Source organism: Mobula birostris, chromosome 13, assembly GCF_030028105.1.
Source record: "Mobula birostris isolate sMobBir1 chromosome 13, sMobBir1.hap1, whole genome shotgun sequence".
Taxonomy (NCBI): Eukaryota; Metazoa; Chordata; class Chondrichthyes; order Myliobatiformes; family Myliobatidae; genus Mobula; species Mobula birostris.
This window is the reverse complement of record NC_092382.1, coordinates 29,156,716-29,228,804: the sequence shown is the minus strand read 5'-3', so window position 1 is coordinate 29,228,804 and position 72,089 is coordinate 29,156,716. Positions and strand designations below refer to the sequence as shown.

Here is a 72,089-nt window from a genome sequence, read left to right as displayed (position 1 = left end):
TTCTTCAAAAATAAAGGGTAATTTGATTCTCCATAAATTTTTTAAAAATCCTCATCGGATAACAGAGTTAAATTAAATCGCCAAAATCTACACATGGGGATAGTACCAGGAAGATTTAAAGATAGAATTACAGGAGAGTGGTCAGAAATAGCAATCTCTTTATATTCAATTGATCGAATTAATGGAATCATTTGACTATCAATAAAAACAAAGTCAATCCCAGTATAAGAATGATAGACATGAGAGAAAAAAGAATACTCCCTGTCCGTCAGATGCAGAAACCGCCAAGCATCAACTATACCACATTTAGTTAGAAAAGATTGGATAAACAAAGCTGATATACTAAGTGTGGCTGGTTTAATAAATGAGCGATCTAATACTGGATCTAACCAGCTGTTACAGTCTCGTCCCATCACAAGGGCGTAAGTACACAAATCTGGCAAAAATGAAAATAGACGTTCAAAAAATCCAGGATCATCTATGTTGGGGGCATAAACATGAGCAAAAACAATCAACTTACTGTCTAAACTCCCTGATACAATAACAAATCGACCATTAGGGTCCGAAACAACTTTATGCTGAATAAAGGAAACTGTATTATCTACAAAAATCGAAACTCCACGTGATTTTCCCTTAAACGAAGAGTGGAATTGCATACCCTTCCACCCAGTAAAAAAAAAAACGTAAGGTATCACAGCTGTGTATCTGTGTTTCTTGTAAAAAAAAAATAATGGGTGCTTTTATTTTTTAATATAAGCAAACACTTTGTTCCTTTTGGTGGGGTAATTCAGCCCTTTCACATTCAAACTAAACAGGTTAATATTTTGAACCATTTTAAATACCAATCAACAAGTAATTAAAAGATCTAGCCATAAGTTATTAAAACTAGAAAGCAAACGGTAAAGTAAGGTATTCAAACGAACAATCATATATTCAACCCAATACAGCTCCCAGAGAGAAATAGGCCCTACCCCCTCCCCTACCCAAAGCGAGAAAGCTGACCAATAGACAGTCAGTGAGCTAAGAACTAAGTACCGGCCCCCAAAAATCCCGTTGACAGAAAAAAAAACTCTAGTCCTGCAAGGTCATTATGTCCCTACCAAGACACAACATAAAAAGTAAAATAACTCAGTATTCGAAAATATGAAAGGATCACTTCAAACAAATTCAAAGAAAGCTATATTAAAATAAAGCCTCAAAACGGGATAAAATAAAGTATCAAAAAAATATATAACAAAAGACAATATATGAATAGCCAAAACATGAGTTTAATAAAACCTTATTTCAATTTCATATTAACAGAAGAAAAAATTTGATCAAATAAGAAATATAAGTGTTAGACTTCATCCTTTAGAAACTCTTTTGCATCTTCAACTGAACTTATTCTTTTTCGCAATCCATTCTTCAAAACAATACTCAGACGTGCGGGGAACTGAAGGGATGGTTTATATCCTTTATTATAAGACTCCAACATAACTTGTTTATATTTCATGCAATCAGCCAAAACTTCAGGCGAATAGTCTTCCACAAATCTAACCTTGTAATTTTGGAAATCGATCATTCCTTCTCTCTGGGTATGGCAAATTAAAAGGTCCTTAATTTGAAATTCATGAAAGGCTAGTCCGACCGAGCTGGGTTTCGCCGCCAAGGACAATGGCTTCTAAGTCAGCTCGGAAGTGAATAAAGCAGGGAAAAGCTGATTCAGAAAGTTTGCAAAAAATTTGTAGGGTCAGCACCTTCAATTGATTCTTCAAGACCCAGGATTCGCATGTTACTTCTCCTGTTTCTATTTTCGAGACTGATGATCCTTTTCAGCATTTTATCATTGGATAAAGATCACTCTTTGCAGAGTTTAATTGTATCTTCAATGTCCTCTTCAAGTGTCATTAGCTTCGCAGTATTCTCCTGAATTCGGTTCTCATACTCAAATAAAGTTCGCTGAATTGTATCCAATTTGTCGTTGAGCCGTTCAAACTCGTCAGAGAATTCCAATTTTTGCTGTTTAAGCAAGTCACTGATTGAATCCAAAGTGACTGGGGATTCATCTTCTGTTTCTCTTTCTTTTGCAAACGCTTTGGTTCTTTTCCCAGCCACAGTAAAGCAGTATTGAAGTATTCTAATAAGGTTTCAAAAAAAAAAGACTGGTAGGAAACAATTAAGTAAACAGGGTAGGAGCAATCGAAAAGTGACCAACAGGGCTCTGACTGCTTCTTATATCTAACATATGCTACCTTCTTCCACTTGACGAGTTGCCTCACGTGTTTCGTCAGCCACGGTTCCCTTTTCCGACCATTTTCTCCTTGGCTCAGTGATACAAACCTATCCTGAACCCAGCACAAGTAGTCCCTAAACTTCCTCCACATTACTTCTGTGCTTTCACCTTTGAACACCTGTTTCCAATTTACTCTCGCTAGTTCCTGCCTCATACATTCATAGTTAGCCCTTCCTCAGTTAAGCACTTTCCCATTTTGTCTGTTTTTATCCTTTTCCATAGCTATGCTGAAGCTAAGGGAGTTGTGGTCACTCTCACCAAAATGCTCCCCCACCAAGAGGTCTGCCACCTGACCAGGTTCATTACCCAGAACTAGATCCAGTATGGCCTCTCCTCTCGTCAGCCGGTCCCCATACTGTGTCAGGAATCCTTCTTGAACACATCTGACAAATTCAGCCCCGTCTATCCCCCTTGCAGTCAGGAGGTGCCAGTCAATATGAGGGAAGTTGAAGTCACCCATAACTACAACCCTGTATTTCCTGCACCATTCTAAAATCTGCCTGCTTATCTGCTCCTCAGTGTCCCGAAGGCTATTTGGGGGCCTATAGACTACTCCCAGCACAGTGATTGATCCCTTCCTATTTCTGACTTCCACCCACACCGACTCAGTGGACACTCCCTCTGCAGCATCCTCCCTTTCTACAGGCGTGATACTATCCCTGATCAGTAATGTTACTCCCCCCCTTTTCTACCTCCCATCCTATTCCTTGTAAAACACCTAAACCCCGGTACCTGCATCAGCCAATCCTCCCCTTCCTCCAGCCAAGTTTCAGTAATGGCCACAACATCGTAGTTCCATGTACTGATCCATTCTCTAAGTTCATCCCCTTTATTCCTAATACTCCTAGCATTGAAATACACACACTTCAACCCCTCGAACTGGCTACATTTATGATTTGTCCCCTGCCTGTCCTTCCTCACCAACTCAGAACACACAGCATCGTGCCCTTGTCCTTCTACCCTCATCTCTGCACTCACATTCTGATTCCCACCCCCCTGACAAACTAGTTTAAACCCTCCCCAACAGCTCCAACAAACCTGCCCACCAGGATATTGGTCCCTTTCCAGTTCAGGTGCAGCCCGTCCTTGTTGTACAGGTCAAACCTTCCCCAGAAGAGATCCCAATGCTCCAGAAATCTGAACCCCTGCCCCCTGCACCAACTCTTCAGCCACACTTTCAACTGCCATGACTTCCAGTTCCTACCCTCTGTCTCGTGGCACAGGCAGCAATCCTGAGATTACCATCCCTGAGATCCTGCTTTTTCACTTTTTTCCTAACTCCCAATATTCCTACGCTCCAAAGAATAAGGACCTAATTTGTTCAACCTTTTGCTGTAACTTAGGAGATGAAACCCAGGCAACATTTTAGTAAATCTCCTCCGTACTCTCTCAATTTTATTGACATATTTCCTATAATTTGGTTACCAGAACTGTATACAATACTCCAAATTTGGCCTTACCAATGCCTTGTACAATTTCAACATTACATCCCAACTCCTATACTCAATGCTCTGATTTATAAAGGCCAGCATACCAAAAGCTTTCTTCACCACCCTATCCAAACGAGACTCCACCTTCAGGGAACTATGCACCATTACTCCTAGATCCCTCTGTTCTACTGCATTCTTCAGTGCCCTACCATTTACCATGTATGCCCTATTTTGATTACTCCTACCAAAATGCAGCACCTCACATTTATCAGCATTAAGCTCCTTCTGCCATCTTTCAGCCCACTCTTCTAAGTGGTCTAAATCTCTCTGCAAGCTTTGAAAACCTCCTTCATGATCCACAACTCCACCTATCTTAGTATCATCTGCATACTTACTAATCCAATTTACCACCCCATCATCCAGATAATTAATATATATGACAAACAACATTGGACCCAGTACAGATCCCTGAGGTTTAGTCATCAGAGACAATTGTGCTGTCCCTGACTTCCCACATTCTACAATCGGAGCACTGGATTGCCCTATCTACTGCCTCCATTACCAACTCCTAAGTTAATCAAAATAATTAAAGAAACATACCCAGCCTTACCTTACTGGGAGCAAGCTCGTCCTCTGCCTTTGCTCGCCGAAACTTCTCGAGCCAAAGCCTCAAAGCTCCACTCCTTCACTGACCCCACTCACTCACTGGCTTGAGCTGCCCCTCTTTTCACTTGTTTGTTGAGCTTCTCAATTTTCAATTGCCCAATCAGCTGCTTTCTGCTGGGTCTGAGCTGTTCAAATCTTGATTGACTTGATTGCACAACCCAACTGCCAAAATCTCTTGAGCCAAAGCCTCAAAGCTCCACTCCTTCACTGGCCGCTCTCCACTCCAGTCCACGTTAAACTCCAGTCCCATTAAAGGTGAATATGCAGCAGAAGAAACTCCTCCCATGCCCAGTGACCAGGGTGCAGAACTGGGTGTGGTGAGCAGCAGCAATAATTGCAGAGTTCAGCACCGACAGTCACTCTCGAAATTGCATTCAGCAATGGTGACGGACAAATATCCAGCATGCAGCTTATTGAAACTTTCTCCCCAGTGTGAACCCGGCAGTGTGTCACAAATAACATGCTGTAAGGTTTCACAGCTAATGTAACGGCCTCTGTGCAATGTTTCACTGCTGAGGTAATGTTTTCTCTGTAACAGCAATGTTTAGGTTACGACTAGAGACAACAGGGTTTTTGAATGCAGGGCTATCTAATGACAGAAATGTTCTTTCTTGTTCGTCAGGAAGAGGAATTTTTGCGGTGTTTTACCGGGGAGAGATGAGAAGACATGAATGGAGAGAGTGGGCCCTTTTTCTTCTTTATTTTTTCTTTACTAGCCCTATAGTCAAAGAAAGAACTATAAAGCCTAATCGTTTAATCGCATATTATGTACCATTTATTATTTCGGGGTACTGATATGTAACAGGGAACACATCAAGCAGCTTCCACCCAAACAAGATTTCTTAAGTTTGGCCGGGCTGGGGGGCTATCACCCCCTATATTAAGCTGCTAGCCAAAGTGAGAATTACATAAGGTTAGAATACTGAGTGAATTGCTTCCCACATTCACAGCAGGTGAACGACCTCTCCCTGGTGTGAACTCAATGATGCACATTCGGCAGAGATGGCTGAGAGAATCTCTTACCGAAGTCTGAGCAGGTGATCGGCCTCTACCCAGTGTGAACTCAATGATGCACATTCGGTGGAGATGGCTGAGAAAATCTCTTCCCGAAGTCTGAGCAGGTGATCAGTCTCTACCCAGTGTGAGCTCGCTGGTGTTTCTGTAGGTTCGATGACCGAGTGAATCCCTTCCCACACACTGAGCAGGTGAACGGCCTCTCCCCGTGTGAACTCGCTGATGTACCTTCAGTTGGGATGACCAAGTGAATCCCTTTCCACAGTCTGAGCAAGAGAAGGGCCACTCTCCAGTGTGAACTCGCTGATGAAACTTCAGGTGGGATGAGCAAGTGAATGCCTTCCCGCAGTCGGAGCAGGTGAACGGCCTGTCCCCAGTGTGAATAGACCAGTGTGCTTGTAGGCGGGATGATCGAATGAATCCCTTCCCACACACTGAGCAGGTGAACGGCCTCTCCCCAGTGTGAACTCGCTGGTGTCTGAGTAGGACACATGACGAAGTGAATCCCTTCCCACAGTCTGAGCAGGTGAACGGCCTCTCCCCAGTGTGAACTCGCTGATGTACCTTCAGTTGAGATGAGCAACGGAATCTCTTCCCGCAGTCTGAGCAGGTGAACGGCCTCTCCCCAGTGTGAACTCGCTGATGTCTCTGTAGGACAAGTGACGAAGTGAATCCCTTCCCACAGTCTGAGCAGGTGAACGGCCTCTCCCCAGTGTGAACTCGCTGATGTACCTTCAGTTGAGATGACACAGTGAATCCCTCCCCACAGTCTGAGCAGGTGAACGGCCTCTCCCCAGTGTGAACTCGCTGATGTACCTTCAGTTGGGATGACGAAGTGAATCCCTTCCCACAGTCTGAGCAGGTGAACGGCCTCTCCCCAGTGTGAACTCGCTGATGTACCTTCAGGTGGGATGAGCAAGTGAATCCCTTCCCGCAGTCGGAGCAGATGAACGGCCTCTCCCCAGTATGAAAAGACCAGTGTGCTTGTAGGTCGGATGATCGAAAGAATCCCTTCCCACACACTGAGCAGGTGAACGGCCTCTCCCCAATGTGAACTCGCTGGTGTCTGTGTAGAACAGAGGATGAAGTGAATCCCTTCCCACAGTCGGAGCAGGTGAACGGCCTCTCCCCAGTGTGAACTCTCTGATGCACCTTCAGTAGGGATGAGCAAGTGAATCCCTTCCTGCAGTCTGAGCAGGTGAATGGCTTCTCTCCAGTGTGAACTCGCTGATGAACCTTCAGGTGGGATGAGCAAGTGAATCTCTTCCCACAGTCCAAGCAGGTGAACAGCCGCTCCCCAGTGTGAACTGACTGGTGTCTCAGTAGGTCAGATGAGTTAATGAATCCCTTCCCACAGTCTGAGCAGGTGAACGGCCGCTCCCCGGTGTGATCTCGCTGGTGAGCCATTAGGTCGGATGACCGAGTGAATCCTTTCCCACAAATTCAGCAGATGACCAAATTTCTGCCCAGGGTGAACTGACTGGTGTGTCTACAGGTGGGATGACCAACTGAATGCCTTCTCACCCACAGAACAAATGAATGACCTTGTCCGGTGTGAACTTGCTGATATATCTTCAGTTGAAATGACTGAGTGAATCCCTCCCCACAGTCTGAGCAGGAAGGATGATCGAGTGAATCCCTTGCTCCACTTCTCAAATATCCAGACAGATACAGCAAAACTGGCGTGTTGTGTTCGAGATTCCCGTAGACAGATTCCTTGTCATTTTTAACCTGTAAAAAGATTTACAAAATGAATCAACGGGTGTCGGACAATATTTCAGATCAGATCACTTGAGTTGTCAAAGTGTATTCTCGCATCACACTATTACAGTGAGGTTCAACCCAAGTTGGAGAGAGAAATCATCTTCCAACTGGGCACAGTGCTGGTATCTGGAATGACCATCAAACTCTCTGATGCTCTTCCTGTCTCTATAAGAATGGGGCATTTCTGCCATCTCCAATCTGTGACCTGGCTCAGTTTGACTCTCTCCATTGTTATTATTCCCTGTTCCTGCTGAGCAGCATGGGTGCCTGGCCCCACAGTAACTGAAACAGTCTCACGCAAATTGTCTTTCTTGATGTGTAGCGAGGATTTTCTTTTATGTATTATTAACTTAAAGTGCCACAGTTTTAACGCCATATAAAAAAATTCCTGCTGAGATGAATGGTTGGTCTGCACAGCTGTTAAAAGGACTTAAAGTGAATTTTTGTATTATTTCAGGTTCTTGTCACAGTCACAGAAAATTACAACACAGAAACAGGCCCTTTGGGCCATCTGGTTTGTGCTGAACTATTTAAACCACCCACTCCCATACCCCTACCATCCAGGTACCTATAGAAACCTCTTAAATGTTGAAATTGAGTTCGCATGCACCACTTGTTCTGGCTGCTCATTCCACACCCAGATGACCATCTGTGTGAAGAAGTTACCCCTCATGTTCCCCTTAACGTTTCACTTTTCACCCTTAACCCATGGCCTCTGGTTGTAGTCCCACACCATCTCAGTGGAGAAAGCCAGCTTGCATTTACCCCATCTGTGCCCCTCTATCACAATCAAATCTTTGCTCAATCTTCCACATTCCAAGGAATAAAGTCCTGATCTGTTCAATCATTCCTTATAACCCAAGTCCTCCAGACCTGGCAACATCCTTGTGAATTTTTGCAGAACTCTTTCAACCTCTTTTACATCTTTCCTGTAGGTAGGTGACCACAACTGCAAACAAGACTCCAAATTAGGCCTCACCAATATCTTCTACAAGTCAACATAACATCCATAAGACCGAAAGAAGCTGCAGAAGATCGTGAACACGGCGCAGCACATCACACAAACCAATCTTCCGTCCGTGGACTTACATTACACCGCACGCTGTCGGAGCAGTGCTGCCAGGATAATCAAGGACACGACCCACCCAGCAAACACACTTTTTGTCCCTCTTCCCTCCGGGAGAAGGTTCAGGAACTTGAAGACTGGTACGGCCAGATTTGGGAACAGCTTCTTTCCAACTGTGATAAGATGCTGAACGGATCCTGACCCGGATCAGGGCCGTACCCTCCAAATATCCGGACCTGCCTCTCGGTTTTTTTCCACTACCTTACTTCCCATTTTTCTATTTTCTATTTATGATTTTTAATTTAAATTTTTAATATTGACTAATTTTAACTACTTTTAATATTTTAATATTTAATATTTGTAATCCAGGGAGTGTGAAGCGCAGAATCAAATATCGCTGTGATGTTTGTACATTCTAGTACAAATTGTTTGGCGACAATAAAATATAAAGTATCTATCATTGTCAGTACTTTGGTTCATGAAGGCCAATGGGCTGAAATCCTGCTTTCCGTCTCTATCTTACTGTGACACCACTTTCAGTGAATTAAGGACTTGTATTCCCAGGTCACTTTCTTCTACAACTCTCCACTGTGCCCAACCAGTCACGGTGAAAGACCTCCCTTGGTAGGTCATACCAAAGTGCAACAACTCACACTTCTCTGCATTAAATTCCGTTTTCCATTTCTCAAACTATTTTTCCAGCTGGTCCAGATCGCACTGCAAGCCTTGATACTCTTCCTCGCTGACCACTACACCACCAATCTTAGCGTCAGCCACAAATTTGCTGATCCAGTTAACCACACTATCATCCAGATTACTGATATAGATGACAAACAACAACAGATCCAGCACTGATCCCTGTGGCACACCACTAGTCACAGGCCTCCAGTCAGAGAGGCAACCATCTGCTACCACACACTGGCTTCTCCCAAAGACAGTGTCTCATCCAATTTACTATCTCATCTTGAATGCTGAGTGACTGAACCTTCTTGACCAACCTCCCATATGAGACTTTGTCAAGTGCCTTGTTAAAGTCCATGTAGACAACATCCACTGCCTTGCCTTCATCCACTTTCCTGATAACTTCCTCCAGAGACTCTATAAGATTTGTTAGACATGACCTACCATGCACAAAGCCATGCTGTCTATCCTTAATCAGTCCACATCTATCCAAATACTTATATATCCGGTTCCTGCAAATACATTTCAATAACTTTCCCACTACTGATGTCAAGCTCACCAATGTACAATTTCTTAGTTTATTTTTACAGCCTTCCTTGAACAGCGGAACAACATTGGCTGCCCTCCAATCCTCCAGTACCTCACCTGGCTCTAAAGATCATTTAAATATCTGTCCTTGTGCCCCGACAATTTCTGCACTTGTCTGCCGCAGGGTCCCAGGGAACAACTTGTCAGGCCCTGGGGATTTATCCACGCTAATTTGCCTTAAGACAGCAAACACCTCCACCTCTGTAGTCTGTCCAAGGTCCCTGAGGTTGATGCTGCTTTGCCTCACTGCTATAGACTGTGTGTCCATCTCCTGTGTAAATACAGATGCAGAAAAAAATCTCCCACATCTATTTTGTCTCAGATCAGAACTACTGTTCTGATCTTGCATAGGATTAATTTTTTTTCCCCCCTTGCAATCCTTTTTGCTCTTAACATATCTGCAGAATCCCCGTGGATTCTCCTTCACCATGTCTGCTGGGGCAACCTCATGTCTTCTTTGTCTTTCTTAAGTGTTCACTTGAATTCCCTGTACTTCATAAGTACCCCATTTGTTCCTATCTGCCCGTACCTGGTATGCGCCTCCTTTTTATTGATCTGGCAGATGAAGCACAAAGGGCTGATAGAGCTGCATGGTGGGAGGTGGGGGTGGGGGAGGGTTAAACTAAAGTTGCAGGGGGAATGGGAGCCTGAATAACAGAACAGATAGTGGAGACGTTGTGGAGACAGTTGTTGTTCAGACCTCAGACAAAGACAGGAATGAAAAAGTTAAGCATGGTGCAGTGAATATGCTCAATCCTGTATATTTCAATACAAGGAGCAGCTTAGGAAAGGCGGATGTGTTCAGGGCATGGATCAACACCTGGAATTATGACACTAGGATCTGGCAACTGTGGCCTGGGACAGGCTGTTTTGTGGCAAAGGTGTGCTTGGTAAATTGAGGCCTTCAAAGCAAAATTTTGTAAGCACAAAGTGGGTATGTGCTTGTCAGAATAAAAGATAAAGATAGAAACTGTATCTCTTGGTTTTCAAGAGATATTGAGACCCTGGTGAAGCACAAAATGGAGTTGCATCACAGAGATAGGCAGGTAGGTTCTTATGGAGTATAAGAAATTCAAGAGAACACATTAGAAATAAATCAGGATGGCTAAAAGAAAGCATGAGATTGCCCTCGCAAAAAAGATAAAGGATAATTGTCAGAGATTCTAGAAATAGATTAAGAACAAAAGGATTGCAAGGCACAAAGTTGGTCCTCTGGAAGACCGGAATAGCAATCCACGTGTGGAACGAAAGCAGATGGGTGAGATCTTAATTTTTTTTTATCTCATTTATCAGGAGATGGACAGAGTGTCAATGAGAGTGTGGAAAAGCAGCATTAAAATTGTGGACCCTGTACAGATTAAAGAAGAGGAGATGTTTGCTATCCTGAGGCAGATTAGGGTGGATAAATCTCCGGGGCATGACAAGGCGCTCCCTCGGACCCTACGGGAGGCAAGTGCAGAAATAGTTGGGGCCCTAGCAGAGATAATTAAATCATCCTTAGTAATGGGAGAGTTATCAGAGGATTGTAGGGTAGCCAAAGTAATTTTGCTGTTCAACATAGAACATAGAAATCTACAGCATATTCCAGGCCATTCAGCCCACAATGTTGTGCCAACCATGAAACTTACTCTAGAAACTGCCTAGAATTTCCCTAGCACATAGATCTCTATTTTTCTAAGCTCCATGTACCTACCTAAGAGGCTGTTAAAAGACCCTATTGTATCTGCCTCGACCACCACTGCTGGCAGTGCATTCCACACACCCACCACTCTCTGTGTAAAAAAACTTACCCCTGACATCCCCTCGGTATCTATTTCCAAGCACCTTAAAACTATGCCCCTCGTGTTAGCCTTTTCAGCCCTGGGGAAAAACCTCTGGCTATCCACACGATCAATGTCCCTCATCATTTTATACATCTAAAAAAGGCTCTAAGCGTAAACAAGGATATTATACATTGCTTTGATGATTTGTTGGAAGTTTAAAAAGGTATGAGGGTATAGATAGGGTAAATGCAAGCAGCTTTTTCCACTGATGTTGGGCGAGACGACAACCAGAGGTCATGGGTAAGTGACTTCCCCATTTATACAACAAATACAATACAGCACAATACAGGCCCTTCGGCCCACAATGCTGTGCCAGACATTACTTACTTTAAAAATTACCTAGAGTTCCCCATAGCCCTCTATTTTTCTACGCACCATGTACCTATCCATGAGCCTCTTAAAAGACCCTATTGTATCCGGCTTCATCACAGTGGCCGGCAGCCCATTCCACGCACTCACCACCCTGTGTAAAAAAAACTCACCTCTTGTGGTGATGTCACGTGTCAGGACGTGACTGGGCAGAGTTCCCAGCATGCGCAGAAATGAAGAATTATCTAGAAGCATGGCAGTGTAAAACTTGTTTTTTTCTGCTGTTAAATACAAGTTCAGTTCTGCAGAATATGGTTTGTTATCAGTAACCCACGGTACGTATAAAGAACACAACACCCCTGACATCTCCTTCGTACCTACTTCCAAGCGCCTTAAAACTGTGCCCTCTCTGCAGATTTTCTCTTGTTTGTGACTGGAGGCAGAACAAAGGTGATTTTCTCAACAGCTGATGTAAAAGATTTTGTTCCCTTTCTCCGAGTTCCCGATCCTTGCATTTAGACAGCTGGAGCTCAGCTCTGTCTGAGAGATCCATCGGTTCCCATTCCCTCATCAGCCGGAAGCTCCCCGGGGCCCGTGTACGGATCGTGGGGCTGAGAGAGAGGGAAGATAACAGGACTGTCCCGGGATTGCGGGTCACGGAGCCCGGAGTCACAGCAATTGTCCCTCCCACTCCGCTCTCCCCTTTCCATGTCTCCCCTCACCTTCTCCCTTATCCCCGGGGACGCGCTCTTACCTGCTGTCGGTCTTTTGAGGCCTTCCGTATACTGCGCGCATGCGTGATATTCGGCAACGTCGCAACGCTGACGCCTGCGCATTTGATCGGTGCTTCGGCAAGGGCGAAATTTCTATCGCACAGCTTTATGGGTAATCACGGTGCCATTAAAAGTTTCTGCATACACCAGTTCCACTTCCATAGCTCAGTTTTTTTTGTGCATATAGAAAATTCAGCAGCTGTTTTAATGCAGAAAGCGGCTCCCGTAAAAAATATACTCAATATCACCGTGTATCTAATACCAAAGTACAATCCTCGTACAAATGTAGATATAAAACTCAAGAGATTCTGCAGTTGCTGGAAATACAGTACAGAGACACACACACACACAAAATGCTAGAGGAACTCTGCAGTTCAGGCAGCAACTAAGCAGAGGAGTACACAGTCTAGGTATGCTGAAAGGGCTCGTCCTAAACGTTGTCTATTTATTCCACTCCACATTTGCTGCCTGATCTGTTGATTTCCACCACTAATTTACAGAAATTAACCACCTTTTTCTTCCAATCAAACTGTTTCAAAATGTTTCTGATCTTTCATTTGTAGCTATATCCTGCCGGCCTGATTTCTCTTCCTCCTCCTCCTTGTAAACTCTAAGTCCCATCTCTTTCTGGAGCCCCAAAGCCCTGAATCAGGCTGACAACTCTTTGTTTTCTGACTCTGCTCCATCAATGATTCACTCGCTCGTCTACTGTCAGACTTTAGAGGCACATTGCAACAACCCAGCTGTCTGAGACACAGTCCTTTGAAATTAGTGAAAATGACCCAAAACGTTGAAAAGAGCAGGGAAGAAGGAGCTTCAGCACCTTAGTCCAGAGCCCTGAAGAACGTTAAAACCACAGTGAGCTCATCGTCTTATTCAGCCTGGAGAAAAGCATGCAGAAAATTTCTTGCAGGTGAATAAGATGATGAGAGGCATTGGTCGTGTGAATAGCCAAAGGCTTTTTCCCAGGGTTGAAACGGATAACACGATGGGGCATAGGTTTAAGCTGCTTGGAAATAGGTACAGAGGAGATGTCAGAGCTAAGTTTTTTTAAACAAAGAGTGGTGTTTGTGTGGAATGCACTGCCAGCGACGGTGGTGGAGGTGGATACAATGAAGTCTTGTAAGAGAATCTTAGAAAGGTACATGGAGCTTATGAAAATAGAGGGCTATACGGTTGGGTAACTCTAAGCAGTTTCTAGAGTAGGTTACATGGTCGGCACAACACTGTGGGCCAAAGGGTCTGTAATGTGCTGTAGATTTCTATGATTCTATGACATTCAAGGGAAATCTCCTATCCCACGGAGTGGTGACATGTTGTAACCTGTCATCACAGGGAGAGTGAGAGGGAAATGGCAGGGATAGATTGTGATATACTGATATGGAACAGAAACATGGGCAGGAACTAAATGGGCCGAGTGGCCTCTCTACTGTACATCGTGAGTGTGGTAGAGACAGTAAGTACCTGAGACACGGAATTTGATACAGAACTAATTTGTCTTTCACAGATCCATAATATTAAACACCACTCTAGTTTAGGGCTAACATCAGCAGAACTGACTCCTCCAATGCTCAGTGACTATGGTTCGGTCCTGGGTGGGATGAGCAGCCGCAAGAACTGCAGATTTTGACAGTAACAGAAAAGGAAGATGAGGCTCTGTTCTGGGGAGATGTTGAAAAAGAGGATTTGCCATAAATGCCAGCTGAACTGAATGTGGATAAATCATCTGGTACAGATAGATTGTATGTGAGGAAACTGCGAAGTTGTGGTCAGAATCTTCCAACATCTACAGCTTTGGGGTGCATCTGAGGACAAGAGAATAGGATATACAGTATTTTTGCTCAAAAGAGATGCAAGGATAAATCTAGCAATCCTAGATCAGGCAGATTAACCTCAGTGTAGGAAAGCCTTGCAAATGATAATCAGTCTCAGAACTAACACTTCGACAAAGTGTGACAATAACAGAAAAAATAGATTTATGAAAGGCAAGTCATGTTGAACTGATTAAATAATGGAGAGGGGGATTGATAGTTAGATATGGCCCTGGTGGCTAAAGGGATCAGGGGGTATGGAGAGAAGGCAGGTACAGGGTTCTGAGTTGGATGATCAGCCATGATCATACTGAATGGCGGTGCAGGCTCGAAGGGCCGAAGGGCCTACTCCTGCACCTATTTTCTATGTTTCTAACAGTCCCTCAGTTACCTTGATGGCTAAATATTTAACATAGAGCTGATTTGAAGTTCCTCCCTGATGTGAAGTTGCTGGCGTTGCACCAGCTGGGATGATTGAGTAAACCTGTTTGCTCACTCCGGACAGAAATGTGGCCTCTATTTTATTGTAAACTCACCCGAGCATCATAAAGTGGATTAAGTGAATGAGTCATTTCGCACACACGGAGCAGATGAACGGCCGAATCCCAGTGCGAAACTGTTGGTGCACAGGTATTTTAAAATCTATCCCTGCCGTTCAGCTCTCACTCTCACTGTGATAACAGGTTGGAACAAGTCACCACTCCCTGGGAGAAGAGACTTCCGCTGAATTACATAGAATCACAGGAACCTACAGCACATTACAGTCACTTCGGTCCAGGATGTTGCTCCAGCATTTTGCGTGCGTGTTTGTGTGTGTACATGTCAAGCAACTGCAGAATCTCTTGTTTTTTATATCTGCATTGTAAGAGGGTTTTACTTTGGCATGAAACACAGGGAATGCCTGTTGATATTCAGTATATTGTTTATGGGAGTTGCTGTCTGCATTAAAACAGGTGCTGAGTTTTTTGTACATACAAACACTGATCCATGGGCATGGAACCGGTGCTTGCAGACACTTTTAATGGCATCGTGATTACCCAGAAAGCCCAGCGTTTAAATTACGCAGTCGCTGACTCACCGATTGAATGCGCTGGCGTCAGGGTTGCCGATGTTCCCGAATATCACGCATGCGCACAGTACACAACCGGCCTCGTGTGCATCCGATTGCAGGTAAGAACGATTCTCTGGTCGGACTTTTTCCAACACCGATTCTTCCCTTTCTCTCTCGATCACTATAAGGGCCCCAGGGGGCTTCCGGCTGATGAGGGAATGGGAACCGATGGGTCTCTCAGACAGAGCTGAGCTCCAGCTGTCTAAATGCAAGGATCGGGAACTCGGAGAAAGGGAACAAAATCTTTTACATCAGCTGTTGAGAAAATCACCTTTGTTCTGCCTCCAATTACAAACAAGAGAAAATCGGCAGATGCTGGAAATCCGAGCAACACACACAAATTGCTGGAGGAACTCAGCATTAGTACTCTTTTCCATAGATGCTGCCTGGCCTGCTGAGTTCCTCCAGCATTTTGTGTCTGTTGCTTGTTCCACCTCCTCTTGTTCTGGACTTTTCTACCCGTGAGAACATGTTTTGACCCACTCTCTCTGGATCCATAATGATATCCAACACATTGTCCTGGGCAACAAGTAGCTTTCACATCGCAAATGTGCCAGACTCCAATGAGACAGACTACTGCCCTTCCCTTCATATTCATTGGCATTGCCATCACTGAGTTCACCACCGTCAGTCACCTGGGGGAGGGTTCAGGGGAAATATTTATGTACAATACAGAAACTGGTGTTACCTGTGTGTACTGTGGTGATGCAAAAGTTGCTGGAGAAAGAAGGATTTTGGCACATTGGCCTTCATAAGCCAATGTACTGAGTACAGGAGATGGATGCTATGTTGACTCTGTATGAGAAATTGGTGATGCCTAACTTGGGACTATTGTGTGCAGTTTTGGTCACCTACCTAGAGGAAAGAAGTAAAAGAGGTTGAAAGAGTTCAGAGAAAATTCAGAAGGATATTGCTACGTCTGGAGGACTTGGTTATAAGGAAAGATTGAACAGGTCAGGACTTTATTCCTTGGAATGTAAAAGATTAAGGGAAGATTTGATGGAATTGTACCAAAATTATGAGGGTTATAGATAGGGTAAATGCAAGCTGGCTTTAACCACTGAGATGGTGTGGGACTACAACCAGAGGCCATGGGTTAAGGGTGAAAGGTGAAACGTTAAGGGGAACATGAGGGGAAACTTTTTCACACAGATGGTCATCCAGGTGTGGAATGAGCAGCCAGCAGAAGTGGTGAATGTGAGCTCAGTTTCACCATTTAAGAGGTTTGTGTAGGTACCTGGATGGTAGGGATATGGGAATAAAACATTTAAATAGTTCAGCACAAACTAGATGGGCCAAAGGGTCTGTTTCTGTGTTGTACTTTTCTATGACTGTGACAAGAACCTGAAATAATACTAATATTCACTCTAATTCCTTTTAACAGACCAACCATTCATCTCAGCAGCAAATTTTTATATGGCATTAAAACTGCGGCACTTTAAATTAACAGTGCATAAAAGAAGGTCCCAGCTGCAGGTCAACAAAGGCTATTTGTGTGAGAGTGTTTCAGTTCCTTTGGGGCCAGGCACCCATACAGCTCAGTGGGAACAGGGAATAATACCAATAGAGAGAATCAAACTGAGCCAAGTCAGAGATTTGAGATGGCAGAAATGCCCCATTCTTATTGAGACAGGAAGAGCATCAGGGAGCTTGATTCCAGATACCAACACTGTGCCCAGTTAGAAGATGATTTCTCCTTCCAACTTGGGTTGATCCTTACTGTAACAGTGTGAAGTCAGTTCACACCTTGGCAACTCGAGTGATCTCATCTGAAATGTCCTTCACCCATTGATGGATTTTGTAAATCTTTTTACAGATTAAAAACGACAAGGAATCTCTCTGCAGGAATCTTCAAAACAATACACCAGTTTTTCTGTCTCTGTCCAGATACTGAAGAACTGGAGCAAGTGATTCACTCAATCATCAGTCCTGCTCTGACTGTGGGGAGGAATTCACTTGGTCATCTAACCTGAAGGTACATCAGCGAGTTCACACTGGGGAGAGGCCGTTCACCTGCTCAGACTGCGGGAAGGGATTCGTTCAGTCATCCGACCTACTGGTGCACAAGCGAGTTCACACTGGGGAGAGGCCATTCACCTGCTCAGACTGCGGGAAGGGTTTCACTCGGTCATTCCACCTGCAGAGACACCAACGAGTTCACATTGGATCGAGGCCTTTCACCTGTTCAGACATTGGAAAGAGTTTCTCTCAGCCATCTCCATCAAATGTGCATCATTGAGTTCACACTGGGGAGAGACCGTTCACCTGCTGTGAATGTAGGAAGGGATTCACTCAGTCATTTAACCTTGTGACACACTACCGGGTTCACACTGGGAGGAAGTTTCAATAAGCTGAATGCTGGATATTTGTCCATCACCGTTGCTGAATGCAATTTCGAGAGTGACTGTCGGTGCTGAACTCTGCAATTACTGCTGCTGCTCACCACACCCAGTTCTGCGCCCTGGTCACTGGGCATGGGAGGAGTTTCTTCTGCTGCACATTCACCTTTAATGGGACTGTTGTTTAATATCCTGGATCTGAGGCAAATAAATCAGTTCTGTTGGAATTCTTGTCTCTGGTACTTAGTGAATTTATAATGCACCTAGTGTACAGTAAAGAGTCAACTCAGGCCAGCTGGACCCTGCCAGTGATTCTGTTCCACGATAGTCCTTTTAAATCCTCCCCTGTTGTTCCCCTCTTGCTCTCCCTGTGGTGATGGGTTCCAAACAGTCACCACTGTGTGGGTGAAGGGGTTCCCCTTGAATTTTCTGCAGACTGAAGAAGTCAAATTGACTGCAGTTCTAGCTGACATGTTCTTCACCCCTCAAATCCCTGGGCTGAGGAAGAATGACATTGGTAGTTCACCTTCTTATTTCCACATTATAGGTCATTTTCCCTGCTTCTGAAGGGTTAACAAAGAAACATAGAAAACCTACAGCACAATACAGGCCCTTCAGCCCACAAAGTTTTACCAAACATGCCCCTACCTTAAAAATTACTAGGGTTACCCATAGCCCTCTGCTTTTCTAAGCTCCATGTACCAATCCAAAAGTCTTTTCAAATACCTGATCGTATACACCTCCACCACTGTCGTCGGCAGCCCATTCCAGGCGCTCACCACTCTCTGCATAAAAACTTACCGCAGACATCTCCTTTGTACCTACTCCCAAGCACCTTAAATCTGTGTCCTCTTGTGGCAGCCCTGGGGCAAAAAAGCCCCTGGCTATCCACACGATCAATGCCTCGCATCATCTTATACACCTCTGTCAGGTTACCTCTCATCCTTCTTCACTCCAAGGAGAAAACGCCGAGTTCACTCAACCTGTCTTCAGATAGCATGTCCCCCCCCCTCCCAATCCAGGCAACATCCTTGTACATCTCCTCTGCACCCTTTCTGTGGTTTCCACATCCTTCCTGTAGTGAGGCAACCAGAACTGACAACAGTACTCCAAGTGGGTTCTGACCAGCATCCTACATAGCTGCCAGGGTTGTTAGAAAAAGCCACTGTCCTCTCAAGACTGAAAACAGAATGAGAAGCCATTAGTTGGATGTTGAACGGAGCAGGGTCAGAAACCAGAGGCGAGTCTGCACAGGGTAGAGTTTGGGGCTCTGGACGATGGTCGGGGTAAGAACGTATGATGAGGAGAAGGGAATCAGCAGCGGGGTGTGGCAATAAGTGACAGAGTAGCAACATTTGGAAGCTGATTGACAGAGAAAGTAATTTGGTTGTCTGACTGATGACAGAAACAATGCCTGTGGTGAGGTGCTCCACTGGTCGAGGAACATGTGTGTGTTGGGAATGGTTTTATCTATTGAGGGAGTTGTTCCTGCTTGGTTATCCTGTAATATTATATCTGGATGGTTATTATGGATTGTCCTATCTGAAATAATGTATTGACTATCATATAAATTGTGAGATTTTGACTCTAAAACCGGATCAGGCTTGAATTTATGGTGCCTTTATGAAGTTACGGTGGTCATTCATAAGTTTATATTTTAAAGCAAGGTTTTAGTGAATGATATTTGCTATTTGATTGTACCTGTGTACGTAATCCGATTGAGTTCAACTGCTGCAGGATCCCAGAATGTGTTGGACTGTGTCTGGTTTCTCTTGGCATTTTCTGCATTAATCACCTTGCTTGTTTGTATTTTATGCATTTTTGATTTATTTTCTTTGTTAACCACCTTGGCCTGTATTTCTGCGAGGAATCCCTCTGTTTCTGGGAAGAGGTCTCCAACTCTCAGTCAGGGGCTCGATGCTTCCTTGTCACCATTTCATCTGCTCAGATCATTGGGATGCCTCCCAAGGAGGGTGATACTCATTCCACTGGTTAGTTATTTCTTCCACAGTGGTAATACATTTTTCTGAGTTGGCTTCTCAATTAAGTTTTCTGGCCTGTGTTTTTTTTTATCAGACTTTCATATATACTCGTTATACTCATATAATCATGTTTATTTTTGATGAAAATAGATAGTTTAGAAATTCTATCTGTTGGGTGATTTTTTTTTAATGTTTGCTTTCCAACCCTACGCCACCTTTCTGATGATTTGATTTGATTTGACTTTTTACCAACACAGCCACAGCACCCTCTCTGCCTACCTGTGTCTCCTTTCCAGAAATGTACCAGTATATGGGACACAAGAGATACAGCAGATGCTGGAAGTTTAGAGCAACAAGACAATGTATGTGAGGAGCTCAACAGGTCAGGCAGCATCTATCGATGGGAATCAATGTTTTGGGCCAAGACCCTTCATCGGAACTCTTGATACACAGTTATCTGGAATATCGTCGGCAGCCCATACCATGCACTCACCACTCTCTGAGTAAAATACTTACCCCTGACATCTCCTCAGTACCTACTCCCAAGCACCTTAAACCCATGCCTTCTTGTGGCAGCCATTTCAGCCCTGGGAAAAAGCCTCTGACTGCCCTAAATGATCAGTGCCTCTTGTCATCTTATACACCTCTTTCAGGTCACCTCTCATCCTCTGTAGCTCCAAGGAGAAAAGGCCAAGTTCACTCAACCTATTCTCATAAGGCATGCTCCCCAATCCAGGCAACATCCTTGTAAATCTCCTCTGCACCCTTTCTATGGCTTTCACATCCTTCCTGTAGTGAGGCGACCAGAACTCAGCACAGTACTCTTCAGTGGGGTCTGACCAGGGTCCTATATAGCTGCAACATTACCTCTCGGCTCCTAAATTCAATTCCACCATTGATGAAGGCCAATACACCGTATGCCTTCTTAACCACAGAGTCAACCTGTGCAGCTGCTTTGAGCATCCTGTGGACTCGGACCCCAAGATCCCTCTGATCCTCCACACTGTCAAGATCTTACCATTAATACTACATTCTGCCATCATACTTGACCTAACAAAATGAACCATCTCACACTTATCTGGGTTGAACTCCATCTGCCACTTCTCAGCCCAGTTTTGCAGCCTATCAATGTCCGCTGTAACCTCTGACAGCCCTCCACATTATTGACAACACCACCAACCTTTGTGTCATCAGCAAACTTGCTACCCCATCCCTCCACTTCCTCATCCAGGTCATTCATAAAAATCACCAAGAGTAAGTGTCCCAGAACAGATCACTGAGGCACACCACTAGTCACTGACCTCCATGTTGAGCCCAGCTGGAGATCAGCTGTGCTGGATTTGGTGTTGTGCAATGAACCGAATTAGAGCACTTAAGGTAAAAGAACCCTGAGGAGCGAATGATCTTAATATCATTGAATTCACACTGAAACTTGAGAAGGAGAAGCTAAAGTGAGATCTATCAATATAACCGTGGAATAAGGACAAATACAGAGGAATGAGAGGGGAATTGGTCAAATTTGATAACAGACAAAAAACACTGGCAGGGATGACGGTAAAGCATCAAAGGCTGTAAATGCGGGAAGCAATTCGGAAGACACAGGATATATACATTGAAAAAGGAACAACCTTTGAGAAGGCTAATGAGAAGGCAAAGCCAACATAAAAGCCAGAGAGAGGGCATATAACAGAGTGAAAATTGGTGGGAAGTTAGATGATTGGGAAGCTTTTATAAACCAACAAGAGGCAACTAAAAAAAAAAGTAATTAAGAAAGAAAAGATGGAATACGAAGTTACAAGATGATACCAAATGTTTCTTCAGATCTATGAAGCGTAAAAGAGGCAAGAGTGGATGTTGGACTGGGGGAAAACGATGCCTGGGGAGGGTGGGCTGGGTAGTAGTGGGCGACAAGGAGATGGCAGCTGAACTGAATAAGTATTTCACACCAGTCTTCATTGTGGATGCAACTAGCGGGATGCTGGATGTCCAGATGTCAGTGGTCAGAATGTGTGAAGTTGCCATTACTCGAGAGAAGGTTCCTGGGAAACAGAAAGGTCTGAAGGTAAATAGATCACCTGGACTAGATGGTGTACATCCCAGAGTTCTGGAAGAGGTGGCCGAAGAGATTGTGGAGGGATGAGCAATGAAGTTTCAAGAATCAGTGGAGTGAGTCTGGTATGGTTGCGGAAGACTGCAAATTCAGAAATGTATCTCCACTACTCAAGAAGGGAGGGAGATTGAAGAACTGAAATTTTAGTACAGTTCGTCTGACCTCACTGGTTGGGTAGATATTGAAGTCGGATGTTGGGGATGTGTTTCCAGGGCATTTCGAGGCATGTGATAAAATCGGCACTCAGCATGTTTGCCTCCAGGAAAATCTTGCCTAGAAAGTGTGTTGAAATTCCTGGAATTTATTGAAGTCGTTAGACAAGCTAGACAAAGGAGAATCGGTTAATGATGTACATCTGCATTTTCAGAAGGTCTTTGACAAGGTGCCACACATGAGGCTAGTTAACAAGTTATGAATCCATGACATTACATGAAAGATTATTGTATGGATAAAACAGTGGCTGATTGGCAAAGGATAGTAACAAAGGGGACGTCTTCTGTTTGGCTGCCGGTGACTAGTGATGTTCCACAGGACTTGGATGGCAGAATTGATAGCTTTATTGGAAAGTTTGCCAATGATATCAAGATAGCTGGAGGACCGGGCAGAGAGGCTATAAAAGAGGCTATAAAAGGCCAGGCAGAAAGGCTATAAAAGGACTTTGACGATTCAAGGAATGGGTGTAAATATGGCAGATGGAATACCGTGTAGGGAAGCGTATAGTCATGCACGTTGGGAAAAGAAATACTGGGGTACACTATTTTCTAAATAGTCTAAACTTAGGAGCCCTTGTGCGGGATTCCCTAAAAGATAATTTATAAGTTGAGGTGGCAGTGAGGCCAAATGCGATTTCAGGAGGACTAGAATATAAAAGCAAGAACTTAATGTTGAGGCTTTATAAAGCATTGGTGAAGCTTCACTTAGATTATTGTAAGCAGTTTTGCACCCCTTATCTTAGAAAGGATGGGCTAACACTGGAGAGAGTCTAAAAGATTGAATGTCCTATCCTATGAAGACCCTTTGATGATTCTGGGCCCGTATTCACTGAAATTCAAAAGAATGAAAGGTGATATAATTGAAACTTATCGAATGTTGAAAGACCTGAGTAGACTGGTATGTCCCATGGTGGGAGAGTCTAGGACCAGAGGAAACTGTTTCGGAACAGAGGGGCGTCCTTCTGGAACGAAGGTGAGATTAGACAGAGGGTGGTGGATCTGTGGAATTCATTGCCACGTGCAGTTCTAGAAACCAAGACTTCATGTCTAGCGATCGTCCGTCTATAGAGAGTTTGTCAACCTATAATAATTATTGTTTTTCAGCTGCAGCTGGTAAAACTTGAGGTGCAGGCATCGCAAAGCATAATCATTTCTCAGTTTGCGCGGAATCTGTCTACTCAGATTGCGGGATGTCTCTCTGGAGGGACATGAATGGATAACTTCATCTTCCATAGTGACCATTTCTTCATTTTTCTGGATAGTGCTTTCATTTAACTTTAGTATTGTGTACTTCTTATTAGTTTTACACACGGTGGCATGGAGTGCTCAATCCTGGTTTCGTTGAGGAAAACTTTATCCTTGGGTATATTACTTCACCCCTCCCCATCTCCAGTTTCACCCATGACCTCCCACCTTGGACTTCTTCCTCCCCTGTCCCCTCTACATCCCTTACCCTGACTTTGCATCTTTTTTTCCCCCAAAAATGCCAAGACCTCAAGAATATTGGGGCAGAAGTGAGAATAGGTGCTATTACAGAGGAGAAAATGTGCTTTGGAAGCTGGAAGGTCTGAAGGTAGATAAGACTCCCGGCCAAATGGTGTAAACCCAAGGGTTCAGGAAGAGGGAGCTGAAGAGTTTGTGCAGACATTAAGGACATAGAGCACGACAGCACAGAATAATGCCATTCGGCCAATCTGGTCTGTGCCAACCTATCAATCTGCTGAGTTCCAGCAACTTCCACTGGGACCATATTCCCCCTCCCATCTATGAACCCATCCAATCTTCTCTGAGATGTTGAAATCGAACCTGCCACTTGCACTGGCACCCCATTCCACAACCTCACCGCCTCTGAGTGAAGAAATTCCCCCTCATGTTTCTCTTAAGGAATGAGTAATGATCTTTCAAGAATCACTAGATTTGGGAATGGTTATGGCGAACTAGAAAGTTGCAAATGCCACTCCGTTCTTTAAGAGGGGAGGGAGGGATAAGAAAGAAAATTATAGGACAGTTAGTCTGACCTCAGTAGGTGGGGAGATGTTGGAGTCCATTAACGATGAGGATTCAGGGTACTTGGAGGTGCACAATACAGTACGGCCAAAGTAGGCATGGTTTTCTTCAGGAGAAATCTTGCCTGACAGATCTGTTGGAATTCTCTGATGAAACAACAGGCAGGACACACAAAGGAGAGGCAGTGGATGCTGTTTGTTCGGATTTTCAGATGGTCTTTAACAAGGTGCTGCACATGAGGCTACCTAACAAGATCATAGCTCATGGTGTTTGATGTTTCTGTGCCTGTTCCCACAGGAGTTTGGAAGTTCCTGAATACTGTAAAACCCGAGATAGAAAGGATGTGAGAGGACGTTTCCCATAGTGCAGAGCCCAGGACCAGGGGGCAGACTCTCAGATGAGACGGAAATCAATTTAGACCAGAAATGAGGAGGAATTCTCCTGCTGTATCTCATGATCTTATGATTGTTTAACACGGCCGTTTCTGACCTGTACTTTTGTGGCCATCCCCCTCACTCTCTTAAATACTTATCTCTCTCCACCTCAGATGCACCCAGCCTTCACACCCTCGGGGCAGTGAATCCCAAAGATTGTACACTCAGCCAGAGAGATGGACACTTCCCTGATCCCAGTGGAACTGCATCTCCACACACACTCCTCACTTGAGATGACTGTCTATACTCATGACACAGGACATCACATCACTGTCATTCTCTTAATACCTTGTGTGACCTGCTGATCTCTGGGTATCCTCCCTCAAAAAGCTTCTCCTCGGTCACCATCTGTGAGATTATATAAAAAACAATTAAAACGATCTCTCAGACAGCTCCTGTACTCCTCCACCCCGGACTATGTTTCGCTGCTTAAAACTCTCCCACTTCAGCCCCTTCCTTTCTCCCTTTCCCCTTCCAAACTCCAGATATCCCACCAGATCCGAATCCACTGTAAGGACATTTATATCTCACAAGCGGCTGTACAAACCCGTGTCCTTCTCTGATACAGAGGTCACTGACGCTCCACCGCCATCCCAGTCTGCACCAACAGCCCATGACTGTGACAGCTGTTCCCAGACTCTGGGGCTTTGTAACAAACACGATGTTAACAGCAAGATTAGACAGTGATGAATTTGAAAAGAGATTGTTGCTCATTGAAAGGATGCCCGAGCGTCCGATACAACGGAGCAGATCCTCCCGTTGACAACTTTATTTGACCGACCCGGGTCACGGAACGTCCGATCATCCCAGTTCCTCACAACAGCAACCCCACCCGACTACGGTCCCACACCCTTCCCTCCACTCACCCCACACCCACAGTCCACCCATAACCTCTACCCACACACAGACAGATACCCTTCGCCCCAAACCCTCTCCCAGCCTGGGAACAACAACTGATCCCACCACCCGGGCTCGGGTGCAAAGCTAAAATCGGGGCCGCGGGACCGGAGAGCCCGGAGCCTCCAGCCGTCCAGCAGAAGTCGGTCCCGGCCCTTTCGCACTGCAGTCAGCCCCCAACTTACACAAAAGCGGGATCGGTCCTTCCTCACCGCCGCCTGAACAGGAGAACCGCCGGCGACGGCTGCGGTCGGCACAGCGACTGCGTTTAGCGGGAGGTTCGCCGCAGCACCACCCGTGGTCGGAGCTCCCCACAGCGCCACCGGTGTCGGAGCTCCCCACAGCGCCACCGGGGTCGGAGCTCCCCACAGCGCCACCGGTGTCGGAGCTCCTCCACAGCGCCACCGGTGTCGGAGCTCCTCCACAGCGCCACCGGTGTCGGAGCTCCCCACAGCGCCACCGGTGTCGGAGCTCCCCACAGCGCCTCCAGTGTCGGAGCTCCCCACGGCGCCACCAGTGTCGGAGCTCCTCCACAGCGCCACCGGTGTCGGAGCTCCTCCACAGCGCCACCGGTGTCGGAGCTCCTCCACAGCGCCACCGGTGTCGGAGCTCCTCCACAGCGCCACCGGTGTCGGAGCTCCTCCACAGCGCCACCGGTGTCGGAGCTCCTCCACAGCGCCACCGGTGTCGGAGCTCCTCCACAGCGCCACCGGTGTCGGAGCTCCTCCACAGCGCCACCGGTGTCGGAGCTCCCCACGGCGCCACCGGTGTCGGAGCTCCTCCACAGCACCACCCGTGGTCGGAGCTCCCCACAGCGCCTCCGGGGTCGGAGCTCCTCCACAGCGCCACCGGTGTCGGAGCTCCTCCACAGCGCCTCCGGGGTCGGAGCTCCCCACAGCGCCACCGGTGTCGGAGCTCCCCACAGCGCTACCGGTGTCGGAGCTCCCCACAGCGCCTCCGGTGTCGGAGCTCCTCCTCAGCGCCACCGGGGTCGGAGCTCCCCACAGCGCCACCAGTGGCTGGAGCTCCCCACAGCGCCTCCGGTGTCGGAGCTCCCCACAGCGCCTCCAGTGTCGGAGCTCCCCACGGCGCCACCAGTGGTCGGAGCTCCCCACAGCGCCACCAGTGGTCGGAGCTCCTCACAGCGCCTCCAGTGTCGGAGCTCCCCACAGCGCCTCCGGTGGCGGAGCTCCTCCACAGCGCCACCGGTGTCGGAGCTCCTCCACAGCGCCACCGGGGTCGGAGCTCCCCACAGCGCCACCGGGGTCGGAGCTCCCCACAGCGCCACCGGGGTCGGAGCTCCCCACAGCGCCACCGGGGTCGGAGCTCCTCCACAGCGCCACCGGGGTCGGAGCTCCCCACAGCGCCACCGGGGTCGGAGCTCCCCACAGCGCCACCGGGGTCGGAGCTCCCCACAGCGCCACCGGGGTCGGAGCTCCTCACAGCACCACCCGTGGTCGGAGCTCCCCACGGCGCCACCGGGGTCGGAGCTCCCCACGGCGCCACCGGGGTCGGAGCTCCCCACGGCGCCTCCGGTGTCGGAGCTCCCCCTCAGCGCCTCCGGTGTCGGAGCTCCCCACAGCGCCACCGGTGTCGGAGCTCCCCACGGCGCCACCAGTGGTCGGAGCTCCCCACAGCGCCTCCAGTGGTCGGAGCTCCCCACAGCGCCTCCAGTGGTCGGAGCTCCCCTCAGCGCCACCAGTGTCGGAGCTCCCCACAGCGCCACCGGCGTAGGAGCTCCCCACCGCTGAAAACCAACGCTCCAGGAGCTGCGCTATTGCCATTGGTGAAAAGGAATGTCAATCACTGGTTAGACCCAATAGCAGAAGCGGACCAGCGGAGAGGGCGGTAACCCCGCTGGTTCCGTCTTCCGCTTCGGCTCCGATTTCTCCGTGAAAGCGGAACAAACCCCAAAGTAAATGTCCGCTTTCTGATTTATTTCCATTTCCATCCGAGGGAAGCCGGGGGCGTTTGTGAAGCGTCTCCTGCGGCCGGAGTCTGATGTATCGCCGAGAGGTAGGAGGAGACGTACGAAGGCGTGAACTCGGAGACCTGGGCCTTCACCCGGCCTTGCGTGTCTGGATCCTGTCAGATGTCCGGCAGGTGGTCAGAGTGGCTCCCTCACCTCTGTCTCTCCGACCCCCGGCACACACACACCCTGTCCCCTTCACTCTCCGTGTGTTCACCCGTGACACACACACCCCCTGTCCCCTTCACTCTCCGTGTGTTCACCCGTGACACACACACACACCCTGTCCCCTTCACTCTCCGTGTGTTCACCTGTGACACACACACACACCCTGTCCCCTTCACTCTCCGTGTGTTCACCCGTGACACACACACACACACACACCCTGTCCCCTTCACTCTCCGTGTGTTCACCCGTGACACACACACACACACCCTGTCCCCTTCACTCTCCGTGTGTTCACCTGTGACACACACACACACCCTGTCCCCTTCACTCTCCGTGTGTTCACCCGTGACACACACACACACACACACCCTGTCCCCTTCACTCTCCGTGTGTTCACCCGTGACACACACACACCCTGTCCCCTTCACTCTCCGTGTGTTCACCCGTGACACACACACACCCTGTCCCCTTCACTCTCCGTGTGTTCACCCGTGACACACACACACACACACACCCTGTCCCCTTCACTCTCCGTGTGTTCACCCGCGACACACACACACACACCCTGTCCCCTTCACTCTCCGTGTGTTCACCCGTGACACACACACCCCCTGTCCCCTTCACTCTCCGTGTGTTCACCCGTGACACACACACACCCCCTGTCCCCTTCACTCTCCGTGTGTTCACCCGTGACACACACACACACACCCTGTCCCCTTTACTCTCCGTGTGTTCACCCGTGACACACATACACACCCTGTCCCCTTCACTCTCCGTGTGTTCACCCGTGACCGTGACACACCCCCTGTCGCCTTCACTCTCCGTGTGTTCACCCGTGACATACACACACACACCCTGTCCCCTTCACTCTCCGTGTGTTCACCCGTGACACACACACACACACCCTGTCCCCTTCACTCTCCGTGTGTTCACCCGTGACACACACACCCTGTCCCCTTTACTCTCCGTGTGTTCACCCGTGACACACACACACACACCCTGTCCCCTTCACTCTCCGTGTGTTCACCCGTGACACACACACACACCCTGTCCCCTTCACTCTCCGTGTGTTCACCCGTGACACACACACACACACACCCTGTCCCCTTCACTCTCCGTGTGTTCACCCGTGACACACACACACACACACCCTGTCCCCTTCACTCTCCGTGTGTTCACCCATGACACACACACACACCCGGTCCCCTTCACTCTCCGTGTGTTCACCCGTGACACACACACACACACCCTGTCCCCTTCACTCTCCGTGTGTTCACCCGTGACACACACACACCCTGTCCCCTTCACTCTCCGTGTGTTCACCCGTAACACACACACACACACACCCGTCCCCTTCACTCTCCGTGTGTTCACCCGTGACACACACACACCTACCCTGTCCCCTTCACTCTCCGTGTGTTCACCCGTGACACACACACACACACCCTGTCCCCTTCACTCTCCGTGTGTTCACCCATGACACACACACACACCCGGTCCCCTTCACTCTCCGTGTGTTCACCCGTGACACACACACACACACACACACCCTGTCCCCTTCAGTCTCCGTGTGTTCACCCGTGACACACACACACCCTGTCCCCTTCACTCTCCGTGTGTTCACCCGTCACACACACACACACACTCTGTCCCCTTCACTCTCCGTGTGTTCACCCGTGACACACACACACACCCTGTCCCCTTCACTCTCCGTGTGTTCACCCGTGACACACACACACACCCTGTCCCCTTCACTCTCCGTGTGTTCACCCGTGACACACACACACACCCTGTCCCCTTCACTCTCCGTGTGTTCACCCGTGAGACACACACACACACACACACACCCTTGTCCCCTTCACTCTCCGTGTGTTCACCCGTCTCACACACACACACACACACCCTGTCCCCTTCACTCTCCGTGTGTTCACCCGTGACACACACACTCTGTCCCCTTCACTCTCCGTGTGTTCACCCGTGACACACACACACACCCTGTCCTCTTCACTCTCCATGTGTTCACCCGTGACACACACACACACACACACACACCCTGCCCCCTTCACTCTCCGTGTGTTCACCCGTGACACACACACACACACACCCTGTCCCCTTCACTCTCCGTGTGTTCACCTGTGACACACACACACACCCTGTCCCCTTCACTCTCCGTGTCTTCACCCGTGACACACACACACACACCCTGTCCCCTTCACTCTCCGTGTGTTCACCCGTGACACACACACACACACACCCTGTCCCCTTCACTCTCCGTGTGTTCACCCGTGACACACACACACACCCTGTCCCCTTCACTCTCCGTGTGTTCACCCGTGACACACACACACACCCTGTCCCCTTCACTCTCCGTGTGTTCACCCGTGACACACACACACACACACACACCCTGTCCCCTTCACTCTCCGTGTGTTCACCCGTGACACACACACACCCTGTCCCCTTCACTCTCCGTGTGTTCACCCGTCTCACACACACACACACACACACACACACACACACACACACACACACACCCTGTCCCCTTCACTCTCCGTGTGTTCACCCATGACCGTGTCGCCACCCACAGCTCCAATCTGCAGGTTAAATCCGCTGACTGACCGGCCTCATCTCCAATAATAATAGGTCAGCCGGCAGAGAAGGAGTCATCACCCCGACTCAAGGAAACAACCTCTGCCTCCCGGTGACAGAAACAACGGAGCTGGTTGTGGGCGACAGGAGGAATGGAGATAGGGGCCAAATTCAACATTTCCAAGTCTGTTATTGACACAAAATGCATATTTCAATACTGATCAAGGCACAATGTGTTTTATTTATTGTTAATGGCATAAAACATATTTATAGATGGTTACTGACACAGAATCGTATAATTTGTGTTCTGTGTGTTATCTGAATGTGCTTGCCTGTGATGCTGCTGCAAGTCAGTGTTTCTCTGTTCCTGTACCTTCCCGTACTTGTGCACTTGGCAATAAACTCAACAGGACCTGAGACAACTCAGTGAGATGTGATTAGTGACGATCACCTTGGCAGCTCGGTAGGTTGAATGTCTGAGACAGTACGCTGTTAAATGCAAAACCCTGAACAGTGTTGATGATCAGAGGGATCTTAGACTCCAAGTTCATTGCTCCCTGAGAGAGACTGCACAGATTGATCAGGTGGTTAAGAAGGCAAATGGCGTGGTTGTCTTCATTAGTTGATGCATTGAGTTCAAACGTCAGGAAGTTGTGTTGCAGCTTTATAAAACTCCAGTCAGGCCACATCCGGAGTGTTTCATACAGTTCTGATCACCCCACTCTGGGAAGGATGACGGGGCTTTGGAGAGGGCGCAGAAGAGGTTAGCCTGGGTTAGAGGGCATGAGCTGTAATGAGAGGCTGGACAAACTTGGGTTGTTTTCTCCAGAGCGGAACAGGCTGGCCTGAGACTGGATGGACGTTTATAAGATTATGAGAGGAACAGATGGAGTGGACAGACGATTCAAAGAGGTTGAAAAGTGGAATACATTTAAGGTCAGAGGAGATGTGAGGGGCAAGTTTCAGTGAGTTTTGTTCTTCGTAACGTTAAGCAGAAATGTTTGTTTTTCCTTTTTATTGTTAATGTGCTTCATTGTCTTTCATGTTAAAGTTAGACCTGCGGTGACAGATTTATTGGAAGAAAAACCCCAACTGGAAGCGAACCACGACTGAAGATGAGGGAACAGCAACAAGTGAACCAGCCCGAGGATTGAGAGCATCAACTGGAGAGCACCCATCTGACTCGGAGAATCCAGTGATTCAGTCAGGAGAAAGTTTGGTGAGTCTCATTTACTTAAACACTGGTCCTTTAGACATTGCGTACCTGTACAAAGGAAGGCAGGAAATAGTTGGTGTGAGACTGAATGTGCCCAGAAGAACCTGTTATGCCTCTGTCAGACCCAGTTGCAATCACTCCAGGTCTGGTAATGTGCTTCCAGCAGCCCAGCCCTTTAAAACCACTCCCATTCTGTGGAAGTCGAATCCAGATAAAGTCTCTCAGAGACCGTGTAAGTACAAACTCTTTATTCCACGCACTTTGGCCTTACTCACTTAGCCGCTCAAACAGGAGCAGTGTATGACTGTTCTGCCCAATCCACTAACTGACTAACAATTCCTCTTACACCACAGATATATCCGTCCAGGTGTCCCAACACAAGACAGGCTGGAGCCAAAGTTATTTACTCCATGACAGCCCCTAAAGTCAGTTTACAAAATAGTCATAATGGCTTACACACAGAACAGACTGAAGCTGTCCTATCTCTACGCATGAGTGCACAGGGAGATAAGCATCCTGAAACCCCAGCTAGCCACCCTCAAGAAGAAATATGGCTCAGCATGGCTCAGCACATCTGTTGACAATCAGCAGTTTCTTTCAGAAAAACAGGCTGCTATTGTTTAACAAAGAGTTAATCCTTTAACATATCTTATCATTAGATTCAACTTTATTGTCATTGTGCTGAGTACAAATACAAAGCCAATGAAATGCATTTAGCATCTGACCAGAAATGCAAAGAATAGTGTTACTTACAAAATAACTGTGAATTAAAAAAGTGCTACAGCACACAAATATGAAAGTACTGAGACAGTACAATACGGATGCAATACTGCTTAGCGCTGTGACGAGAGGTTCAGCAGGGTCACAGCCTCAGGGAAGAAGCTCTTCCTGTGCCTGCTGGTGCGGGAGCGGAGGCTCCTGTAGCGCCTGCTGGATGGGAGGAGAGTAAAAAGTCCATGGTTAGGGTGAGATGCATCCTTGATAATGTGTTTCGCCCTGCCCAGGCAGCATTTATGGTAGATGTTCTCAATGGTGGGCAAGTGGGTGCTGATAATCTGCTGGGCAGTTTTCACCACACACTGGAGTGCTTTGCGGTCAGATATGGGACAATTGCCATACCACACTGAGATGCAGTTGGTGAGTATGCTCTCATTGGTACAGCGGTAAAAGTCCGTCAATATCCTGGGACAGAGGTGAGCTTTCTTCATGCTGCGCAGGAAATAAAGGCGTGTTGCGCCTTTTTGATCAGGATGGAGGAGTTCAGGGACCAGGTGAGATCCGCGGAAATGTGGACACCAAGGAATTTGAAGCTTGATACACGCTCCATTATAGATCCGTTGTTGTAGATGGGGATGCGAGTGTGACTCCCACCATGCCTGAAGTCCACAATGATCTCCTTTTGACCATTACATGATGATCAAAGCAGTAATGTTTTACAGAGAAAGCAACCAAGTACAGCATTGATTTATCAGTGGGTAAAAACAGTGTACAACAGTAATTATAACAATGATATCTACAACTATTAGGCCATAATGCAATATCATGCTCCACATATTACCGATCAGGCCTTCGAAGACCACCATTTTGACCCTTCGGTGACCCCATGTAAATCCTGTCCAACTTTCTTAATGCTGCAGTCTCCTCGGCAGTGTGCTCAGAGAGGGATGTAATGTTAGTAGACTCATCAGGGATATAGGTGTAGCATTCTGTGTCAATAATAGCACAGGTTCCCCCTTTCTCAACCAGGATAAAATCTGAAGCCATACGATTCTGTAGGACTGTTTGCCGGATTGCAATAATTTCAGTGGATATTTCTGTTCCTTGGGCCTGTGTTTCTGTCAGGGCCCCTGCAGTATTGTGGCCAGCTCCTCAAGTGCTGTAGCCAAATTGATTATCTCTGGTGAATTCCTGGCTACTCCATAGAAGAGAAAAGTGATCATCCAAAGTTGTTCAGTCTCAGTTATTCCTCTCCGCTGCTGAGCACCTGCAAGTATGGCCAGGATGCATGTTTCCCAGTATAGGAACTTCTGTTTGGTGGAGGCCTGAGATACCATCCCTCAAAACACTGACAGCCACAGTCATCTCTGACTAGACCACAGTTCCTCACCTCTCTTCCCCGGGTGTTATTTGAGAAAGCCCAGGCTGAGAGTTCCTCGCTCTGGTTGAGCGGGATTTCTGACATTGTAATCGTAGTTTTACCATGCTGTGGAGTTTCAGCACAAACCCAGCAGACACCTAGTTCTACCTGTTTGGCATAGGTGTGACAGAGAGACAGAAAGGTGTTAACACGGGGGCCCCCGGATGCTGGGGTGAGCCCTCTGAAAGACATAAACACAAATACCACTATCAACCAATACATCTTCCTTTAGTCCGAGAGAGTCCTTCTGCTCAGTTCCTTTAGTAACATGTTTGTAGTCTGTTCGATGTATCCACCGAGATTGCCCCTTCAGTTTCACAGCCGTGGGAGTGGTCAGTAACTCCTGATATGGTCCTCTCCACCGAGGTTCGAGTTTCCCTCGATCCCAGTTCTTAATCAGGACAAAATCCCCAGGTTCTCGGGTGAGATAGTAACTCCTCTCTGCGGGGTAGTTCTCTTCCTTGTAAGCCTGTCGTACCTGTGAATGTAATGCTTGGAAAATTTTGGTTAGTTTGCATGTATATTTCCCCATCTCTTCCCCTAGGGTATGCATATTGAATTTTGCTGGTAGACTTACTGGAAACAATGGTACCCAAGGTCTTGGTCCCCAGGGTGTCCTCATGGGCGGTCCATAAATGATTTCAGCTGGTGACAACCCTGTTTTCCCCTGTGGGGTAACCCTCATGTGGAACAGGGCTAACGGTAGAACCTTCAACCAAGTGAGTCCAGTCTCCACCGTTAGTTTGGCCAATTTACTCTTCAGAGTGCCATTGGCTCTTTCCACAATGCCAGTGGGCCGTGGGTTGTGTACACAGTAGAATTGTTGCTGGATAGCCAAGTTGTTACATGTTGTTACATGTCTCTTTATCTACTTTCACCACAAAGCATGGGCCATTGTCAGAGCTCAGTATCTCTCAGTTTCTCAGTACCTGGGAATTATTTCCCATAATAATACCTTCACAACAGTCATACCAGTATTATTGGTAGTTGGAATAGCTTCAATCCATCTACTAAACACATCTATAATAACTAAGGAGTATCTATAGCAATATACTCTAGGCAATACAATAAAATCAACTTGTAGACACGAGAAAGATTCACCTGTCAAGGGAGTCGTACCCGGTGTGCAGGGTACAGGTTACCGACCATTCCCTCCTTTTCCAGGTGTGTACAATTATGTATATAATCGACCAATATTGGTAAAAACTGTGTAGGAACACAAACCTGTCCCACTGGGGTGATCTGAAAACCTGGGTCGGGGTCTTTCCGACAACCCATCTGGGACCACAGTTTGAGCTCCTCCTCAGAGGCGTCCCCCTGAAAAGTACGTACCTCCCGCATGTCTGGCAAACCCGTTCTGCTTCAGTCACAGAGGGTTGCTTGACGGGAACCCGAGGGGACTACAACTACCGAGGATTGTGCTGCACTTTTCACTGTCTAATCTGCTAAAGCGTTGCCTTTAGTGACCCGGTCGGACATGTGACTGTGGGCCGCACATTTAATAATAGCCAGAACTCGAGGTAGCTGCAGAGCGGTGAGCACGAGGGGTGATTGATAAGTTCTTGGCCTAAGGTAGAAGGAGTCAATTTTAGAAAACCTCACATATTTATTTTTCAACATAGCCCGGTCCTACATTTACACACTTAGTCCAGCGGTCGTGCTGCATACGGATCTTGGACCTCCAGAAAGTGTCCACAGCAGGGGTGATTGATAAATTTGTAGCCTAAGGTAGAAGGAGATGAGTTATACAGCTCTCGTTAATTAAGATGTTCACCTTTAATATTAGTTCCTGTTGGGGTTGATATGGTTTGGAAAACCGGGTCCCAATAATATGTCAAAGCTTGTTGCATTTGATTTTGGTCATTGTCAGGCCAATCCTTATTATTAGTTTTAATCATGTTGGCTAATTTAATTGGTCAGCATTCTTAATTACTTAGATAAGAGAGTTCACTAAATCAAGGTTTTAATTACAGATTGATAAATTGTCCAGTCCTTATCAGGTATTCCCTTTGCAAGGCCCTGATTTAATTACAGAGAGATGTTCATTCCTGTCCTTATCGGCGAGTCCTCCTCTCTTTACTCAAATGAGGATACAATGTATAATATTATCAGCTAAAGAGGGTGCAAGGTATAATGTTATCAGCTCTCAGTGCATCTCTCTGCAAGCCGCAGAGAACCAGTAATGAGCCTGTCTTAGCTAACCGCAGAAGACAGAGTTTACTTGTTCAAAAATTCCTATACAGTCCCAGTTATCCTTGCAGCCAGAGGTTACATAGGATCAAAATGATTTTTTTAATATCCTCAATTCCTCAGGAGGGTTCAGGGGAAATATTTATGTACAATACAGAAACTGGTGTTACCTGTGTATATTGTGGCCATGCAAAAGTTGCTGGAGAATTTACAAGTGGGAAGAAGTGGAGTGATATTTGGAAATCTGACTTTTTGAAGCGTAATTCAGCAAGCAAACCAAATATGGACAATGTGCAAAAGCTCTGGTGAGAAAATCCTTCATTACCCGTTACAGGCCTGTTACATAGGTTGTGTGAGAATGCAGATGGGACTCGATCAAACCCAGAGGAAATCAAAGTTCTTATTGACAATGATTTGATAGCTGTTAAAATGAATACCACTCTATATAAAATTCACTGTGCACACTGGGTAAAAAAAAGCACAATACAAGATTTATGTGCACACTGGTCATTGCAAATTAGGGAGGACATTGGTGGGAAGGTGGGGAGACCTCCAGTGTCCCTGATGCCCTCACCTACAAGATGTGCATCCAGCTGCAGCTTGTAACCCTGCACTTTAAGGAGTTGGAACTTGAAACGGATGAATTCCGGATCATCCAGGAGCTGGAGGGGGTGATAGATATGACATGAAGAGAGGTGAGTTACACCTGAAGTGCAGGACACAGGAAACTTGGTGAGAGTCGGGAAGGGGAATGAGGTTAAATAGCCATCGCAGAGTACTCTTGTGGCCATCCCACGCAACAACAGGTGGATCCACTTTAGAAACTGTTGGGGGGATTTACCTGGCAGAGGAAAGTCAAAGGGGTGATAGGGGATTCGTTTGTTAGGGGAACAGAACAAGAGGGGACTAATATCCCAGTGGTAAGGCTTGCTAGTGCTAGTGTGGGGGGAGGGGGTGATGTGGTTAAAATAAGTTGTTGGGGGAATGGGAGCCAGAATGACAGAACAGATAGTGGAGAGGGTGAATTGAATTGAATTGACTTTTATTACATACATCCTTCATATACATGAGGAGTAGAAATCTTTATGTTATGTCTCCAGCTAAATCAGCAATGTGTAATTTATAGTAAATTATAATAAATAATTTGTACATAGGTCAGTCAATATAACATAGTTATGCAATTGTATCAGCATGAATTAATCAGTCTGATGGCCTGGTGGAAGATGATGTCCCGGAGCCTGTTGGTCCTTTTGCTGTGGTACCGTTTCCTGGATGGTAGCCGCAGGAACATCCAATGGTTGTGATTTGTGGTTGTGAATTGGGTCCCCAATATCCTTTGGGCTCTTTTTGCACACCTTTCTCTGTAAATGTCCTGAATAGTGGGAAGTTCACATCTACAGATGCATTGGGCTGTCTGCACCACTCTCTGCAGGTTCCTGCGATTAAGGGAAGTACAGTTTCCATACCAGGCAGTGATGCAGCCAGTCAGGATGTTCTCAATTCTGTTCCTGTAGAAAGTTCTTAGGATTTGGGGCACCATCCCAGCCTTCTTCAACCGTCTGAGGTGAAGGAGGTGCTGTTGTGCTCTTTTCACAACACAGCCGGTATGTACAGACCATGTGAGATCCTCGGTGATGTTTATGCTGAGGAACTTAAAGCTGTTCACCCTCTCAACCCCAGATCCACTGATGTCAATAGCGGTTAGCCTGTCTCCATTCCATCAGTCATCCACAATCAGCTTTGTTTTTGTGACAATGAGGGAGAGTTTGTTTTTTTGACACCAGTCAGATGTTGTTCAGACCTCAGACAGAGTCAGCAATCAAATGGTTGAGTATGGTGCGATGAATGTGCTGAGCTGTGTATATCACAATGCAAGAAGCATCATAGGAAAGCCAGATGAGCTCAGGACAGGGAATTATGATATTGTAGCCATTATTGGGAATTGGTTGCAACCAACAGTCTGAGGGATTTAGAGGAACAAATTTGTAGAGAGATCGCAGACCATGCCAAGAAACAAAGATTGATTCAGTGAGTGATTTTAACTTTCCATATATTGACTGGGACCTCCATACTGTAAAAGGACAAGATGGGGTAGAGTTTGTCAAATGTGCCCTTAATCAGTACGTAGAATTCCTGACGTAGAAGTGTGCAATGAGCTGATGATCCAGGGCTGGTGACAGAAATTAGTGATCATAATGCCATAAGATTCAAAGTAAATATGGGAAAAGATAGGTCTGGACCGCGGGTTGAGATTCTAAATTGGAGAAAGGTCAATCTTGATGGTATCAGACAGGATCTGGCAAGTGTGGTTTGGGACAGGCGTTTTCTGACAAAGGAGTACTTGGTAAGTGGGAGGCCTTCAGAAGTGAAATTCTGAGGGTGTAGAGTTTGTACGTGCCTGCCAAAATAAAAGTTGAAAGGTAACTGGTGCAGGGAACCTCGGTTTTCAAGAGATATTGAGGCCCGGGATATTTTGTTCCTCCAAATGCCTCAGACTGTTGGGTGCTACCAAGACTCATTAATGACTACAATATCATAATTCCACCCCCAAGCTCATCCGACTTTTTTTTTGTTGTCTTCTGTTGGTTTCTGAAAGCTTCCCAATAGTTTTTGCTCTTCTGTTTGCCCTCTCTTTGGCTTTTATGTTGGCTTTGGCTTCTCATTTCATCCACAGTTGTGTCCTCCTGCGTTTCCAATGCTTCCACTTCTTTGGGATTTATCGATCACTCAGCTCCCGAATTGCTCCCAGAAACTCCAGCCATTGCTGCTCCATTGTCACTCCTACCTTTTCCTTCCAACCAAGTTTGTCCAGCTGCTCTGTCATAGAAACATGGAGAAGTTCAGTGCAGAAACAGACTATTTGGCCCATCTAGTCAATGACGAAAAATCATTTAATCTGTCTAATGCAACTACCAGCACTGGGACCATCGCTCTCCATACCCAAACCATCAAGGCTCCCATCCAAACTTCTTTAAATGGTGAAACCGAGCTCATATTCACCACGTGCTGGCATCTTATTCCACACGCTCACGACCATTTCAGTAAAGAGCTTTTCCAAATGTTCCCGTTAAATTTTCACCTTCCCCACTTACCCATGACCTCTGGTTGTCATCCCACCCAGCCTCAGTGGAAAAAGCTGCTAGCATTTACCTTATCTATACCCTCATAATTTTGTATATTTCTAACAAATCCTCAAAGCAGTGTATAATTTCCTTGTTCATGTTTAGAGCCTTTCTTAGATGTATAAGATGATGAGGGACATTGATTGTGTGGATAGCCAGAGGTTTATTCCCAGGGCTAAATGGCTAACACGAGGGGACATAGTTTTAAGGTGCTTGTAAATAGATAACGAGCGGATGACAGGGGTAGGTTTTTCACACAGAGAATGGTGGAATGCACTGCCGGCTATTCGTGTTTCAGTTACTGTGGGACCAGGAACCCATGGAATTCAATGGGAACAGGGAATAATACCAATGGAGAGAGTCAAACTGAGCCAGGTCACAGATTGGAGATGACAGAAATGCCCCATTCTCATAGAGACAGGAAGAGCATCAGAGAGTTTGATGGTCATTCCAGATACCAGCACTGTGCCCAGTTAGAAGATGACTTCTGTCTCCAACTAGGGTTGAATTTCGCTGAAACAGAGTGATGCCAGACCAACCGTGACAACTCGTGATCTCATCTGAAATGTTGTCCTTCACCCATTGATGGATTTTGTAAATCTTTTTACAGGTTAAAAATGACAAGGAATTTGTCTATGGGAACCTCGAACACAATACGCCGGTTTTGCTGTCTCTGTCCAGAAATTTAAGAAGTGGAGCAAGGGATTCAATCAACTATCCTTCCTGCTCAGACTGTGGGGAGGGATTCACTTGGTCATCTGACCGACTGGCACGCTCGTCATTTTACACAGGAGAGAGGCCATTCACCTGCTTAGACTGTGGGAAGGGATTCACTCTGTCATCTGACCTAATGGCACACCAGCGAGTTCACACCGGGGAGCGGCAGTTCACCTGCTCGGACTGTGGGAAAGGATTCACTTCGTCATCTCAACTGAAGGTACATCAGCGAGTTCACACTGGAGAGAGGCCGTACACCTGCACAGACTGTGGGAAGGGATTCACTCGGTCATCTAACCTAATGGCTCACCAGCGAGTTCACACCGGGGAGAGGCCGTTCACCTGCTCAGACTGTGGGAAGGGATTCACTCAGGCATCTCACCTACTGAGACACCAGTCAGTTCACACTGGAGAGTGGCCATTCACCTGCACAGACTGTGGGAAGGGATTCACTCAGTCATCCCCCCTAATGGCTCACCAGCGAGTTCACACTGGGGAGAGGCCGTTCACCTGCTCAGACTGTGGGAAGGGATTCACTTGGTCATCTGACCTAATGGCTCACCAGCGAGTTCACACAAGGGAGAGGCCGTTCACCTGCTCGGAATGTGGGAAGGGATTCACTACATCATCTCAACTGAAGGTACATCAGCGAGTTCACACTGGAGAGAGGCCGTTCACCTGCTCAGACTGTGGGGAGGGATTCACTTCGTCATCTCAACTGAAGGTACATCAGCGAGTTCACACTGGGGAGAGGCCATTCACCTGCTCAGACTGTGGGAAGGGATTCACTTCATCATCTCAGTTACTGAGACACCAGTCAGTTCACACTGGTGAGAGGCCGTTCACCTGCTCAGACTGTGGGAAAGGATTCACTTCGTCATCTCAACTTAAGGTACATCAGCGAGTTCACACTGGGGAAAGACCATTCACCTGCTCAGAGTGTGGGAAAGGATTCACTCAGTTAATCCACCTACAGAGACACCAGCAAGCTCACACTGGGTAGAGGCTGTTCACCTGCTTTGGTTGTGGGAAGGGATTCACTCGGTCATCTCAACTACAGAGATACCAGCAAGCTCACACTGGGTAGAGGCCGTTCACCTGCTCAGACTGTGGGAAGGGATTCACTCGGTCATCTCAACTACAGAGACATCAGTGTGTTCACACTGGGGAGAGGCAGATCTCCTGCTCGGACTTTGGGAAGAGAATCTCTCAGCCAAATCAATCAGGTTTGCATCATTGAGTTCACACTGGGGAAACCCGTTCAACCGCTGTGAATGTGGGAAGCGATTCACTCAGTCATCTAACCTTGTAACTCTCACTTCGACTAGCAGTTTAATGTGGGGGTCGATAGCTCCCGGCCCGGCCAATCTTAAGAAATCTCGTTTGGGTGGATGCTGCACGATGTGTCCCCTGTTACAAATCAGTACCCCAAAATAACAAGCAGTACACAATATGTGATTAAATAATTGAGAATTATAATTCTTATTTTGACTACAGGGTTAGTAAAGAAAACAAAATAAAGAAAAAGGGCCCACTCTCTCCATTCACGTCTTCTCATCCCTCCTTGGCAAAAGACCATGAAAATCTCTCTTCCAGACTCTCAAGAAAGAACATTTCTCCCATTGGATAGCCCCGTACTCCAAAACCCTGTTATCTCTAGTCATAACCTAAATGTTACTGCTACAGAGAAACCACTACCTCAGCAGTGAACCATTGCAGAGAGGCCATTACATTAGCAGTGAAACCTTACAGCATGTTACACTTGTGACATACTGCCAGGTTCACACTGGGGAGAAAGTTTCAATAAGCTGCATGCTGGATATTTGTCCATCACTGTTGCTGAATGCAATTTCGAGAGTGACTGTCGGTGCTGAACTCTGCAATTATTGCTGCTGCTCACCACACCCAGTCTGCACCCTGGTCACTGGGCATGGGAGGAGTTTCTTCTGCTACATATTCACCTTTAATGGGACTGGAGTTTAACATTCTGCATCTGTGACAAATTAATCAGTTCTATTTTAAACTCTGTCTTTGGTACTTAGCGTGTTTATAACACAACCAGTGTACTCAGGCCTGCTGGACCCAGCCAGTGATTCAGTTCCACGACAGCCCTTTTGAATCCTCCCCTGTTGTTCATCTCTCACTCTCCCTGTGGGATGGGCCCCAGTCACCACTGTGTGGGTGAAGAGGTTTCCCTTGAATTTTCTGCAGACTGAAGAAGTTGAGCTGACTGCAGTTCTGTCTGAGATGTTCTTCACCCCTCAAATCTCTGGACTGAGAAAGAATGACATTGGGAGTTAATCTCCTTATTCAGGGCTCATTTCCACATTATGGGCCATTTTCGCTGCTTCTACAGTGTTGTTGAAAACACTACTCTCCTCTAAAGACTGAAAGCAGAATGGGAAACCATTAGTTGGATGTTCAATGGACTCAGGGTCAGAAACCAGAGGTTGGTCCGCACAGGGCAGAGTTTGGGGCTCTGGACGATGGTCGGTATAAGAATGTATGATGAGGAGAAGGGAATCAGCAGCGGGATGTGGCAACGAATGACAGAGTGGCAACATTTGGAAGCTGATTGACAGAGAAAATCTTTCCATTGTCTGACTGATGATACAAACAATGCCTGTGGTGAGGTGCTCCACTGGTCGAGGAACATGTGTGTTTGGAATGGTTTTATCTATTGAGGGAGTTGTTCCTGCATGTTTATCCTGTAATATTATATCTGGATGGTTATTGATTGTCCTGTTAGTAGTAATGTAGTGATTATTATATAATTTGTAAGATTTTGACTCTGAAACTGAATCAGGTGTGAATCTATGGTGCCTCAATGAAATTATGGTGGTCATTCATGAGATTATATTTTGAAGTAAGATTTTGGTGAATGATATTTGCCACTTGATTGTACTTGTGTAAGTAATCAGATTGAGTTAAACTGCTGCAGGATCCTGGAATGTGTTGGATGGTGTCTGGTTTCTCTTGGCATTTTCTGCACTTGCTGCATTGTTGGTTTGTATTTCATATATTTTCATTTTTTTGTTTCCTTTTGTTACCCACCTTGTCCCGTATTTCTGCAAGGAACTCCTCTGTTTCTGGGAAGAGGTCTCCAACTCTCAGTCAGGTGCTCGATGCTTCTTTGTCAACATCTCATCTGCTCAGATCGTTGGGATGTCTCCCATGGAGGGTCATACTGATTCCACTGGTTAATGTTTTCTACCATAGTGATGATTCATTTTTCTGAGTTGGCCTCTCATTGAAGTTTCTGGTCTGTATTTCTTATCACGATTGCATATACACACAGGGAGTGCTGAATTGTGTTCATTTTTGATGAAAATATATACTTTCAAGTTGTATCTGACTGTTGTGTGATTTTTTTTTCATGTGTGTTATTTCTCTTCCTCATTCTGTCCAATCTAAGTGGGTTTGAGTGTAAATAGCCTTTTCTAAAGTTATCATTTCAGTTCTTAGTTATCTTTGTAAATTTTGCTGATTGAAATGGGACCAAGATATTTTTATTTTAAAAAAAAGTCAATGTCGGTATTGATGAAAGTGTTTATTGCCGTTGTTGTATTTGTTAACAATTGATCTCTGTTTGGCAGGGTTTTTTTAAGCCTTGAACTAAATTTTGACAAAGGTTTTCCCTATTTCACACTACTTTTTATTTTCTTTGCTTGTTGATATTCCAGATACGTGGGTATCAAGAGTCCCGATGAAGGGTCTTGGCCCAAAATGTTGATTCTCATCCATAGATGCTGCCTGACATGCTGAGCTCCTCCAGCACTTTGTGTGTATTTCTCTAGATTCCTAGCATCTGCAGGTCCTCTTGTTTCCCAGATAATTGTATGTTTGTTAAAAGAACAATCTAATAGTGGGGTTGTGTGGCTCTGTTGGTAAAATATTAATTAAAATCATTAGAAAGAGGTGGCATTGGGTTGGAAGGTGTAGAATCTGTGGGTAGAATTAAGGAACAGCAAATGTGAAAACAAAGATCCCTGATGGGAATTGTATAGAGACCTCCAATCAGTTGTAAGTATGTGGTCCACAAATGACAATGGGAGATTAAAAATGCGTGCCAAAAGGGCAATGTTACAATAGTCATGGAGGATTGTCATGCAGGTGATAAGGAAAATTAAGTGTGTTGTTCTCAAGAGGAGGAATTCCTAGAATGCCTACAAGATGCTTTTTTAGAGCAGCTCGTGGTTGAGCCCACTTGGGGATCAGCTATTCTGGATTGGGTGTTGTAATGAACTGGAATTAATTAGGTCACTTACGTTCAAAGAACCCTTAGGGGCAAGTGACTAAATATGATCAAATTCACCCTGACATTAGAGAAGGAGAAGCTCAAGTCAGATGTGGAATAAATGTGAGGCTGCTTAACAAGATCACAGCTCATTGAATTACAGGAAACATACTTGTCTGGATCGAAGGTTGCCTGACTGATAAGGGAAAAAGAGTCAGAATAATGTGGGCAATTCTGTTTTGCTGTCGGTAACTAATGGTGTTCCGTAGGGGTCAGTATTGAGACCACATCTTTTCATATTAAATCTGAATGATATGGATGACAGAATTGATACCTGGGTGATGAACTTTGCAGTTGATACAAAGATAGGTACGGGACAGGTAGTTTAGAGCAGAGCCGGAGTCTGCAGAAGGACTTTGATAGGTTTGGAGAACAGACAATGAAGTAGCAGATGAAATACAGTGTATGCAAGTGTACGGTCATGTACAATTGGTAGAAAGAATAAAGACAGAGAGAAAAAAAATAAATGGGAGAAAATACAAAAATCAGAAATAGGTACTTGGGAGTCCGTGAGCAGGAGCCCCTGAAGGTTTGCTTGCAGATTGAGTTGATTAAAGATGAAAACGGTAATGTTAGCATATAAGAGCAAGGATGTGACACTGTAGCTTTATAACACATCGGTCAGTTTGCTCTTGGTGTATTGTGACCAGTTTCTGACCTCCTGTCTGAGAAAAAGATGTGCTCGTATTGGAGCACGTCCGGAGAAGGTTCACAAGAATGATTCCAGGAATGACAGGGTTAACGTATGAGGATCGTTAGACGGCTTTGACCCTGTACTCACTGGTCTAGAAGAAAGAGAGGGGATCTCATTGAAACCTATCAAATATTGAAAGGCCTGGACAGAGTGGCTATGAAGAAGATGCACCCTACACTGTGTGGGTCTGGGACCAGAGGCCACGGCCTCAATGTATAGAGAATCCACTGACAGCAGAGCTGAGGAGGAATTTCTTGAGTCAGGGAGTGGTAAATCTTTGGAATTCATTGCCACAGATGGAGTAGAGGCCAAGTCACTGAGTGTGTTTTCAATGGATGTTCACGGATTAAGGGGAGAAAGCAGGAGAATGGGGTTGAGAGAGATAATCAATTGGACACAAAGGAATGGTGGAACAGACTCGATTGGCTGAGCAGCCTCTGTCTCATATCTCGTGGCTCATGGACTGAAGAGGCTAGTGAGGTTGCATTAGGGTTAGGGTATTGTTACGGTATCCGTGCCTGGATTATTATATCCAGTTTTGGTCATTCTGCTGTAGGAGAGAGGACATCAAGCAGGAATAAGTGCGGAGGAGATTTATGAGAATGTTGCCGGTACTCGAGGGACTGAGTTCTGGAGAGAGGCTGGGCAGGTTGGGACTTCACACCTTGAAGTGCAGGAGATTGAGGCTGACATGATGCAGGTGTCCCAAACCCTGAGGGTACAGAAATGGGGAACGTGAGCAGATGAGTGAACTCGGCCTTTTCTCCTTGGAGCGACGGAGGATGAGAGGTGACCTGATAGAGGTGTACAAGTTGATGAGAGGTATTGATCGTGTGGATAGTCAGAGGTTTTTTTCCCAGGGCTGAAATGGCTGCTACAAGAGGGCACAGGTTTAAGGTGCTGGGGAGTAGGTACAGAGGAGATGTCAGGGGTAAGTTTTTTTTTAACGCAAAGATTGGTGAGTGTGTGGAATGTGCTGCCGGCAACGGTGGTGGAAGCAGACACGATATGGTATTTTAAGAGACCTTTGGATAGGTACATGGATCTTAGAAAAATAGAGAGCTATGGGTAAGCCTAGTAATTTCTTAGGTAGGGACATGCTCGGCACAACTTTGTGGGCCAAAGTGCCTGTATTGTGATGTAGGTTTTCGATGGTTTTTTTTCCCTTTTTCCCCACTTTTGTGGAATCAACAACCAGTGGGCACCACTTTAAGGTGAGAGAGGATCGATTTAATAGGGATCGCAGGGGAAAGTTATTAATCCACTCTCCCTTCCGGTTTCACTAACATGATGAGTCCACTCTCAGGTTAAAGGAGCAACAACACATACTACATCTGGGTAGTTTACAACTCGATGGCATGAACATCGATATCTTTAACTTCCACCTCCACCTTTTCCTTTCATCAATCCACACGCCCGTCTCCTCCATTCTGTCTCCCAACTTCTCTCTTCACTGCGGATCGTCTCCCTCTGGTTCCGCTTTTACTTCCTTTTCTCCCCATGGTCCGCTCTCCGATCCTATCAGATTCCTTCTTTTCAGCCCTTTGCATTTTCCAGCTTCCACCTCACAGCGTCTCACTTCATCTCCCACCTCCCCCACCCACTCACCTTCACTCTTACCTGACTTCACCTATTATCTACCAGCTTGGACTCTTTCCACTCCCTGCACCATCTTATTCCGGCTTCTCCCCACTTCCAGTCCTGATGAAGGGTCAAATCTGTTTTGATTTATCCCCCTCTGTAGAAGCTACCTGACCTCCTGACTTCCTCCAACATTTTGTGTATGTGACTTTGCATCTCCAATATCTGCAGAATCCCATTGGGACAGAGTGCAGAATGCAGAGACTACATCGGGTCTCACTAATGTCGAGGAGGCCACACCTGGAAAACTGGAAACAGGAGATGACCCCAACAGTGATGATGTTGAAAAGTTGCCTCATGTGGAAGGACTGTTTGGGGCCCTGACTGGTGGTGGGGAGAGTGGTTTGGGGCAGGTCTGGCACTTCATCCACTTGCAGAGTTGGCTTCCAGCCCCCTGCACCCCTCCTTATCGCTGTAAACCTCTCCCTCTTGTGGACAACACTGCCACTTGGTGGTGATTTGCCACAATAACAGGAGCCCCTGATTTGTGGACTCCATTGTCACCGGGTGACGCTCTGCCGCAGGAACACTGAGAGACAGAAATGTGACGCTGCAGTCTGCTGAAATGTTTGTTCAAGATTCAAGGTAGTTTAATTCCATTTCCAGCAGACAAATATGAATGGGATCAAAATAATTATTACTCCGGCTTCAATGCAGCACAAAAACACAATAGTAGAAACATATATCCACAGCTTGTAAACTGTGCACGGATTGATTGTATGTCCATAAAGTGACGCTCGGTATAGTCAAGTCAAGTCACTTTTTATTGTGATTTCGATCATAAACTGCTGTGCACAGTAAAAACAACATACCTCCAGGACCATGGTGCTACATGAAACAACACAAAACTACACTAGGCTAAGTGACACAACGCAAAGCTACACTAGACTACGTAAAATAACACAAAAACTACACTTGACTACAGACCTACACAGGACTGCATGAGGTGCACAAAACAGTGCAGGGCACTACAATAAATAATAAACAAGAAAATAGGCACAGTAGAGGACAAATTACAATATAATAATAAATGATAAAATAATAAATAAAAGTATGCCTGCATATAAGATGACAGACAGGAAATGATAAAGTCGAGGTGTTTGGTGGTGTGGAAGGGTGGGTTGGTGGGTAGAGATATTTATCAGCCTTACTGCTTGGGGAAGGTAGCTGTCCCAGAGGCTGGCCATCCTGGTGAGGATGCTGCGTAGTCTACCCAGATGGGAGTGGGACAAACAGTCCATGAGTGGGATGGGTGGAGGTTGATTATGAAAATCAGGTTGGTGTTTGATCTCAAGAGAGGGAATTTGGAAAATACCAATGAGATGCCTTTTTGAACAGCTTGTAATTGTGCCCATTAGGGAAAAGTTAATTTTGGATTGGGTGTTGTGTAATGAACCAGGTTTGATTACGAAGCTTATGGTAAAGGAAACGTGGACTTGGTGATCATAACATGTTAGAATTCACTCTGCACTTTGAGAGGGGAAAGGTACAAGAAGATGCATCATTATTAGTGGAGTGAGGGGAACTACGAAGGCATGGGAGAAGAGCTCACCAAAGTTGATTGCAAAGGGACACTAGCATGGATGATGGCAGAATAGTAATGGCTGTTTTCCTGCCTGTCCAGCCTCAACCTGCCTCTGCCTTTCCACAGCCTCCATCTTTAATTTTTCTAACTTGTACGGGAGCCTAAGCTCACTTGGTTTACTTCCAGGAAACACCTCCAACTCCTCCACTTTAAACACACCCTCAGATACATAATGTTCAGCTATTATCCTCTGCATCTGTGACCTCCTCATTGTCGATTTCACCTTAGCAAGTTTTAACCTTTTAGCAATACTCAACAACTCAATCCTTCTGGTGTCCTCTAACGCCTCAGAGGCTGGTGCTTCCAGAAATCTATCAACATCCATTCCTGCTGATTTTCCACACACAAATAAATCAAAAGGGATTTCTCCAATGAAATCGATAATTAATCAATACGCCCTCAAATCTGTTCATATCCCGGATGCAAGCCCAAATTTTGCTATGAACCGTAACGCTTTAGAAATGAGCCAGACGCAATAGACTACCCTTAGAGTCTGTTTTTGATGTTACATCCACTACCTTTATTCGTATCTACTAACAATATAGTAATTAGCAAGATAAACAAAAGTTAACAGTGTTATGTGTACTTGTGTGTAAATATAACTCCCAAACTATTGAGCTCAGGGGAAACAAGGCTTGGAGTCTTGAGATGGTGAACTATGAAAGTTCAGTTCAACCACAGAATAGGTGATGAGAGAGAGATATTTGTAGTGCAGGGTAAATGTCAAGAGAAGGCAATTCTGTCGAATTCCACAGTGGTAAAACGAAAGAACAGTCACTGTAGATTTTATCCATCGTCGTTCCAAATCCACATACAAATTATCACCGAAAGTGACTTGTCACAAGGGGTATCGTCTTCAAGTGAATTCCCACACCACACCCAGGCAGGGGTTAACACATAAGTGGTCTTCACAGGATACCCCAAATCAGATCCACTCGTATGGATCAAACGAGGTGACAACCTTACATTTGATGTTCGCTGAATCGATAATTAACCCACCCTTGTGGGCATAGGAAAGTTCTCTACAGTGACCCTTGGCCACTAGTTCCCTTGTTTTGATCCTTCCATTTATCCTCCTTCATCTCCGTTTGACTCTGAGTGTCTGTGTCCTCGGTTAAAACTAAACAAGCTGTGAGTGATGTAAACAAGCTGCAAGTCAGACTGATTTCCATTCTTAATCTCTCTCTCTCTCTCTCTCAAAATGACAGTCCACAGGAAATGAAATCTAGGGATTCATAACAATGGCCACTCCCCATTGTGAACTGACTGGTGTGCCAGTAGCTTGGATGACTGAGTGAATCTCTTCCCACAGACTGAGCTGGTGAACGGTTTTTCCCCAGTGTGAACTCGCAGATGTGTCAGTAGGGTGGATGATTGAGTGAATCCTTTCCCACATTCTGAGCAGGTAAACGGCCACTCCCCAGTGTGAACTGACTGGTGTGCCAGTAGTTGGGATGACCGAGTGAATACATTCCCACATTCTGAGCAGGTGAATGGCTTCTCCCCAGTGTGAACTCGCTGATGACTCTGTAGGGTGGATGAATCAGTGAATCTCTTCCCACAGACTGAGCAGGTGAACGGCTTCTCCCCTGTGTGAACTAATTGGTGTCTCTGTAGGTTGGATGAATCAGTGAATCTCTTCCCACAGACTGAGCAGGTGAACGGCTTCTCCCCAGTGTGAACTCGCTGATGTCTCTGCAGGGCGGATAACTGAGTGAATCCCTTCCCACATTCTGAGCAGGTGAATGGCTTCTCCCCAGTGTGAACTCGCTGATGAATCTGTAGTTTGGATAACTGAGTGAATCCCTTCCCACATTCTGAACAGGTGAACGGCTTCTCCCCAGTGTGAACTCGCTGATGACTCTGTACGGTGGATGAATCAGTGAATCTCTTCCCACAGACTGAGCAGGTGAACGGCTTCTCCCCAGTGTGAACTCGCTGATGTCTCTGTAGGTTGGATGAATCAGTGAATCTCTTCCCACAGACTGAGCAGGTGAATGGCTTCTCCCCAGTATGAACTCGCTGATGACTCTGTAGTGTGGATAACCAAGTGAATCTCTTCCCACAGACTGAGCACGTGAACGGCTTCTCCCCAGTGTGAACTCGCTGATGTGCCATTAGGTTGGATGACTCAGTGAATTCCTTCCCACAGTCCGAGCAGCTGAACGGCCGCTCGCCGGTGTAAACACGCTGGTGAGCCTTTGTGTCAGATGACTGAGTGAATCCTTTCCCACAAATTCAGCAGATGACCAGCCTCTGCTCGATGTGAACTGACTGGTGTGTCGACAGGTGGGAAGACCGACTGAATCCTTCCTCACACACAGAATAGATGAATGGCCTTGTCCAGTGTGAACTTGCTGATGTACCTTCAGTTGTGATGACCGAGTAAATCCATTCCCACTGTCCGAGCACGTGATCGGCCTCTCCCCTGTGTAAAATAATGGGTGTACCAATTGGTCAAATGAACGAGTGAATCCCTCCCCACCTTCTGAGCAGGAAGGATGGCTGATTGAATCCCTTGCTCCTTTTCTTAAATGTCTAGACAGAGACAGCAAAACTGGCGTGTCGTGTTTGAGATTCCTGGGGACAAATTCCTTCTCATTTTTAATCTGTAAAAAGAATAACAAAATCCATTAGTGTGTGTAGGACAACATTTCAGATGAGATTACTTGAGTTGCCAAGGTTTGATCTGGTATCACACTGTTACAGTGAGATTCAACCCAAGATGGACAGAGAAATCATCTTCTAACTGGGCACAGTGCTGGTATCTGGAATGACCATCAATTCTCTGATGCTCTTCCTGTCTCTATAAAAATGGGGCATTTCTGCCATCTCCAATCTGTGACCTGGCTCAGTTTGACTCTCTCCATTGGTATTATTCCCTGCTCCTGCTGAGCAGCATGGGTGCCTGGCCCCACAGTAACTGAAACAGTATCACACAAATAGTCTTCCTTGACATGCATTTGGGATTTTCTTTTACGTATGATTAACTTAAAGTGCCACAGTGTTAACGCCATATAAAAAAATTCCTGCTGAGATGAATGGTTGGTCTGCACAGCTGTGAAAAGGACTTAAAGTGAATTTTTGTATTATTTCAGGTTCTTGGGCCATCTGGTTTGTGCTGAACTATTTAAACTGCCCACTCCCATACCCCTACCATCCAGGCACCTACTCAAACCTCTTAAATGTTGAAATCGTGCTTGCATGCACCACTTGTGCTCTTTGCTCATTCCACACCCGGATGATCGTCGGTGTGAAGAAGTTTCCCCTCATGTTCCCCTTAACGTTTTACCTTTCCCCCTTAACCCATGGCCTCTGGTTGTAGTCCCACACCATCTCAGTGGTAAAATCCCTATCTATGTCCCTCATAATAGTGGTATACCCCAATCAAATCTCCCCTCAGTCTTTTATGTTCCAAGGAATAAAGTCCTGACCTGTTCGATCTTTCCTTATAACTCAAGTCCTACAGACCTGGCAACATCCTTGTGAATTTTCTCTGAACCTCTTTTACATCTTTCCTGTAGGTTGGTAACCAAAACCGCACACAATACTCCAAATTAGGCTTCACCAGTGCCTTCTACAAGTCAACATAACATCCGTCTATTGTTGTCAGTACTCTAGTTCATGAAGGCCAATGGGCTGAAATCTTTCTTTCTGTCTCTATCTAACTGTGATACCACTTTCAGTGAATTAAGGACTTGTATTCCCAGGAGCCTTTCTACTACAATACTCCTCCATGCCTGACCAGTCACTGTGAAAGACCTCCCTTGGTAGGTCATACCAAAGTGCAATACCTCACACTTGTCTGCATTAAATTACATTTCCCATTTCCCAAACCATTTTCCCAGCTGGTCCAGATCATACTGCAAACCATGATACTCTTCCTCGCTGACGACTACACCACCAATCTTGGTGTCAGCTACAAATTTTCTGATCCAGTTAACCACCCTATCATCCAGATTACTGATATAGATGACAAACAATAACAGATACAGCACTGATCCCTGTGGCACACCACTAGTCACAGGATGCGGTCAAGAGGCAGCCATCTGCTACCACACACTGGCTTCTCCCAAAGACAGTGTCTCATCCAATTTACTATCTCATCTTGAGTGCTGAGTGACCAAACCTTCTTGATCCACCTCCCATATTCCACCTCTGTAATCTGTACAGGGTCTAGGAATTTGATGCTGCTTTGCCTCACTTCTATAGACTCTGTGTTCATCTCGTGAGTAAAAAAAAATCTCCCACATCTATTTTGTCTCCTCATATGGATTACCATTCTGATCTTGCAGAGGATTAATTTTTTCCCTTGCAATCTTTTCACTCTTAACATATCTGCAGAATCCATGAGGATTCTCCTTCATCTTGCCTGCTGGGGTAACCTCATGCCTTCTTTGTCTTTCATAAGTGTTCACTTGAATTTCCTGTATCTCACAAGTACCCCATTTGTTCCAATCTGCCTGTACCAGGTATGCACCTCCTTTTTATTGATCTGGGAGATGAAAGCCAAAGGGGTGATAGAGCTGCTATGGGAGGTGGTGGTGGGGGAGGGTCAAACTGAAGTTGCAGGGGGAATGGGAGCCTGAATAACAGAATAGATAGTGCAGGGTTTGCGGAGACAGTTGTTGTTCAGTCCTCAGACAAAGTCAGGAATGAAAAAGTTGAGCATGGTGCAGTGAATATGCTGAGCCCTGTATATTTCAATACAAGGAGCAGCGTAGGAAAGGCGGATGTGTTCAGGGCATGGATCAACACCTGGAATTATGACACTAGGATCTGGCAACTGTGGCCTGGGACAGGCTGCTTTATGGCAAAGGTGTGCTTGGTAAATTGAGGCCTTCAAAGCGAAATTTTGAAAGTACAAAGCGGGTATGTGCTTGTCAGAATAAAAGGTAAAGATAGAAACTGTAGGGAACCTTAGATTTCAAGAGATATTGAGACCCTGATGAAGCACAAAATGGAGTTGCATAACAGGGATAGGCAGGCAGGTTGAAATGGAGTATAAGAAATAAATCAGGATGGCGAAAAGAAGGCATGAGATTCCCCTTGCAGAAAAGATGAAGGATAATCCTCAGGGATTCTGGAGATAGATTAAAAGCAAAAGGATTGCAAGGCACAAAGTTGGTCCTCTGGAAGACCGGAATGGCAATCCATGGCTGGAACCAAAGCAGATGGGGGAAGATCTTAAATATTTTTTTCATTTCTATTTACTCAGATGGACACAGTGTCAATGAGAGTGTGGAAAAGCGGCATTAAAACCGTGGACCCTGTACAGATTAAAGAAGAGGGTGGATAAATCTCCAGGGCATGACAAGGTGCTCCCTCGGTCCCCATGGGAGGCAAGTGCAGAAATCGTCGGGGCCCCAGCGGAGATAATTAATTCATCCTTAGTGACGGGAGAGTTATCAGAGGATTGTTGGATAGCCAAAGTTATTTCACTGTTCAACATAGAACATAGAAATCTACAGCATATTCCAGGCCATTCAGCCCACAATGTTGTGCCAACCATGAAACTTACTCTAGAAACTGCCTGGAATTTCCCTAGCACATAAAACTCTATGTTTCTAAGCTCCATGTACCTACCTAAGAGGCTGTTAAAAGACCCTATTTTATCTGCCTCGGCCACCACTGCTGGCAGTGCATTCCACACACCCACCACTCTCTGTGTAAAAAAAACTTACCCCTGACATCCCCTCGGTATCTATTTCCAAGCAGCTTAAAACTATGCCCCTCGTGTTAGCCATTTCAGCCCTGGGAAAAGCCTCTGGCTATCCACATGATCAATGCCCCTCATCATCTTATTCACCTAAAAAAAGGCTTTGTTGGAAGTAGGCAAAATTATGAGGGTATAAATAGGGTAAATGCAAGCAGCTTTTTCCACTGATGTTGGGTGGGACAACAACCAGAGGTCATGGGTAAGTGACTTCCCCATTTATACAACACAATACAATACAACACAATACAGGCCCTTCGGCCCACAATGCTGTGCCAGACATTACTTACTTCAGAAATTCCCTAGAGTTCCCCATAGCCCTGTATTTTTCTACGTGCCATGTACCTATCCAGGATCCTCTTAAAAGACCCTATTTTATCCGGCTTCATCACAGTCGCCGGCAGCCCATTCCACGCACTCACCACTCTGTGTAAAAAAACTTACCCCTTGTGGTGATATCACGTGTCAGGACGTGACTGGACAGAGTTACTAACATGAGCAGAAATGAAGAATGATAGAGAAGCATGGCAGTGTAAGACGTGGTTTTGCTGCTGTTAAGTAGAAGTTCAATTCTGCAGAATATGGTTTGTTATTAGTAACCCACGGTACGTATAAAGAACACAACACCCCTGACATCTCCTTCGTACCTACTTCCAAGCACCTTAAAACTGTGCCCTCTCTGCAGATTTTCTCTTGGTTGTGATTGGAGGCAGAACGAAGGTGATTTTCACAACAGCTGATGTAAAAGATTTTGTTCCCTTTCTCCGAGTTCCCAATCCTTGCATTTAGACAGCTGGAGCTCAGCTCTGTCTGAGAGATCCATCGGTTCCCATTCCCTCTCAGCCGGAAGCTCCCCGGAGCCCGTGTACGGATGGTGGGGCTGAGAGAGAGGGAAGAGAGCAGGACTGTCCCAGGATTTCGGGTCACGGAGTCCGGAGCTCACAGCAACTGTCCCGAAGTCGGTGTTGAAACCCCACCAATCTCCCTTCTCCCCACCCCGCAACAGTCTCCCTACAGCCGATCTCCTTAAGCTTACCGTGTACTGCGCGCATGCGTGATATTCGGCAACGGAACAGCCCTGACGCTTGCGCATTTGATCGGTGCTTCGGCGACGGCGAACTTTATATTGCAGGGCTTTATTGGTAATCACGGTGCCATTAAAAGTTTCTGCAAGCACCAGTTCCACGTCCATAGCTTTTTTTTGTGTGTACAGAAAATTCAGCAGCTGTTTTAACGCAGAAAGCGGCTCCCATAAACAATATACTCAATATCAACGTGTATCTAATGCCAAAGTACAATCCTCTTACAGATGTAGATATAAAACACAAGAGATTCTGCAGTTGCTGGAAATACAGTACAGAGACACACACACAAAATGCTAGAGGAACTTTGCAGTTCAGGCAGCGACTAAGCAGAGGAGTACGCAGTGTAGGCATGCTGAAGGGGCTCGGCAGAAACGTTGTCTATTTATTCCTCTCCACATTCGTTGCCTGATCTGCTGATTTATTCCAGTATTTTGCAGAACCCACTTTTTTTTTCAATCAATGTTTCTAAATGTTTCTCATCTTTGATTTATAGGCACATCCTGCTGGTCAGATTCCTCCTCCTCCCCATAAACTCTAGACCCCATCGCTCTCTGGAGCCTCAAAGCCCTGACTCAGGCCGGCATCTCATTGGTTTCTGAATCTGCTCCATCGAAGATTCATTTGCTAGTCTGCTGTCAGACTTTAGAGGCGCATTGCAACAACCCAGCTGTCTGAGGCACAGTCCTTTGAAATGAGTGAAAATGACCAAAAACGTTGAAAAGAGCAGCGAAGAAGGAGTTTAGCTAAATTATTTCACAGCACTGAAGAACTTCAAATACACAGGGAGCTCATCGTCTTATTCAGCCTGGAGAAAATCATGCAGGTGTATAAGATGATGAGAGATATTGGTCGTGTGAATAGCCAGAGGCTTTTTCCCAGGGCTGAAATGCCTAACACGAGGGGCATAGTTTTAAGGTGCTTGGACCCAGGCGCACAGGAGATGTCAAAGAGTGGTGGGTGTGTGGAATGCACAGCCAGAGACATTGGTAGACGTGGATACAATAGGGTCTTTTAAGACACTTGGACAATCGACAATAGGTGCAGGAGTAGGCCATTCAGCCCTTAGAGTCAGAACCACCTTTCACTGTGATCATGGCTGATTGCCCACAATCAGTATCCAGTTCCTGCCTTCTCCCCATAACCTTTGATTCCTCTATCTTTAAGAACTCTATCCATCTCTTTCTTGAGAGCATCCAGAGACTTGGCCTCCACAGCCTTCTGGGGCAGAACATTCCATATATCCACCACTCTCTGGGTGAAAAAGTTTTTCCTCAACTCCGTTCTAAATGGCTTACCCCTTATTCTTAAACTGTGGCCTCTGGTTCTGGACTCACCCATCAGCGGGAACATGCTTCCTGCCTCCAGCGTGTCCAATCCCTTAATAATCTTATGTTTCAATAAGATCCCCTCTCATCCCTCTAAATTCCAGAGTATACAAGCCCAATCGCTCAAATCTTTCAACATATGACAGTCCCGCCATCCCGGGAATTAATCTTGTGAACCTACGCTGCACTCCCTCAATAGCATGAATGTCCTTCCTCAAATTTGGAGACCAAAATTGCACACAGTACTCCAGGTGTGGTCTCACCAGGGCCCTGTACAACTGCAGAAGGACTTCTTTGCTCTAATACTCAATTCCTCTTGTTATGAAGGCCAGCATGCCATTAGCTTTCTTCACTGCCTGCTGTACCTGCATGCTTGCTTTCAGTGACTGATGTACAAGAACACCTAGATCTCGTTGTACTTCCCCTTTTCCTAACTTGACACCATTTAGATCGTAATCTGCCTTCCTGTTCTTGCCAGCAAAGTGGATAACCTCACATTTATCCACATTAAACTGCATCTGCTATGCATCCGCCCACTCACCCAGCCTGTCCAAGTCACCCTGCATTCTCATACGTCCTGCTCACATTTCACACTGTCACCCAGCTTTGTGTCATCAGAAAACTTGGTGATGTTTTAATCCTTTCATCCAAATCATTAATATATATTGTAAACAGCTGTGGTCCCAGCACTGAACCCTGCGGTACCCCACTGGTCATCGCCTGCCATTCTGCCATTAATCGCTACTGTTTGTTTCCTGTCTACTAACCAATTTTCTATCCATGTCAGTACCCTACCCCCAATACCATTTGCTCTAATTTTGCACACTAACCTCCTATGTGGGACTTTATCAAAGGCTTTCTGAAAGTCCAGGTACACTACATCCACTGGCTTTCCCATGTCCATTTTCATAGTTATGTTCTCAAAAAATTCCAGAAGATTAGTCAAGCATGATTTCCCCATCGTAAATCCATGCTGACTCGGACCTATCCTGCCACTGCTATCCAAATGTGCTGCTATTACATCTTTTACAATTGATTCCAGCATCTTCCCCACCACTGTTGTCAGACTAACTGGTCTATAATTGCCTGTTTTCTCTCTCCCTCCTTTCTTCAAAAGTGGGATAACATTAGCTACCCTCCAATCCACAGGAACTGATCCTGAATCTATAGACATTGGAAAATGATTACCAATAGACAGGTATATGGAGCTTAGGAAAATAGAGGACAATGCGGTCAGGAAATTCCAGGCAGTTTCTGGAGTAGGTTACATGATTGGCACAACATTGTGAGCCGAGGGGCCTGTAATCTGCTCCAGATTTCTGATTCTATGAAATTCAAGGGAAATCTCTTCTCCTGCAGAGTAGTGACGAGTTGCAACCTGTCATCATGGGGAGAGTGAGAGGTGAAGTGAACGGTAGGGCTAGATTTTACAATACTGATATGGAACAGAAACATGGGCAGGGACCAGACGGATTGAGTGGCCTCTCTTGTGTTCAATGTGAGTGTGGCAGAGACAGTAAGTATCTGTGACATGAGATTTGAAACAGAACTGATTTATCTTTTACAGATCCACAATATTAAACACCAGTCTAGTTTAAGGCTAACATCAGAAGAATGTTGGATGTGATAAGGTACACCATGCAAGGCTTATTGAGAAAGTAAGGAGGCCTGGGATCCAAGGGGAGATTGCTTTGTGGATCAAGAGCTGGCTTGCCCACAGAAGGCAAAGAGTGGTTGTAGACAGGTCATATTCTGCATGGAGGTCAGTGACCAGTGGTGTGCCTCAAGGATCTGTTCTGGGACCCTTACTCTTGGTGATTTTTATAAATGACCTGGATGAGGAAGTGGAGGGATGGGTTAGTAAATTTGCTGATGACAAAAAGGTTGGAGGTGTTGTGGATAGTGTGGAGGGCTGTTAGAGGTTACAGCGGACATTGATAGGATGCAAAACGGGGCTGAGAAGTAGAAGATGGAATTCAACCCAGATCAGTGTGAGGTGGCTCACTTTGGTAGGTCAAATATGATGGCAGAATATAGTATTAATGGTAAGACTCTTGGCAGTGTGGAGGATCAGAGGCATCTTGTGGTCAGAGTCCATAAGTCACTCAGAGCTGCTACGAAGGTTGACTCTGTGGTTAAGAAGGCGGTACGGTGCATTGGCCTAAATCAACCCTGGGATTGAGTTTAGGAGCCAAGAGGTAGTGTTACAGCTAAATAGGACCCTGGTCAACCCCACTTGGAGTACTGTGCTCAGTTCTGTTTGCATCACTACAGGAAGGACGTGGAAACCATAGAAAGAGTGCAGAAGAGATTTACAAGGATGTTGCCTGGATTGGGGAGCATGCCTTATGAGAATAGGTTGAGTGAACATGGCCTTTTCTCCTTGGGGCGATGGAGGATGAGTGGTGACCTGATAGAGGTGTATAAGACGATGAGAGGCATTGATCTTGTGGATAGTCAGAGGCTTTTTCCCAGGGCTGAAATGGTTGCCACAAGAGGACACAGGTTTAAGGTGCTGGGGAGTAGGTGCAGAGGAGATGTCAGGGGTAAGTTCTTTTTTTGCACAGAGTGGTGAGTGCGTGGAATGGGCTGCCGGCGATGGTGGTGGAGGCGGATATGATAGGGTCTTTTAAGAGACTCCTGGATAGATACAGCGAGGTTAAAAAATAGAGGGCTATGGGTAACCCTAGGTAATTTCTGAGGTAAGGATATATTCGGCACAGCATTGTGGCTGAAGGGCCTATGTTCTGCTGTAGTTTTTCTATGTTTCTAATTTCTATTCACATTCCTCTGGCCTCACTGGACAGGAACACTGAAACATCAAGTGAGAAACAGCAGGAGGTGGCCATTCAGCCCCTCTAACCATCAACAGAATGGTGGCTGCTCTCCCATCTCAGCCACATGTTTCTGTCCGATCCTCATTTCCTCGATCCCTTCGGTCTCCACACATCTGCTGGTCTCTGTTTTATGTGAGGATGATCACTGAGTCTTCACCGGCCTCTGTGATGGGGATTTACAGACTTTCACCCCCCTTGGAGTGGAGACATTTCTCTTCATCTCGGTCCTGGACAGTCCACCCCCTTTTTCAGAGACTGGGATCCCTGGTTCAGCCGGTAATGATGTTGTGCATTTCAATGTGTTCACCTCTCAGTCCTCAATTCTCCAAATGAAAGGGTTATCACATTTGATCTTTCTTCATATGATGACCCCACCACTCCAGGGATCAGTCTGGTGAATCTTCATTGCACTCTCCATAACAAATACTCTCTAACCTCTTTGTTAATCCTCTATGGAATTAATTTCCATCTTCTGCAGCCCCGTGTTGCCCCAACCACTCACCTCCCACCCCCGTCACTATTTCCACCTTCCCACCTCCCCCTCACCTGGATCCACCTCTCACTCCCCAGCTCTTGCCCCATCCCCACCCCTCACCTCTTTTCTCGGACTATTTCCCGTCCACTCTCAGTCCAGAGGGAGGGTCTCGGCCCGAAATGTTGACGGTCCATTTCCCTCCACAGATGCTGCCCGACCCACTGAGTTCCTCCGGCAGTTTGTTCTTTGGTCTGTGTGACCCGTGTTAGTGTGGGGAGCGGGATTTTACACCATATTCCCGGTACAGTCTCAACAAAACACAAATAATTGTCACTTTGCCCGGACCATCGGCCCCGCTTGCAGGGCAACAGTCTGCCGGTGTTTGCCCCCCAATGTGGTGAATCGCCACCACCGTGGGCTCAGACATTTCCACAGATGAGCCCCTCCTGTCCCCACCGGGACAAACATCCTGTCCGCCCCCTCTCTCCCCGTCTTCATCCTCTCCCTCCCCGGGGAACCGGCATCAAACCGACGGGCCGAGCGGTCTCCTCCTACCTCTCAGCGACACATCAGACTCCGGCCGCAGGAGACGCTTCACAAACGCCCCAACTTCCCTCGGAGGGAAATGGAAATAAATCAGAAAGCGGACATTTACTTTGACGGTTGTCCCGCCGTGACGGAAAGTTCGGGAGACGGAGTCAGCGGAGGTAACGCCCTCTCGGTTGGTCCGCCTCCGCTATTGGTTGGAAGCAGTGATTGACATCGCTTCCCAGCAATGGGAATAGCGCAGCGCGTGACTCCTCTGTTGACAGCGGTGGGGGAGGGGCTGGTCACGTGATTAGTAGCCCGGCCGTTAAACCGACCAAGCTCGAGCTCACCAGCGCGCGGGGCACAAAAGGCCCCGGATGATCGGTTGAGGTAAGAAGGGGTCTCCGGGTTGGGGGTCTCACCGGGCGGCGTTTCCAACACCGACTTCGGGTAGTTGCTGTGACTCCGGACTCCGTGACCCGCAATCCCGGGACAGTCCTGCTCTCTTCCCTCTCTCTCAGCCCCACCATCCGTACACGGGCCCCGGGGAGCTTCCGGCTGATGAGGGAATGGGAACCGATGGGTCTCTCAGACAGAGCTGAGCTCCAGCTGTCTAAATGCAAGGATCGGGAACTCGGAGAAAGGGAACAAAATCTTTTACATCAGCTGTTGTGAAAATCACCTTTGTTCTGCCTCCAGTCACAAACCAGAGAAAATCTGCAGATGCTGGAAATCCGAGCAACACACACAAATTGCTGGAGGAACTCAGCATTAGTACTCTTTTCCATAGATGCTGCCTGGCCTGCTGAGTTCCCCCAGCATTTTGTGTCTGTTGCTGGTTCCACCCCCTCTTGTTCTGGACTTTCTACCCGTGAGAACATGTTTTGTCCCACTCTCTCTGGGTACATAATGATATCAAACACCTTTGTCCTGGGCAACAAGTAGCTTTCACATCACAAATGTGCCAGACTCCAATGAGACAGACTACTGCCCTTCCCTTCATATTCATTGGCATTGCCATCACTGAGTTCACCACCGTCAGTCACCTGGGGGAGGGTTCAGGGGAAATATTTGTGTACAATACAGAAACTGGTGTTACCTGTGTGTATTGTGGTGATGCAAAAGTTACTGGAGAATTTGAAAGTGGGAAGAAGTGGAGTGATAGTTTGAAATCTGACTTTTTAAAGCGTCATTTAGCAAGCAAATCAGATATGGACAATGTGCAAAAGCTCTGGCGAGAAAATCCTTCATTACCCGTTACAGGCCTGCTACATAGGTTGTGTGAGAGTGCAGATGAACTCGATCGAGCCCAGAGGAGATCAAAGTTCTTACTGACAGTGATTTGCTAGCAGTTAAAATGAATACCTCTCTATATAAAATTCACTGTGCTCATGTTGTCACTGGTTAAAAGAATGAACAGTACAAGATTTACTTTACTTTGTACTTTATTGTCGCCAAACAATTGGTAGTAGAATGTATAATCATCACAGCGAAATTTGATTCTCCGCTTCATACTCCCTGGATTACAAATATTAAATATTATAAATATTAAAATTAGTTAAAATTAGTAAATATTAAAAATTTAAATTATAAATCATAAATAGAAGATAGAAGAATGGGAAGTAAGGTAGTGCAAAAAAACTGAGAGGCAGGTCCGGATATTTGGAGAGTACGGCCCAGATCCGGGTCAGGATCCATTCAGCAGTCTTATCACAGTTGGAAAGAAGCTGTTCCCTAATCTGGCCGTACGAGTCTTCAAGCTCCTGAGCCTTCTCCTGGAGGGAAGAGGGATGAAAAGTCTGTTGGCTGGGTGGGTTGCGTCCTTGATTATCCTGGCAGCACTGCTCTGACAGCGTGCGGTGTAAAGTGAGCCCACAGACAGAAGATTGGTTTGTGTGATACGCTGCGCTGTGTTCACGATCTTCTGCAGCTTCTTTCGGTCTTGGACAGGACAACTTCCATACCAGGTTGTGATGCACCCGAGAAGAATGCTTTCTACAGTGCATCTATAAAAATTAGTGAGGGTTTTAGAGGACAGGCCAAATTTCTTTAGTTTTCTCAGGAAGTAAAGGTGCTGGTGGGCCTTCTTGGCAGTGAACTCTGCCTGGTTGGACCAGGTCAGGTCATTTGTGATATTTACCCCGAGGAACTTAAAGCTCTATGTGCAGACCGGTCATTACAAATTAGAGGGGACATTGGTGGCAGAACCTCCAGTGTCCCTTATGCCCTCACCTACAAGATGTGCGTCCAGCTGCAGCTTGTAACCCTGCACTTTATGGAGTTGGAACTTGAAATGGATCAATTCCAGATCATCCAGGCAGTGATGCAGCCAGTCAGGATGCTCTCAGTTGTGTTCCAGTAGAAAGTTCTTAGGATTTGGGACTCAATCCCAAGCTTCTTCAGCCGTCTGAGGTGAGCAAGGTACTGTTGTGCTTTTTTCACAACACAGCCGGTATGTACAGACCATGTGAGGTCCTCGCTGATGTTTATGCCAAGGATCTTAAAGCAGTTCACTGTCTCAACCCCAGATCCATCGATGTCAATTGGGATTAGCCTGTCTCCATTCCTCCTGTCATCCACAATCAGCCCCTTTGTTTTTTTTAGATTAGATTGGATTCAACTTTATTGTCACTGTGCCAAGTACAGATACAAAGCCAATGAAATGTGGTTAGCATCTGACCAGAAATGCAAAGAATCGTGTTATTTACAAAATAACTGAATAAAAAAGTGCTACAACACCCAAATATAAAAGTACTGAGACAGTACAATACGGATGCAATACTGCTTAGCGCTGTGACTAGAGGTTCAGCAGTGTCACAGCCTCAGGGAAGAAGCTCTTCCTGTGCCTGTTGGTGTGGGAGCGGAGGCTCCTTTAGCACCTCCTTGATGGGAGGAGAGATTTAAAAAGTCCATGGTTAGGGTGAGATGTATCCTTGATAATTCTTTTCGCCCTACCCAGGCAGCGTTTATGGTAGATGTTCTCAATGGTGGACAATTGGCTGTCGATAATCCGCTGGGCAGTTTTCACCACACACTGGAGTGCTTTGCGCTCTGATACAGGACAATTGCCATACCACACTGAGATGCAGTTGGTGAGTATGCTCTCAATCGTACAGCAGTAAAAGTCTGTCATATCCTGGGACAGAGGTGAGCTTTCTTGTTGCTCCGCAGGAAGTAAAGGTGCTGTTGTGCCTTCTTGATCAGAATGGAGGAGTTCAGGGACCAGATGAGATCCTCGGAAAAGTGGACACCAAGGAACTTGAAGCTTGATACACGCTCCACTACAGTTCCGTTGATGTAGATGGGGACGTGAGTGTGGCTCCTGGCATGCCTGAAGTCCACAATGATCTCCTTGGTCTTCTGGGTGTTAAAGGCCAGATTGCTGTCGGCACACCACGCGGCCAGGTGCTGGACCTCGTCCCTGTAGGCCGTCTCATCATCCCCTCTGATCTGGCCAACCACCGTGGTGTCATCTGCGAACTTGATTATGGAGTTAGAACCATGTACAGGAATGCAGTCATAGCTGAAAAGGGAGTACAGAAGAGGGCTCGGCCCACAGCCCTGAGGCACGCCGGTGTTCAGGGTGAGAGTGGAGGAGGAGAGGTTGTCTAACTTAACTGATTGGGGTCTGTTAGTCAGAAAGTCCAAGGTCCAATTGCAGAGGGATGAGCTGATACCAAGTTGGCGAAGTTTGGTGATCAGCTTGAAGGGGCTTACAGAATTGAATGCCGAACTAAAGTCAATGAACAGCATTCTGACGTAAGAGTTGGGGCTGTCCAGGTGGGTCAGGGCAGAGTGAAGTGCCGTGGAGATGGCGTCCTCTGTTGACCTGTTGGTGCGATGGGGGTCCAGGGTAGTGGGCAGACAGGATTTCAGATGTGATAAAACCAGTCTCTCAAAGCACTTTGCAATGATGGGGGTGAGTGCAACTGGGCGGAAATCATTCAGGCTCGTGGCAGTGGAATGCTTCAGTACTGGCACGATGGTGGCGATCTTGAAGCTTGTGGGGACAACACCCCGGGCCAGGGACAAATTAAAAATGTCCATGAAGACCCCGGTCAACTGCCCTGCACAGAGTCTCACCACATGGTCAGGTATTGCATCCGGACCAGCTGCCTTCCGTACATTCACCCTGCTCAGGGTGGCACAAACATCGGAGGTGGAAAGTGAGAGAGACAGTTCACCAGGTGGGAGATCCGCTTTGAGGGTGACCTCCTTGTTCCCTTGATCAAAGTGAGCGTAGAAGTAATTGAGCTCATCAGGGAGGGTAGCAGAGCTGGAAGGGGGCACAGTACTAGGAGGTTTGAAGTCTGTAATGACCTGTATGCCATGTACATGGACCGGGGGTCTGAGGAGTTGAAATGCTCCTCGATTCTCTGTTTGTATATGTGTTTAGCCTGAGAGATTCCCCTCCTCAGGTTGGCCCTGGCTGAGCTGTGAACCTCCCAGTCTCCAGACCTGAAGGCTGAATCTCTTGCTTTGAGCAGGAGGTGAACCTCTCTGTTCATCCATGGTTTCTGATTGGCGAAAACTCCTATTTGTTTTAGTAATGTCTCTCTATCTACACACTTGTTGATGTGCTCAAGGACAGAGTTGGTGTATAAATCAATGTTAATCTGAGAGTCTGTGGTGGTATGGGCAGCAAACGTGCTCCAGTCTGTGTGCTGGAATTGGTGCTGAAGAGCAGAGTCAGCCCCCTCCAGCCAGATCTTAATAGTCTTCATTGTGGGTTTCACACGTTTAGTGACCGGGCTATACTTGGGAAGCAGAAACAATGAAAGATGGTCGGACTGTCCCAGATGGGGGAGGGTAGTGAGTTTGTGAGTGTCAGCCACATTTGTGTACACATGATCTGAGGTTTTATTACACCTGGTGGTGCATAATACATTTTGGTAAAATCTTGGAAGCACGGTACGTAGGTTACAATGATTAAAGTCTCCAGCGACAGTCAAAGCTCCGTCTGGATGCAATGTCTGCAGCTTGCTAATAGCAGCACTGAGGTCTTTCATGGCTACTTTAGCATTAGCATCCAGTGGAACATAAACTGCGACAGCAATGATGCATGTTTTGTGACAATGAGGGAGAGGTTGTTTTCTTTACACCAGTCGGATGTTGTTCAGACCTCAGGTACAGTCAGCAATCAAATGGTTGAGCATGGAGCGATGAATGTGCTGAGCTGTGTATATCACAATGCAAGAAGCACTGTAGGAAAACCAGATGAGCTCAGGACAGGGAATTCTGATATTGTAGCCATTATTGGGGACTTGGTTGCACCCAACAATCCGAGGGATTTAGAGGAACAAATTTGTAGAGAGATCGCAGACCATGCCAAGAAACAAAAGTTGATTCAGTAAGTGATTTTAACTTTCCATGTATTGACTGGGACTCCCATACTGTAAGAGGACTAGATGGGGTATAGTTTGTCAAATGTGCCCTTAATCAGTACATAGAATTCCTGATGTAAAAGTGTGCAATAGGTTGATGATCCAGGGCTGGTGACAGAAATTAGTGACCATAATGCCATGAGATTCAAAGTAAATATGGAAAAAAGAGAGGTCTGGACCATGGGTTGAGATTCTAAATTGGAGAAAGATCAATTTTGATGGTATCAGAAAGGATCTGACAAGTGTGGTTTGGGACAGGCTGTTTTCTGGCAAAGGAGTACTTGGTAAGTGGGGGGCCTTCAGAAGTGAAATTTTGAAGGTGTAGAGTTTGTATGTGCCTGCATAATAAAAGTTGAAAGTTAACTGGTGCAGGGAACCTTGGTTTTCAAGAGATATTGAGGCCCTGGATATTTTGTTCCTCTAAATGCCTCAGACTGTTGGGCGCTACCAAGACTCACTAATGACTACAATATCATAATTCCACGCCCTGAGCTCTGACTTTTTTTTTTTAGTCGTCTTCTGTTGGTTTCTAAAAGCTTCCCAATCGTTTTCATTCTTTTGTTTGCCCTCTCTTTGGCTTTTATGTTGGCTTTGGCTTCTCATTTCAACCACGGTTGTGTCCTCCTGCCTTTCCAATGTTTCCACATCTTTCGGATGTATCGATCACTGAGCTCCCAAATTGCTCCCAGAAACTCCAGCCATCGCTGCTCCGTTGTCACTCCCAACTTTTCCCTTCCAAACAAGTTTGGCCAGCTTCTGTGTCATAGAAACATGGAGAAGTTCAGTATAGAAACAGGCTATTTAGCCCATCTAGTCAATGCTGAAAAAACATTTAAGCTGTCTAATGCAAGGGTCCCCAACCTTTTTTGCACTGCGGACCGGTTTAATATTGACAATATTCTTGCGGGCCGGCCAACCCGGTGGGGGGGGGGGGGGGCGGGGTTGGTGGGTAGGGTTGCCAACGGACAAGAGTAGCAGTCAAATACGTTGCGTTTACCCAGAGAAAGACTACAATGACCATGAAGCCTTGCGCGGGCACCAGTGCGCATGCGCGTCGTGACCTGCCGATTTTTCCTGCAAATCCTTTTTCGTGATTCTGTTCGGAGTGGGGGGGGGGGGGAGCGGTGTTAATCATGACTGGAATATAGGTGATAAATGGCTAATACACCCAATTTCATTTCTAAAAGGGTTTATCTAACGAATTTAATATAAAACACACAGCACATATTTTCCTCGCATGAATATAGTGATAAGTCAATTATTAGAGGAGCTTGAAGTAAGTGATGAATGAACTTCCAGTAGAAGTGGCAGAAGCAGGTTCGATATTATCATTTAAAGAAAAATTGGATAGCTATATGGACAGGAAAGGAATGGAGGGTTATGAGCTGAGTACAGGTCGGCGGGACTAGGTGAGAGTAGCATTCGGCACGGACTAGTAGGGCAGAGATGGCCTGTTTCCGTGCTGTAATTGTTATATGGTTATATAAGTAAGTCAATAGCATCATGACATTTTAAGTAACATTTGGATTTTAAACACACAGCACATATTTTCCCCGTATGAATATATAAGATCATTGGAACACACCAATATCGCTGAATCAGTGGGAGCCCTGGGCTTGTTTCCCTCCAACAACACGGTCCTATCGAGGGATGGTGGGAGACAGCGATACTCGAAGTGAGTTCCTGTCCAGTCTATTCCGCAATTTAGTTTTCGTTGCATTCATTGGAGAAAACTCCGCTTCGCAGAGATATGTTGGAAATGGAAGCAACGTTTTCAGTGCTTTCGTGGCTATCTCAGGATATTTAGCCTTGACTTTGATCCAGAATGCCGACAGAGATGTTATTTCAAACATACTTTTCAGCCCGCCGTCATTTGCAAGCTCGAGGAGTTGATCTCCTTCCCGCGCTGACACAGATGACGCGCGGGTCATGACCTCACATGCGTAATGGCTGATCAGTGGCCGTGACGGGGAATGAGAAAAGGTGCAGCTGACTCATATCGCCAAGTCATATTGTTTCCTTGTAGCCCGGGAGCACATGCTTTGCGACCCGGTGGTTGGGGACCGCTGGTCTAATGCAACTACCTGCACCGAGACCATCGCCCTCCATACCCCTATCATCCAGGCTCCCATCCAAACTTCTTTGAAATGGTGAAACCGAGTTCATATTCACCACCTGTGCTGACATCTCAATCCACACTCTCACAACCACTGCAGGAAAGAGCTTTTCCAAATATTCCCATTAAATTTTCACCTTCTCCACTTAACCATGACCTCTGGCCATCCCACGCAACCTCAGTGGAAAAAGCTGCTCGCATTTACCCTATCTATACCCTCATAATTTTGTATATTTCTAACAAATCCTCAAAGCAATGTGTAATTTCCTTGTTTATGTTTAGAGCCTTTTTTAGATGTATAAGATGATGAGGGGCATTAATCGTGTGGAGAGCCAGAGGTTTTTTTCCCAGGGCTGAAATGGCTAACAACAGGGGACATAGTTTTAAGGAGCTTGGAAATAGATACTGAGGGGATGTCAGGGGTAAGTTTTTCACACAGAGTGGTGGGTGCATGGAATGCACTGCCGGCTATTTGTGTGTGAGTGTTTCAGTTACTGTGGGGCCAGGAACCTATGCAGCTCAGTGGGAACAGGGAATAATACCAATGGAGAGAGTCAAACTGAGCCAGGTCACAGATTGGAGATGGCAGAAATGCCCCATTCTTAGAGAGACAGGAAGAGCATCAGAGAATTTGATGGTCATTCCAGATACCAGCACTATGCCCAGTTAGAAGGTGATTTCTCTCTCCAACTTGGGTTGAACCTCACTGTAACGGTGTGATGCCAGATCACACCTTGGCAACTCAAGTGATCTCATCTGAAATGTTGTCCTTCACTCATTGATCGATTTTGTAAATCTTTTTACAGATTAAAAATGACAAGGAATTTGTCTACGGGAATCTCGAACACAACACGCCAGTTTTGCTGTCTTTGTCCAGATATTTAAGAAGTGGAGCAATGATTCACTCGATCATCCTTCCTGCTCAGACTGTCGGGAGAGATTCATTTGATCATCTGACTGACTGACGCGCCTGTCATCTTACACAGGGGAGAGGCCATTCACCTGCTCAGACAGTGGGAATGGATTCACTCCATCATCTTAACTGAAGGTACATCAGCAAGTTTACACTGAGACAAGCCCATTCACCTGTTCTATGTGTGAGACGGGATTCAGTCGGTCATCCCACCTGTGGATACACCAGTCTGTTCACACTGAGCAGAGGCTGGTCATCTGCTGAATTTGTGGGGAAGGATTCACGCGGTTATTCGACCTAATGGCTCACCAGCGAGTTCACACCAGGGAGCAGCCGTTCACCTGCTCAGACTGCGGGAAGGGATTCACTCAGTCATCTAACCTGAAGGTACATCAGAGAGTTCACACTGGGGAGAGGCCATTCACCTGCTCGGACTGTGGGAAGGGATTCGCTCGATCATCCCAACTGAAGGTACATCAGCGAATTCACACTGGGGAGAGGCCATTCACCTGCTCAGACTGTGGGAAGGGATTCACACAGTTAGCTAACCTACAAGCACATCAGCGAGTTCACACTGGGGAGAAGCCGTTCACCTGCTCAGACTGTGGGAAGGGATTTGCTCGATCATCTGATCTACAGATACATCAGCGAGTTCACACTGGGGAGAGGCCGTTCACCTGCTCAGACTGTGGGAAGGGATTCACTTCGTCATCTCAACTGAAGGAACATCAGAGAGTTCACACTGGGGAGAGGCCGTTCACCTGCTCAGACTGTGGGAACGGATTCACTTCGTCATCTCAACTGACAGTGCATCAGAGACTTCACACGGGGGAGAGACCGTTCACCTGCTCAGACTGTGGGAAGGGATTCACTCGATCACCTGATCTGCAGATACATCAGCGAGTTCACACTGGGGAGAGGCCATTCACCTGCTCAGTCTGTAGGAAGGGATTTACTCAGTCATCTCATCTGCAGATACATCAGCAAGTTCACACAGGGCAGAGGCCGTTCACCTGCTCAGACTGTGGGAAGGGATTCACACAGTCAGCTCACCTACAAGAACACCAGTCAGTTCACACTGGGGAGTGGCCATTCACCTGCTCAGTCTGTGGGAAGGGATTCACTTCCTCATCTAAACTGAAGGTACATCAGCGAGTTCACACTGGGGAGAGGCCGTTCACCTGCTCAGTCTGTGGGAAGGGATTCAATTTATCATCTCATCTGAAGGTACATCAGCGAGTTCACACTGGAGAGAGGCCGTTCACCTGCACAGACTGTGGGAAGGGATTCACTCAGTCATCTGACCTACTGAAACACCAGCGATTTCACACTGGGGAGAGGCCGTTCACCTGCTCAGTCTGTGGGAAGGGATTCACTCGATCATCTGATCTACAGAGACACCAGCAAGTTCACACTGGGGAGAGGCCGTTCACCTGCTCAGACTGTGGGAAGGGATTCACTCAGTCATCCCAATTGAAGGTGCATCGGAGAGTTCACACTGGGGAGAGGCCGTTCACCTGCTCAGACTGTGGGAAGGGATTCACTCAGGCATCTCACCTACGGAGACACCAGTCAGTTCACACTGCATAGCGGCCATTCGCCTGCTCAGTCTGTGGGCAGGGATTCACACAGCTGGCTAGCCTACAAGCACACCAGTCAGTTCACACTGGGGAGAGGCCGTTCACCTGCTCAGTCTGAGAAGGAAGTCACTCAGTTGTCCAATCTACAGAGACACCCGCAAGTTCATATAACCATATAACAATTACAGCATGGAAATAGGCCATCTTGGCCCTTCTAGTCCATGCTGAATGCTTACTCTCACTTAGTCACATCTACCTGCCTCTACCCTCCGTTCCTTTCCTGTCCATATACCGATCAAATTTTTTTTAAATGACAAAATCGAACCCGCCTCTACCACTTCTACTGGAAGCTCGTTCCACACAGCTACCACTCTCTGAGTAAAGAAGTTCCCCCTCGTGTTACCCCTGAACTTTTGCCCCTTAACTCTCAACTAATGTCCAGTTGTTTGAATCTCCCCTACTCTCAAAGGAAAAAGCCTATCCACGTCAAGTCTATCTATCCCCTTCATAATTTTAAATACCTCTATCAAGTCCCCCCTCAACCTTCTACGCTCCAAAGAATAAAGATCGAACTTGTTCAACCTTTCTCTGTAACTCAGGTGCTGAAACCCAGGTAACATTCTAGTAAATCTCCTCTGTATTCTCTCTATTTTGTTGACATCTTTCCTGTAACTCAGTGACCAGAGCTGTACACAATACTCCAAATTTGGCCTTACCAATGCCTTGTACAATTTTAACATTACATCCCAACTCCTATACTCAATGCTCTGATTTATAAAGGTCAGCAAACCAAAAGCTTTCTTCACCACCCTATCCACATGAGATTCCACCTTCAGAGAACTAAGCACCATCATTCCTAAACATGAGGAATTCTGCAGATGCTGGAAATTCAAGCAACACACATCAAAGTTGCTGGTGAACGCAGCAGGCCAGGCAGCATCTCTAGGAAGAAGTACAGTTGACGTTTCATGGGTATGGTGGATTTCTACCACTGTTTCCTCCCCTCAGCAGCCCGAATCATGCGCCCCCTGTTCACCCTGATGTCGGGTAAGGGCAAGGACATTACCTGGGATAAAGAGGCCGCAGCCGCTTTTGTTAAAACCAAAGAACCCTTAGCAAACGCCGCGATGCTAGTGCACCCCAGAATGGGCGTTCCTACTGCCCTCACGGTGGACGCATCCAACACAGCAGTTGGTGGAGTGCTGGAACAACTCATCGAGAGTCGCTGGCAACCCCTGGCATTCTTCAGCAAACACCTACGACTACCCGAACTCAAATACAGTGCTTTCAACCGGGAGCTATTGACACTATACCTGGCAATCCGGCATTTCAGATATTTCTTAGAAGGTAGGCCCTTCACTGCGTTCACAGGCCACAAACCGCTTACCTTTGCGTTCACTAAGGTGTCCGACCCCTGGTCTTCCCACCAGCAGCAACATCTGTCCTACATCTCCGAATATACGACGGACATCCGGCATGTCTCGGGAAAGGACAACGTCATGGCGGACACACTATCCAGACCTACCATACAGGTCCTGTCCCAGGGGGTGGACTATGCAGCGCTGGCAGAGGCACAGCAGGCAGACGCTGAGATCCCCAGTTACAGGACTGCAGTCTCCGGTTTGCAGCTCCAAGACCTCCCCGTAGGCCCAGGTGAGAGGACCCTACTGTGTTACGTAGCTACCGGCCAACCCCGCCCCATCGTCCCAGCAGCCTGGCGCCGGCCGGTTTTCAAATCCATTCACAACTTAGTGCACCCCTCCATCAGGACAACCGTCCGGCTGGTCGCCAACAGGTTCGTGTGGCATGGACTTCGTAAACAGGTCAGTGAATGGGCCAAAACGTGCATGCAGTGCCAAACGGCCAAGGTGCAGTGGCACACCAAGGCTCCGCCGCAGCGGTTCGAGCCCACCCGCCGGAGGTTCGACCACATTCATGTGGATATCGTGGGGCCCCTGCCAGTGTCACGAGGAGCATGGTACCTCCTAACTATGATAGACTGGTGCACCAGATGGCCAGAGGCAGTCTCGCTCAGCAACACCACCTCCGAATCCTGCGCCCGAGCACTGATCGCAACCTGGGTAGCACGCTTTGGGGTACCAGCCCACATTACCTCCGACAGGGGAGCCCAGTTCACCTCCTGCCTGTGGTCAACTATGGCCAACCTTTTAGGATCGCAGCTACACCACACAAATACCTTCCACCATCACCTGAAGTCGGCTCTCATGGCCGGCCTGGAGGGGCCTAACTGGGTGGACGAACTTCCCTGGGTCCTGCTCAGAATTCGCTCAGCGCCCGAGGAGGATCTGCACACCTCGTTGGCTGAGTTGGTGTACGGCGCACCCCTGGTAGTCCCAGGAGAGTTCATACCAGCCCCAAGGGGGCAAGAGGAAGAACCCGCAGCAGTCCTGGACAGACTACGGGAGCGTCTCAGTAACCTGGCCCCCATCCCCACTTCACAGCACGGACAGAGCCCGACCTGCATACCCAAAGACCTGCAGAACTGTAAGTTTCTT

General features: G+C 46.7%; 3 protein-coding genes across 5 annotated transcripts in view; 1 reads left to right on the top strand and 2 right to left on the bottom strand.

The window, feature by feature from the left end:
* The window catches only part of LOC140207871 (uncharacterized), a 115,283-nt gene extending 102,885 nt beyond the window's left edge, over positions 1 to 12,398 (bottom strand). The window contains 2 exon segments of the mRNA XM_072276418.1: positions 5,518 to 7,113; positions 12,368 to 12,398. Coding sequence (XP_072132519.1) covers positions 5,518 to 6,789 — 1,272 coding nt within the window. The 5' untranslated portion in view covers positions 6,790 to 7,113; positions 12,368 to 12,398.
* A 14,709-nt stretch (positions 12,399 to 27,107) lies between these two features.
* Positions 27,108 to 46,354, top strand: LOC140208676 (uncharacterized). 3 transcript variants are annotated; one of them, XM_072277536.1, is made up of 3 exons: positions 27,108 to 27,305; positions 31,071 to 31,234; positions 39,291 to 42,745. In XM_072277536.1, exon 3 carries the CDS (start codon positions 39,531 to 39,533, stop codon positions 40,398 to 40,400), a length of 870 nt encoding a protein of 289 aa, XP_072133637.1. In that variant the 5' UTR covers positions 27,108 to 27,305; positions 31,071 to 31,234; positions 39,291 to 39,530; the 3' UTR covers positions 40,401 to 42,745. The 3 variants fall into 3 exon arrangements, 2 of the variants coding, with proteins under 2 accessions (XP_072133637.1, XP_072133636.1); XM_072277535.1 differs by having other exon boundaries at positions 27,109 to 27,305; positions 31,067 to 31,234; XR_011888865.1 differs by lacking the exon at positions 39,291 to 42,745 and adding an exon at positions 46,201 to 46,354 and having other exon boundaries at positions 27,113 to 27,305; positions 31,067 to 31,234.
* Positions 46,355 to 48,089: 1,735 nt separating this feature from the next.
* On the bottom strand, positions 48,090 to 54,526 carry LOC140208675 (uncharacterized). Its single transcript, XM_072277534.1, has 2 exons — positions 54,367 to 54,526; positions 48,090 to 50,223 (listed from the first exon to the last, which is right to left on the bottom strand). The coding sequence occupies exon 2, from the start codon at positions 49,730 to 49,732 to the stop codon at positions 48,848 to 48,850; it is 885 nt and encodes a 294-aa protein (XP_072133635.1). The 5' UTR covers positions 49,733 to 50,223; positions 54,367 to 54,526; the 3' UTR covers positions 48,090 to 48,847.
* Between the last annotated feature and the right edge of the window lie 17,563 nt (positions 54,527 to 72,089).

Excerpts from the sequence above, each read along its gene's own strand:
- LOC140208675 (XM_072277534.1), bottom strand. The coding sequence starts at position 49,732 with ATGGCACATCAGCGAGTTCACACTGGGGAGAAGCCGTTCACGTGCTCA.
- LOC140208676 (XM_072277536.1), top strand. The coding sequence starts at position 39,531 with ATGGCACACCAGCGAGTTCACACCGGGGAGCGGCAGTTCACCTGCTCG.